The sequence below is a fragment of the Macaca mulatta genome, chromosome X (assembly GCF_049350105.2).
Source record: "Macaca mulatta isolate MMU2019108-1 chromosome X, T2T-MMU8v2.0, whole genome shotgun sequence".
Lineage (NCBI taxonomy): Eukaryota > Metazoa > Chordata > Mammalia > Primates > Cercopithecidae > Macaca > Macaca mulatta.
This window is the reverse complement of record NC_133426.1, coordinates 107529345-107601433: the sequence shown is the minus strand read 5'-3', so window position 1 is coordinate 107601433 and position 72089 is coordinate 107529345. Positions and strand designations below refer to the sequence as shown.

Here is a 72089-nt window from a genome sequence, read left to right as displayed (position 1 = left end):
AAAGGAGTAGACTGCTAGATGGTCTTTATCTCCTACCTTCACCAATTTTTTACTCTTCCTAGTCCCTCTTTATGTCTTAGAAGGTTTACTCCTATGGACTGCATATTCTTGGTTACCTTGACTTGGCTTGCATTGGGTTTGGTAAAGGGGTAAAAATAATAGGAGATCAGAGAGTGAAGGAGCGAGGCGTCAGGAATATTTCTTCCCTACTCTCTCCGCTGTGCACTGCATCCCTGGCAGTAGCTGCATTTCTGCACAACTAGAGTACCCACTGGACAACTCCTCCTCCATAGACCCAGCACTTACTGGGCTCTGATAACTTTGTTTCTTTGCTTATCCTTTGGCTGTAGGGGTAGTAACAGTCTCCCACTCAAACCTCACTATCCCTTGTTTCTTCTGTAACAAGGTCTATAACCCTGACCACTTCCTATAAGTAGTTTTTCACAAATTCTCTTCATTTGAGCCATTTGGAGTGAATTACTTTTCTGCTGAGGCCCCACTGATAACATGTGTTCATATCTTCATCCTTTGCCTTATTTCCATGATTTTAAAGAAAAATAATGCTGGAAGTGAAACTCCCCACTTGGGTGTTTTTCTGTACACTTTCAGGGCTGTTCTACAGTGCTTGGAGATAGAGCACTGGGGAAATAACAAATGATTCATTTGCGAAGCTTACCTTTTTAAAAGAAAAAAATTGAAAAACCTACACAAGTAATACATGATCAAAACAGAAAATTTAGGAAACCACAAAGAGAAAAACAAAAATTTTCAGTAATCCCACTCCACAGAAATAATCACTGTTAATATTTTGATGGATATCTTTTTAAAACTATGCATATTGAACTTGTATGCTTCTTTTAAAAACACACAGTTCCTGAGGTAGTGCCAGCCTGAATTCTTGGGCTTTTGGAATTACCATAACTGCCCAATCTGTGGTAGTGTGGACAAAGCAGGAGCAACTGAAGAAAACAGAAGCACCATGGAGGAGGAAACAGACCTGGGGAGGTTTCACAGATCAGTCCCCTTCTGGACTGTCATAATTGATGCACTGGATGGACCCCACCCACACTAAGTCCTGCTATACTGGGTTGGGCTTGTGTGCTCTCTGGGAGGGGCGCCTTCTCCAGTTCTCACATTCAGAGGAATCTATGCCAGAAGCATGAGTAAATAAGTCACAGTTGCACAGCTGGCTGCCCTGCACAAAGCTCCTTTGGAATACATGGAAACCTCTAGAGCCTGAGGCAGTTCAGAGAGAGAAGTAAAGAACCAATTAATTCTCCACCAGCCCTGAAAAGGTTAATCCCAAATTGACTGTGGAATACAAATGTGTCCCCACAGGGCAGAATCTAATCTTATTTTGGGTAATAACTTCAATCTTCTGAATTCGAGCTTATTTGCTAGATGCCAAGGTCATTTTGTTTTCCTTCAGAATCTGAAGAGCCAAAAATGCCTGTTATTTGATTCCTGTGTCTCCTCAAAAGAAATGACACTATTATGTACGTGTAGAACATCTTGTCCTCTGTATTTGCTTTTCCACTGCCCGGTGTTATGCTGACCCCAAATAACCAACTCTTTTGTCATGATGTTTATAAACTAGGCTGGGAAAATAGCCTCCAGAGAGAAGGAATTTGTACAGAAGAGACAGACAGAGTGGAGGCTACTCTACGCTGGCTGATTTGGTGTCAATGCATAGTCTTTCTTCCTAGGGGCCTCCTATATTATTATTTATTTCACTACTTCACAGCAATTGAAGCATCAACTGTCTACCAGTTCCCCTTTCTGGACAGTTAGCAGTAGCAACAGAAGGATGGAATTTGGACACTCTTCTTCTTGCTCGTTCTTTCTATTCTTTTTCAAGACCATGGTTTTCACTTTTAAAATATCCTGTTTGTGAGTCTGTGTTTTTGAAGATCTAACAAAAGAGATAACAACGTGAAAAATTTGTCAAAAAACAATCATAGGACTTGGAGCACAGAGGAACCCAATCTTCTTATTTTTTTTAAAGAAAATACTAATTTTCACTTTAACTCTGCTTGTCAAATACTTTTCTTTTGGAAATCTTGTTGTACCTTTTCAGTTCACGCTGAGGTGAGATAGTTGTACATTTACTGAGCTTCAAATAGAAAGGTATCTGGGCAGGGTGAACTCTCAGTAAACTTGTTTGTTTGCTTAAAATGAGTGCCAGGGCTTGACAGATTTGCAGAAGCTCCGTAGTAACTGCCTTCACATCCGATTGCAGTTTATTTGTGTCAAGCCTCATTCTTACATACCTTTGGATACACGGTAAGAACAGTTTTAAGATTGTCAAGTAAGAGTGCAAGAAGAATCATAAAGAAAATTTTAGGAAAAGGAAGCAGGGATTAAACCCAGCTGAAGCGATTTGCAGATAGCTCTTCCTTGTAAGTCTGAAGAGAGAAATTTTGAGCTGCATTATGAAAAATGGAATGGCAATAGCAAGGTAGTGGAGATGTGACCTCAAGATCCTTGAAGATGAAGCTTGTGATATAAGAGTAGATACAAGCAGAGTGGGTGGAAAGGCTATCTTTTAATGCAAATTATAGTGTGCAATGTTCTGGTTATATGCTGCATCAGCCTAAGCTGCCCTTTGCATTGAGGCAGCTGTTGACAATTGAGTAATTGAGACATTATAAGATATGTACACTCCTATTACAATGACCACCATTCCTGTGAAGCATTATGAATGGTGCTAGAGCAGTCTTTGATGGTCTTCCTAACAACAACAGAAAAGTTCTGTTTTTCTCTGAATCTGGCCAAAGCAATAGTTACTCCTGATAAGGGAAAGCTAGCTTAGTAGTGCTGTAACTGGTTACAGTAGAAGAATTCCTGTGATTGCATTGAGACCATGTCCCACTTCACACAATGGGAGTAAAAGATTACTGAGCAGCACCCCAAAAGGATAGAGGGGGTGGCAGCACTTTCGGAAAGAGAAAAGAAGACTGAATCCTAGGGGCCTTTGGCTGGGGAGTCTTGGCCTGAAAAGGGACCCCGAAGTTGCATATTAGATAGGCCTATATGTGACTGGGCGCGGTGGCTCACGCCTGTAAACCCAGCACTTTGGGAGGCCGAGGCGGTGGATCACGAGGTCAGGAATTCGAGACCAGTCTGGCCAACATGGTGAAACCCCGTCTTTACGAAAAATACAAAAGTTAGTCGGGCGCGGTAGCGGGTGCCTGTAATCTCAGCTACTCGGGAGGCTGAGGCAGGTGAATTGTTTGAACCCAGAGGGTGGAGTTTGCTGTGGGCCGAGATCGCGCCACTGCACTACAGTCCGGGCGACAGAGTAAGACTCCATCTGAGAAAAAAAAGATAAAAGAAAGAAAGGCCTATATGTTGGATATATCATATTTATCATAGTCTATTATTATCATAATAAAACATAATTTTGCAGATGAGAAACCAAGGAATAGTGAGATAATTGCCACAGTCATTTTTTCAAAAACAAAACAAAACAAACAAAAAACTGAACAAGTTCACATGTTCTGATTCTCAGCCCAGGCAAGATCCTATTGAACTACAGTGCCCCTCGATGGAAATATACCAAAGGGAGATGCGTCCTACTCAAGTGTGGAGACTCAAACAAAGGGTTAACTGGACTTGCAGTGAATGCCAAACTGCTTTTTTTTTTTTTTTTAAGTTTGACAGCACAAACAAAATGTTGCAAGCATTAGAAAATATTTTAATTTTTTTGTGCCTTGAACACTAAATCATCCTTGCATGGTATGATAGAAAGACATTGGATTTAAGTCCCTGTTTCTTCATTTAGCATTAATGTGTTACCTAACTTCTCTGAGCCAGTTTTCTCATCTGTAAAGTGGAGATAATAATACTGCCTAATTTTATAGTGTTAGTGTGATGATTAAAAGAGATGATACATTATAGAAATAGCTCAACAAATAATTATTTTCCTCTTTTTTTCCACTTGTACAGGAGTTTGTCTAGTGTGCTTAGCTTGAGTCATAAAAGTGGCTTTAAAGTGTTCTCTGAATTTAAAGCCCTATCTTACAAATGGCCCATCTCTCTGTAAGTGAATGTTTTCCCAAATATGGGTTTTAGCATATGTACAAATGTGTTTTGCTCCTCAGCAAGACCAAATGAAACCCCAGCCCACAAGAATTTTATCTTTATGACTCCTTTTTCCTCTTGTCATTATCTTGGACTCCGGAATGCAGGACTGAATTTCACAGGAAACGCTGTAATTCAGCACAAGAGAAACAAGGCTGAAAAGTATACCACAGCTAAGGGGCAAAGTTTCTTAGCCTCAGAACTACTGAGCTTGGGGCCGGACACTTCTTTGTTGTGGGAAGCTGTCCTGTGCATTATAGGATGTTTAACAGCATCCTGGGCCTCCACCCACTAGATGCCAGTAGCACTTCTCCTTTTGGTTGTGACAACCAAAAATGTCCCCAGACATTGCCAAATGTTCCCTGGGCAGGGGGAAACAATATTGTTTTTGGTGGAGAATAAACCCTAGGAGAAACAAATCAGCTAGTTGTTTGGCATACAAACGCCCTGTAGGGGTAGATAAATTGAATCTTTAGGAGTGACTGGGAATTCAAAGGGCAAGGGAGGGTGAAGGAAAGAAGAGTCTGGGCAGAAGAACAGTTGGTATTTTAAAAAGAGAACCTATTTCATATGCAGGCCTTATGAATACAGAGGTTAATAACACATAGATCTTGCTCTCGAAGAGCTCATGTTTTAGTGGTAAAGGCAACCACTTGAAAAGACAATGCAAATACTGTGTAGTGAGTACTACGTCAGAAATATATAAAGAGTGTTATGGAACAATGGGAGCACAGGGGAGGGGCACCCACACTAGCGGGGTACAGGAAAGGCTTTCCAGAAGAGATCATATCTGAGTCAAAGAATAAGTAAGGCTTAGCCTGGAGAAGATAAAAGGAGGATGGAAGAGCCATGAGAGAACTTGGTGTTTAGAGGAAAGTGAAAATCATTCAGGTTGCCTAGAAACAGAATGGTCAAGACAAAGAGTGGTAGAATAGAAGCTTATAAGGCAGATAGGGAGCAGATCTTGAAAGTCTTTCAAAGCCATGTATAAGACTCAATTTTGAGAACCACCGAGAGCCATTGATTTTTTCCATGATCCTATTTATTTGGATTTAGGGAAGTCTACTTTGGCAGTGGTGTGGAAAACAGACTGGAAGTAGGGTAACCAGTCAGGAGGCTGTTTGTGTAGTTCAGGTGAGAGATGATTATGGCCTGAGTTAAGGCAGTGACAGTAGGAAGGAATTCAAGATCTACTTAGGTGATGAGAACAATAGGATCTAGGGACTAGTTAGGTGTGGGAACAGTTTCTGGTTTGTGCTGCTAGGTAGATAGTAGTGCTATTCACTGGGATAGAAAACACTGGGGACAGAAAAGATTTGTAAGGAAAATGAAGTTTAAGTTTGGAAAAGTTGAATTTGAGGTGATTGTGATCATTCAGGTGGGGATGGCTGGTAGCCATTAAACATACGAGTCTGAAGATCAGGAGAAAATGTAGGTTGGAGATACAAGATTGAGAGTCAGTACGGGGAAACTGAAGCCATTGGAATAGTTACCCTACTTCCAATCTGTTTTCCACACCACTGCCAAAGTGGCCTTCCCCAAATCCAAATCGGATCATGGAGAAACTCAATGGTTCTCGGTGGTTCTCAGAATTGAGTCTTATACATACATAACTTAGAAAGACTTTCATGACCTGCTCCCTGTCTATCTTACAAGCTTCTATTCTAAGATCATCCAAGGACAATGAGTATACTGAAGAGAGATGAGGGCCAAAGACATTCCCATGGCTTGCTTCTGTACTTTATTAGTGTCACCTCTTTTGAGAGGCTTTGCTTGACTAACGTATATAAAATATTACTGTATTCCTTTACTCTGATTTTTTGGGTAACGTTTCAATATCCCATATTATGTTATGTATTTAACCCACTTGCTTTTTGTTACTTTCAGATATTTACAATAGTTTAATCTGTAGGCACTTAAAAGTTCAGTCAAATCAAAACTTCCATCTCACACCCAGTTTAAAACTTCTCCTCCAGTCCCCAACCTCCAGTGCAGCTTGACTGGCAATCCTACAGATCTCTAGTCAGAAAAGTGTCTTGGTGTGTTCTTTCATTCTTCTTGCTCTACCTCCTCCCCTACTTGTTCTACTGCTTCTGTCTCCTCCAGGGCTTAGGGGTGGGGTGGGTAAGGAGAGGGGAGTCTTAAAGGGACAGTGAGAAGCTGAATTGACTGGTGCTGGTGTAATCTGGCTATGAATATCCTTTGTGATGTAGATGCCCAAATACTGCCTTTTCTTGTAGTGTGCTTTCGTGGTCTATTCAGGGACCTTCTCACTCCTCTTCCTGCTAGCAGGGATCTCTTCCCTACACCATTCCCTGATAAAAACAATGTACCATCTGACCGTCTTCCCCCTTGGCTGTTGCCCCCACAACTTTCTTTTCATGGGATCCTCATTTTTATGTGGGAGTTGCCAGCTATGCTCAAAAGAAACTACCTGGTCCGCAGCAAACATGGTTCCTTGGAAGTCTAGATCTCTTTCTTTGCTCTGCCATTACGAGCAATTTAAACCAGCCTTCCACCTTCAGATTTTAGGTAAAAGTCAAGTATAAGTTTCCATCTTTTCATAGTACTAGAGGACATATGTGAGGTCCTCTCGTGAACCCATCCTGTTTCAGTAGCAACAAAAGCTAAAACTTCTGTAGTGCAGCAAGCCTCCAGCCTGGGGGTAAGATGCCAGTCCCTCTTCGAAAGGCTTAATTAGGATCTTTTTTGCTTGTCTCGAGCAGGGGAACCATAGTGCTTTCTACTCCAATGAGTTCCCTTCAAAAAATCCTCTTTGTTGCTTCAATTAATCTCTAGAAATATCTTATAATAATTCTGGAGTTGAGTGGTGGGGATTAGTAATTGAAATACCAGTTTGGTTACCTCTTAGCAAGTCCTGTGGGAATCTGTCTAACACCCCTCTTTAGAATGTGTGACTATCCCTGGTATATATGTCTTTAACTTTCAAGCCTCAGTCAAAACTTTTGGAAACAACAGAAAAAGTCCCATTTAACATCCTTTTCCAAATATATGTAGCAATATACACATAACCCCATATACATACAAATATACATCTTGTGTGTATGTGTGTATATGTATTATATATATATACACACACACACAGAAATATTATTTATTTATTTATTTATTTATTGCTGAGAAGCAAAATAGAGTACTAGTTAAGATTATGGAATCTGAAGTCACACTATCTGGCTTCAAATACTGAGTTAACCATTTGACATCTCTGTGACTTAGTTTCCTTATCTGTAAGATGGGTGTAATAATAGTATCTGCACCATAGGATTTTTGTGAGGACTAAATGTGTGTGTGTGTGTGTGTGTGTGTGCATGTGTGCATGCATGTGTTTGTGTATCTTAGATTAGTACCTTAGAATAGTAGTAAGTGCTATATGCATTTGCTATTAGTGCTATTATTTTTCTCTGACTTATAAGTTGCATGTGTGCAAGACTTTACTGCTATACTTCTAACTCCTAAAAAACAGTGCATATAACAGGCACTAGTAAATGTAGTAAATGTTAGTTCTCTCAGATTTTTCATGAATAAATTGATATGACATTTAAGCCTTCAGTGTTAAGATATTGGCAGAAAAAGTGGAATCCAAAATATTAGGAAAGAAAGTCAGAGAGACAGGAGAACAAGGAGGTCATGATGTCCAGAAACCACAGGAGAGGAGATTTTAATAAGGCAGGCGTGGGCAATGGTGTCAAACATTGCTAGAGGATAAAAGGAAAATAAAACTAAAAAATTGTCATTGCCTTGTGTAACAAGCAGCCCCAATTTTTGCTTTCATGTTCTGGTAAATATTGGCTTTCTTTCCCTGAAAGATGCTTTTACTAAAATGAATTACCAACGAGAATAAATCTTTGAAAATAGGTCTTAAAAGTTTTCAGCCCTGCATTTCCAACCTCCAAAGAACAAACCAGCACGTACTTGGCATTAACCGTAAAGGACCTATCCTCAATACATCTTAGTACGTTTTCCCCTGACTTGGACTCTCCTCTTGAATCAAACCATAAAACCTGCTATTTATGTCTGCATACAACTCCATGAGAATTCCCCTCCTAAGGATGTCCTTCTCCTTTTCTCCTACTCACCTCTCTTTTCAAGAATATAAATAAACTATATAAAGAACTCTTATAACACAACAACAAAAAGACAACCTAATTAAAAATGGACAAGGGTTCTGAATAGACATTTCTTCAAAGAAGATATACTAATGGCTAACAAGTACATGAAAAGTTGCTCAAAAGTATTAGTTATTAGGAAAATGCTAATCACAACCACAATGGGATACCAATTTCCACCCACAGGGATGTCTGTAATCGAAAAGACTGATAATAACAAGTGCTATTGAGAATGTGGAGACATTGGAACCCTCACATATTGCTGATGGGAAGGTAAAATGGTGCAGTCACTTTGGAAAGCAGTCTGGTGATCGCTCAAAAGGTTAAACATAGAGTTACCACATGATCCACAGTTCCAATCCTAGGTAGATACACAAGCATTTTGAAAGCATATGATCACAAAAACAGCATGCATGAATGTTTATGGTAGCATTACTTGTAGTAGCCAAAACATGGAAAAATCTCAATTGTCCATCAACTTCTGAGTGGATAAACAAAATGTGGTGTTATATCCACATAGTGGAATATTATTTAGTCACAAAAGGATGAAAAATTATTTGAGTGATGTCACAAAGTGATGGAGTAGGGAATTTCAAGGCTCCTCAAATGGCTGTAATTAGCTACTGGATAAAGTTCAAATTCTTTAACATGACTCACAAAGCCTCTGTTATTCTAGTACCTACCTACCTGTTATGGATTGAGTTGTGTGCCCCCAAATTCATCTGTTGAACTTACAATCCCCAGTACTTAATAATGTATGCTAATTTGGAAATAAGGTCATAGCATATGTAATTAGCTAAGATGAGGTCATTAGGGCGGACCCTAATCCAACACGATTGGTATCCTCATAAGAAGGGGAAATTTGGACACAGAGACACATACACAAGAAGAATGCCATGTGAAGATCAGGACAGAGATTGGGATGATGCTTCTACAAGTCAAGAAATACCAGAGATTTCCAGCACAGCACCAGTAGCTAGGAGAGAGGCATGGAACAGATTTTCCTCACATCCCTTAGAAGGAACGAACCCTGCAGATAGCTCGATCTCAGATTTCTAGCCTCCAGAACTGTGAGAAAACAAGTTTGTGTTATTTATTCCCTTCAGTTTTTGGTACTTTCTTATAAATTAATACATCATCCTTTTAGCCTCATCTATCATCACTTTTTCCTTTCACCTTATGCTCCAGCAACTTCCTTGCACCCCCTTTGCACATATCCAGTGTTTCTAGCCCTTCTGTTTTTGCTTATGCTCTTCTTCTGCCTGGAATGCCTTTCTACCTTTTTGGTCTAGCTAATTCCTACTCATCCTTTAAGATTCAGAGAAGCAATTTCCTCTTCCAGGAACCCTTCACTGACCACTCTCCAATCAGGCTGATGTAAATGGCCTTCTGAGGCATTCTCCCATATCCTGAGCATCTCCCCAGCTTTGCACTTTCCACACTGTATTGTAAATTTATGTTTTTGGTTTACCTGCCTTCACCTGCCCCATTCAATAAACTGTGAACTCCCAGAAGAAAGACTCACCAAAACCCCAGTGCCTAACTAGCACAGTATATTTATATTTGAATGAATGGCCTTTTTTTTCCCCCAGTGTTTGTTCATCTATTTTCCCATAGTACCTATTAAAGTGCTTCACATGTAGTGGGTACTGAGTACATCTTGACCAGTGGTTCTCAACTGGGGACATTGGTCAGTATCTGGAGACATTGTTGGTTGTCACAACTTGGAAAGTGATCTAGTGGATAAAGGCATTTAGTGGATGGAGGTCAGATACATTGCTAAACATCTTGCAGTGCACGGGATAGCACCTTCCCCCAACCCCAAGAAATATCCATTCCAATATATCAATAGTGTAGAGACTGAGAAACCTTGATCTTGACTGAATGAGAGATTTGAATTTACTTTTTATACTTTATACTCACTGTAGACCACTGGTATACTAAATATGCTTGTTAGGAAGCCTGTTTTTTTTTTTATTTTGATTTTTACAAAAGTAAACTCAACATGAGATGAAAAGGGAGTGTCCTGGCAACCAGAATTAAAACTTTGGCGATTAAAACGTACCTGATCAATGGCAAAACAGATATATAAATTGCCCTGGAATGCTCTATAGCAGTGAAAATAAATTTACCCCTATCAACAGGGATAAATCTCATAAGAATAATATTGAGTGAGGAAAGCAAATTGCAGAAGGTACATACAGAAAGATAACATTTCTGTAAGGTACTACGTATTGTTTAGAGATAGACACATATTTAGTAAATGTGTATAGACATACAAGGAATTTCATGGTATCCTGTCACCTGGGGCTGAGGAAAATCTCCATTTTTTTAGGTTTGCACTGGTCAGAACTTGCTCAGTGTGGCAAAATCAGATTTCATGGAAATAATCAAGACCAAATCTGAGATTGTGAAAGCCTTAGGATGGAGGAGGACACAGAGAGTTTCGATTGTTTTGGTAATGCCTTACTTCATAAGCTGGGTAGTGGGCATGTCCTTGTTGTTATATTATTCTCTATATGTTTACATGTTTTTGAAAAATTTAAAACTGTTTCAAAAGAGTAATTGCTCAATACCGAGGTATCCTTTCACCTGGGGCTGAGGAAAATCTTCATCTTTTAAAGTTTGCACTGGTCCAAACTCTCTCAATGTGGCAAAATCAACTCATTGAATTCAATCATTCACAATGGGTCAGGAGATCATATACTATACATGGGGTGATAATCCATACATTCCTGTTTACATTTTTGCCAGGATAGTGCCTGGGTTTGCTCTCATTAGACCTCTCTCAATGTTTAGCATAAGAATTTGAACTTTGATGGGTGCAGCACACCAACATGGCACATGTATACATATGTAACAAACCTGCACGTTGTGCACATGTACCCTAGAACTTAAAGTATAATAAAATAAAATAAAATAAAATAAAATAAAAGAATTTGAACTTGTGGCAGACGAGGAGGATAAAACAGAAATGGGCAGCAGTTTGCAAAGCACAGAATGTATGTAAACAGGCCACTGACTAACTTTGCTTTGGTTCATTAGTTATGTTTGTCTCTCTGTGTATTTGAAGCTGGTCAGTGAGACTGTCTTAGAGAAGAGGGGTCAAATCCTCACATCCTCTTTAGTGAGGGGTACCTTGGACAGTGAGAAACTGCACACATATAAAGAAGTAAAGTTTAAAATTTTGCTGAGGAATAAGGGAGTTGGACAAAATGTTTCCGAAGTTACTTCTGGCTGACAGTGTTTCCAGCTCCTGCCAAGCACCAGCTGCAAAGAAGGAGCAGAGAAGTGCCTGGTCTGGGTTCCCACAGGCCAGATTTGGGGGCCGGAACACATTCAAAGTCCAAGGCTGAGTAGAGGGCTCTAGAGGGAGAGCTGAATTAGCAAAGCTAGACAGAACAAAAGGATTTCCTTTTTTTTTTTTTTTTTTTAAATTTGTTTTAAGTTCTGGGATACATGTGCAAAACGTGAAGGTTTACATGTGCCATGGTGGTTTCCTGCATCTATCAATCCATCATCTAGGCTAAGGATTTCCTTTTCAAAGTGGCCTCACACTTCAGGGTGGGGCAGTGTATTGAAGGGCTAAAACATAAAAAAGCCCCAGAAAAACAAAAACAAACAAACAAAAAAAAACTCTGGGTAGAGCCTGGGAGATGGATTTTTACTGTTTTGTCTGCTAGAATTAATTTTTTTTTTTTTTTTTTAGCTTTTGAAGATTTTTCAAGAAGATTTAAAAAATATTATCAAAGCCATACATGCTCATTAAAAGAAAGTTGAAAAAGACAGAAAAGTAGGAGTAAAACTAAAGATTTGTTTAGTTCCATCCCCTAGAGACATCCACTATCAATATTTTAAGAAAAATTCTTGCATACAGATATACCTTGGAGATATTGTGGGTTTGGTTCTAGACCACCACAATAAAGCAAGTCACATACATTTTTTAGTTTCCCAGTACATATAAAAGTTATGTTTACACTATACTGCAGTCTATTAAGTGTGAAATAGCATTCATTATGTCTAAAAAACCAACGACCTTAATTGAAAAATATTTTAGGCCAGGCACGGTGGCTCATGCCTATAATCCCAGCACTTTTGGGAGGCCAAGGCAGGAGGATCACTTGAACTAAGGAGTTTGAGACCAACCTGGGCAACATAGTGAGGCCTGTCTCTAATAAAAATACTAAAAATATATATATACCTGCACATGGTGGTGTGTGCCTATAGTCCCAGCAACTCGGAGGCTGAGGTGGCAGTATTACTCGAGCCCAGGAGATAGAGCGTACAGTGAGCTACAATTGTGCCACTGCCCTCCAGGGTGGTGACAGAGCAAGACCTTGTCTCAAAAAAAGAAAAACTTTATTGTTAAAAAATGCAAATGATCCTGTGAGTCTTCAGTGAGTTGCAATTTTTTTGCTGGTGGGAAGTCTCGCCTTGATGTTGATGGCTGCTGACTGATCAGGGTGATGGTTCCTGAAGGTTGGGATGGCTGTAGCAATTTCTTAAAATAAGACAACAATGAAGATTGCTGTATTGATTGACTCTTCCTTTCACAAAAGATTTCTCTGTAGCATGCAATGCTGTTTGATTCCATTTTACACACAGTAGAACTTCTTCCAAAATTAGAGTCAATCCTCTCAAACCCTGCCACTGCTTTATCAACTAAGTTTATGTCACATTCTAAATCCTTTTTTTTTTTTGGAGACAGAGTCTCACTCTGTCACACAGGCTGGAGTGCAGTGACGCGATCTTGGCTTACTGCAAGCTCAGCCTCCTGGATTCATGCCATTTTCCTGCCTCAGCCTCCCGAGTAGCTGGGACTACAGGCACCCACCACCATGCTCGGCTAATTTTTTGTATTTTTAGTAGAGATGGGGTTTCACCGTGTTAGCCAGGGTGGTCTCTATCTCCTGACCTCGTGATCTGCCCGCCTCGGCCTCCCAAAGTGCTAGGATTACAGGCGTGAGCCACCGCGCCCCGCCTCTAAATCCTTTGTTGTTGTTTCAACAGTGTTCACATCATCTTCACCAGGAGTAGATTCCATCTCAAGAAATCACTTTATTTGTTCACACAGGAAGCAACTCCTTGGTCAGTCAAGTTTTATCATGAGATTGCAGCAATTCAGTCACATCTCTGGGTTCCACTTTTTTTTTTTTTTTTTTTTTTTTTTTTTGAGATGGAGTCTCACTCTCTCGCCCAGGCTGGAGTGCAGTGGCGCAATATCAGCTCACTGCAAGCTCTGCCTCCCGGGTTCATGCCATTCTCCTGCCTCAGCCACCTGAGTAGCTGGGACTACAGGTGCCCACCACCACGCCCGGCTAATTTTTTTGGAGTTTTAGTAGAGACTGGATTTCACCATGTTAGCCAGGATAGTTTCGATCTCCTGACCTCATGATCCGCCCGCCTCAGCCTCCCAAAGTGCTGGGATTACAGGCGTGAGCCACTGCGCCCGGCCTCTGGGTTCCACTTCTAATTCTAGTTCTCTTGCTATTTCTACTACATGTGTAGTGACTTCCTCCACTGAAGTCTTGAATTCTTCAAGTCATCCATGAGGGTTGGAATTAACTTCTTCCAAACTCCCGTTAATGCTGATATTTTGCCCTTCTCCGATGAATCATGAATTTTCTTAATGGCATCTAGACTGGTGAATCCATTGCCTTGAGTGGCATGTTGCCATCTACTGATATAGGAAATACTGGAGGAGGAACAAATTTAAGAGAAAAGATGATAGGTTTAACTTTGGATGTGTTGAATTTGAGGTGTCTGCAAGACATTCAAGTGGAGATGTCAAGAAAACAGAACTCAATAAAGCGGTCTGGGTAGAGTTATAGAATTAGAGTTGTGACCATATATACGATAATTAAAGCCAAGTGAGTGAAAAAGATTATTTGGGGGAGGGAGTATATGTATCCTAGCCCTGAGAATGTCTGACTTTCAGAGGTCAGATAGCAGAAGAGTGGCCTACAAAGGTCACTGAGGAGAGGGCAAAGGAGTAGGAGGAAAAGCAAGAGTATAATGTCATAGATGCCATAGAACATTTCAAGGAGGAGGAAATGGTTAACAGTGTTAAATGTAGGGGAGAAGTCAAGCAAAATAAGGACCAAAAATACCTTACTTATTTGTGGATTTATCGACACTGAGGGTCATTGGTTTTTTATCTCATTGAGAAGTTTCAGTGGGGGAAGGAAGCCAGACTGCTGAGAGCTGAGAAATGAATGAGACGTAAGGGAATAAAAATTGCAATTTCACCTGTAAAGTATGTTTTCAATACATTTGCCCATAAAGAGGACCTGAAGAGGGACCTCCTGTGTAGGGAGGATATTGTTTTAAGATGGTAGATACTTGAGCATGTTTAATTGCTGATGTGAAATGAGGGGGAGAGGGATGGGAAAGAGAGGGAGGGGAATCTGCAATTACTGGGGAGGTATAAACATTTTAAAGTCTATTGATATATACTGCTCACATGCTTTCTAAAAGGGTTTTTAACCAACATATGCTCCTATCAGCAATTATGAGAGCTTGTTTGGTGGCTACTTTGTCATCATTAAGTGTTATTTAAAAAATAAAAAACAAAACTCTTTGCCAAATAATCTCATTATTGTTCTAATTTGCTTTTCTTTGATTACTAGTGAGTTGAATATTTTAACCAGTTGTGTTCTTGAGTGTGTATGTGTGAATTTAGTCTACTCCTTTGCCCAAAACGTTTCTATTTTAGACAGACAATTTGCCATAAAAGGCCATAAGTTAAAGGATCAGAATGGTATCATATTTTACTTACCCAAATTAGATAGTTCATATTCTTTTATCTCCTTAGAAGTGTGAGACAATTTGACAACTTTTGACTCAGCAGAATGAAAGGGGCAGGTGATTTCACCATCTAAGGGAACGACCAACAGATGGAAGTAAGGGGGTGGGGAGGCACGTCTAGTGTTAGACCCCTATCCTCGGTCCCTAGGCTCCCACTCCTAACCTGGAAGGACATTCATTCCTCTTGTGTCTCAAGGCTTTGGGTCCCAGAGCTCCCTTTCGGGCTGAGCGGCCCCCTACTAAGGAGCCCGGGGCGCTGTGCGGCCCCTTTAAGAGTCCAGCTCCTCCCAGCTCCAGGGAAAGTTGCAGCTTTTTCCGCCTCCCGGGAGGGTGAGAAGGGCCGGCCGCCGGAGCTGGGTGGCGATCTTCCCGGAGCCAGAGACCCTCCCTCGAAACCGGCACTGGGACGTCTAGCTCTCTGGAGGCACCTGTTGCAGGTGACAGGTAGGTCAGCAGCCAGCGGCCGCCCCCTCGCCCTCGGTTGGGGGCTCCTTCTGGACCCCCAGCTCCTTTTCGCTGCTGAAGCGCCCCCACCCCCATATCGGGGTCGTGCGTCTTCCCTACCTGCTCTCTGCTCCCCTAGTTTTTCCTTCTCCCTAGCTGACCTCGTCTTCCCTCTCCCCGTCCGCCTCTCCCGACCGCACCCCCCAGGCTTGGACTCCCGTCTGCTTGGGCGGTCCCTCCCGGCCACTTTTCTTTCTCTAGGGCTTCTTCTGGCCCCTTCCCTGACCCACCTAGCACTAATGCGGGCTGTGCCCCTCTGGGAGCCGCCTCCCCTCTCCTCTCCGGCTCCCCTCGCGCGGAGTGCCCGGGCTTTTCCCGCCAGCCCGAGCTGGTGCCCCTCCCGAGAGCTGGCCCTGGGGGCGGGGGCGGGGCCGAGCTCCTAGCGGGAACTGCGCCCTCCAAGGCGTGCAGTCACCTTTTCGTGGGTTTCTCTCGCAGCGCTTGGCCGTCGAGCGGGGTCGCTAACCCGCACTCTCTTCGGACCTCCGACATCTCGGCGTCGGCTTCTCTGGCGTTGGCCAGTCAGCCACAGGTAAAGGCTGGAGGCTGGTCGGCCGGAGTCCTGCCTCAGTGGGCTCCCTCTGCGCTTGGGGCTGGGGACCTGGCTACGTGCTGTGGAGCTGTTTATCTTGCCGCTCTTCAAGCAGGCTGTGAGAGACCTGGTACTGGAGGAGGGTCCCCGAGATCTCAGAAGGGGCACAGAATGCTTCTGTCTCCTGTGATGGTTTGTAATGGGGCAGAAAAAGGTGTTCCTCCAACCCTTAACATTGAGATGGGATTTGGGGTGGTGAAATCATTTGGTTAGAATTCTGGTGGCTTGAAAAGTGGTGAGTTTCTAATTAACCAAGCTTTTCTTCCCCCAGTACCCTTCTTCTTCAGGACTAGAGGACGTAAAATTCCAGAGTACTGCTCTTGGCAGGGTTGACCCTAGACCTTGTATATTTGTGGCAAAAAATGAGTCTTCTGTACATCCTGGACCTCCTATATTTAACTGGCTTCTTTTCTGCTCTTTAAGCTCCCCACCCCCACCTCTCATAAATCTATTAATATTGCGGTATTAATGACTTAAGACTTTTGTCGCTGTGGGAACAATGCTCAATGCAGAGATGTGGCCTTGATGAAGTTTTCCGCATTTTTGGTGGTTTGGTTTTTAGCACCCTAGTAGAAAAGCACACCAACTTGGCTTGTGAGGCTCTGTCTGGGCAGGGGATGAACATTTCTGCTAACACGATTTCAGGTGTCTCACTCTTGGTCAGAGCAGTGAAATGGAGCTCGGAGGCCTGTTCTGGGGTAACTGATCTGTGAGTATATGTAGCATTCCGGCTCTCTGAGCTTGTTAGGCTCTGGTTGTTAGGCTCCATTGAGCCAGACACTGTGATAAGTTCTTTACATAAAAATGCAATCCTCCCAGTAACTCTATACAATAGGTGCTACAGTTATAACCATATTATGATGAAAAAGAGACTTAGAGGGTAAGTGCCTTGCCCTCACAATCTCGGAGGCAGAGCTTGTGTTCCTATCCTGTCACACCACCTCTATTGTCTTGGATGTTGGGAGCACTGAATAGCTCATGAATGAGGACTAAGTGATTAAAAAATTTCCTTCCAAGTATATGTTTTGCTCCTTGATTCCCCCTTAGATTCACTGCCGAGACTATGGACTACTTACCTTACTGATGTCTTACCCACTTCATTTCTGACATGGGCCAGTTGCCACATTACCACTATAAGTACACATCCCTGAGTGTACCTAGATGAGTGAAATCTCCCGGGTTCTCAGCTCTGTGGTAATTGTCTTGAAGTTAGAGGAGGGTAACCCTGGATTCCAGGGATGTGCGCCTGACTCAATTTCTTCCTCTCCTGCTGGCTAGGGGAGAAATAAGTGATAGGGATTTCCTGACAGCCATACCAGAGAGCTTGAGGGTGATCGTGTGCTAGTTTTGTCATGGGATGGATGGAGTACCACAGGCAGGGATAGGAAGAAAATGTCCTCCCTATTCCCAGCTCTGGGACCTTGCTCAAACTGTTCCTTTTTTTCTTCCTAAAAAGCTAACTTTCCTCCCCCATGCCCATTCCCCTGACATTAATTCCTATCCATCCCTCAAGATTGAGTTCTAAAGTCACCTTCTTTGGAACGGCCTTACTGAACACATACTTCTTCCCCCAAGCAGAATTGCCAGTTATCCTGTGTCCTAAAGCACTTTGTTTACACCTCAGTACAGCCCTTAACACTGCTTAGTTGTTTTTCCACCTGGAAGGCTGTAAGTTCTCTAAGGGCAAGGTCTGGATCTTGGAGCTCCCTTTGTCTTAAATATAAGATATTGGCAAATATTTGTGCCAGTAACCGGATGTACCATGCCATTCCTTCAAGGTGCTGAGGTGTAGTGATGGTGGGGTTGAGAGTACAGAAGACACCTTCCTGAGGCGCTTGAAATACCACGGCTACAAGTTTGCCCTGATCACCCTATTTAAACGTGTAATCCCTTCTCTGAACGTTCCATATGCCCTTTCCCTACCTTATTACATTTTTCTCGCTTATTGTCTGCCCTGCCACTCCCTCACCCACCATAACATAAACACCCTGTGGGCAGGGATTGCTGTCTGTTGTATTCACCGGTAGACTTTTGGACCCAGAACAGTCCTTGGTACATCATAGATGCATACTAATATTTGTTAATGAATGAATGGCATTACCACTCTAGGAATTTGGCAGTCTTGGAGTTAGGCACTCCTGGACCTGAAACTAAGCCTACCCAGTTTGTCACCCTACAGGTGTAAGTTTGCCCCAGGCCCAAAATTCAGCTTTACTTCTGCTGATTTTTGCTTTGAGACTGCATTACTGATGCCAACTTTGACCTAGTTGGAAGTACTTCCTCTCTCTTACTTTTGGTTTTTTTTTTTTTTTTTTTTTTTTTTTTTTTTTTTTTTTTTTTTGAGATGGAGTCTTGCTCTGTCGCCCGGGCTGGAGGGAGTACAGTGGCGTGATCTCGGCTCACTGCAAGCTCCGCCTCCCGGGTTCCCGCCATTCTCCTGCCTCAGCCTCCTGAGTAGCTGGGACTACAGGCGCTCGCCACCACGCCCGGCTAATTTTTCTTGTATTTTTAGTGGAGACGGGGTTTCACCGTGTTAGCCAGGATGGTCTTGATCTCCTGACCTCGTGATCCACCCGCCTCGGCCTCCCAAAGTGCTCGGATTACAGGCGTGAGCCACCACGCCTGGCCTCTCTTATTTTTTAAAAGTATGGGTCTCTGGATGGAAATCTCTAAAGTTTAAAAGTGGAAATGTAAAAATGTTGTGCTTCTTGTTGGTAGAAACGGGGCCGCACTGGGAGGAAGGGGTGTGGATTGTCAGATGTCTTGAGGCCTTTCAGTCTTTTTGCAAGATCAGTAAGAGCCTGGAGAAAGTTACTGTGCAATGGGGAAGCGAACAGCTCAAAAGAATAACGGATGGCACAAATTAGGCTTCTGGTTTCAAGTTACCCATAGCCTTTTAGGTATGAGGTGGTTATTGGATTATGGAACTTTATGGAAAAGCCATAGCTGAGTGCTGTTTGTGTATTTAACTAGTTTTCTACCAGGACGATTGTGCAGTATGAAGAAACCACTGTGTAACATAAAAGAAAAAAGTGCTATTCTGTTTAAAAGTGTTTTGAAATGTTCAGAAAGGAAGAGGCCAGAATGTCTTAGAAGACAGACTTGGAAAGAGTTGAGCCCTTCATAAGGTGGTAAATATGTGATTCTCATCATTTAATATATGTTAACTTATTTGAAACTCAAATTTGTACAAAAAACTGACCAGCTTCTTTTTCTACTAAATTTGTCTCCCCTGCCTTTGAACAATGCAGTGACCCAGGTTTCAGTCCCTGGACTTTTCTCCATTTAAAATCTTCAGAGAGGCTCTCTTCCAAGCTGCATGGCTTTGAAGAACATCTGTCTAGCTACTCGTCACTCCCAAATTTATGTTTGTGACCCAGGCCTTTCTTCTAAGCTGCAGCCTCATATATCCAATGACCTATTCGACATCTCTCCTTGTCTATCAGATAGACCTCTCAAATGTAACGTGGCCAGATGGCACTCCTGATTGCCCTTGTATTCCCACCCTCTTCCCTCAGCACTCCCTGTCTCAGTAAAATGTCACCATCATCCATTCAGTTGCTCAAACCAAGAACCTAAGATCACCCTTGATTCTTCTTTTTCTCTCACTGCCCTCCACCCAATTTAATTCATGAGGGAGTCCTGCTGACCTGATCTTCAGACTGTGTCATGTATTCTGCCACACGTCTCCATCTCCTCTGCCTATCACCATAGCCCAAGCCACCACAAGTCTGCCACAAACATCCTTGTATAATGCTCAAGGATATATATATGCAAGTATTTTTGTGGGGTAGCTTTCTAATAGAATTGTTAGGTCAAAGGATATATATATTAAACAATTTAAGTAGGCATCACCAGAGTGACATCCAAGAGGGTTTACCCTTTGACTATTGCGAGTGGTTTTCCTCCTGCCCTTGCTGAGGATGGATGACACTTTTAATATTTTCCAATCTGATAGGTGAAAAATAGTATCTAACTGATTTAACTTGGCATTTCTCTGATCACTAGTGCGGCTGAGCATCTTTTCATTTGTGTTAGCTATTGGTATTTTTCCGAGACTTGCTCCTTTATATCCTTTGCACATTTATCTTTTCGGTTATATATTTGATTTGTTTGTAAGAACACTATATTTATTAGTTATATTTACCCATTGCCTGTTATATAGTGCAAGTTTTTTTCTCTCTAGTCTGTCATATGTCATAACTTTGTTCATGATGCGTACCCCTCTCGTAATCAGATAAAACCCACTATAAAACATTTAAAAAACATGTTCATTAGATTTGGCAATTAGGAGGCCAATGACAACATCAGTACAGCAGGAGAGAAGGCAGATTGTAGAGGGTTGGGCAGTGAGGACTGAGAAGGACTGATAAAAATGTGGTAGATACACATGGACATGGAGAGTGGGGTGATAGACAGTGGAGACTCAGAAGGGTGAGTGGTGGGAGAAGGGTAGATGATGAGAAATGTCTTAATGGGTACAATGTATGTTATTCAGGTTATAGATACCCTGAAATCTCTGACTTACCACTGCATATGTAACAAAATTGCATGTATACCCCATAAATTTATATTATTAAAAAAATGTAGTATATACATTGAAGAAGCGTGGCTATGATGGGAAGGAGAGAGTGTCCCTTATAGATGGTAAGGCACAGGGGATAAAAAGGCTGTTTTATTTAATTTTGTTTTACTTTCAATGTAAGAGAGAGATGAGCCCATTTATGTGCAGATGGCATACAGCTTGATGATGCAAGGTCCCTGAGAAAGTCAGAGGGTGGGAGTGCCAGAGTGAAAGCGGGGGAAAAGGCTAGCCTTAGAGAAAGAGTGGTGGCTCTTCCATTGAGACAAGAGGATTCACTAATCCTCTTGGTAAAAACTATGGAGAAGGAGGGAGCTGTAGAGGGGCAGGATTTTGAGAGAGCTCCTGCGCCCCCAACAAGAGAGTAAAGAGGGGAAGAACGGTGAAGGGTTGGAATAACATTTGAGAGAGATGAAAAGAGGAGTTCTTTAGCGGCATATCATCCAGGTTATGTATATGTATTTCAAAATATGCTGTACACCATAAATATGTACAATTTTTGTCAAGCATACCTCCATAAAAGTGGAAAAAAATTTTAAAATGGCTTGGGTAACTTGAATTTGTCTCCACCCGAAGTCGCAGAACCCTGTATCCATTCTCTCCGGCAGCACTCATCAGACCAGGAACACAGTGTGGACAATCTAGTATGAGGGATTTTTTCTGGGTGGCTGTGACAGAAATAGGGAGAGGGCTGGAGATTGGATGGCCCTGGCAGAAGAATAGTTGAAATGATGGACCACTGTGGCTTTCATATTCATATCTGTGAGTATCTAAACCTAACTTGAACTTGAATAATTTTTAAGAAGTAGAAAATTTCCATGGCATCTACACTGCTTCTTGTTTGTAGCTCTATCAATTCAGGCATCAGAATACCATTAGTACCAGTATCTTTAAACTCATCAGAAAGCATGATTTGATTTACTGAGGGCCTACGATGTGCCATGCTCTGTGTTGATTTACTGAGGATTTACATTGTACCAACTGAGAGCCTACAGCCAGGATCCTACAATGTAGATTTATCCATCTATCCATCCATCAACCCAGCTAGATGCTTGAGGTATGGCTGAGAAGAAGGTAGACAATGGCCATTTTTCTCCTGGAACTTGTTTCGGCAGGGGAAGTGTGTATTAAATATTGTATCACATAGTTTTTAAATTACAATTGTGATAAGTTCTGTGAAGTTCAGTTTTTTTAGAAATCAAATTGTCACATTGCTTTTTAACAGGTCTTCCTAATTTACATTTGCCAGCAAAATATGAGAATATCTCTTAAATCCTTTTTAAAAACTGAAAATTGTCTTTCTAAAATTTTGCTGAATCAATAAGCAAACATACAAAAATCTTTATTGCCAGTAAGAGTGAAACTTTTTCTTTTTGATATCTATTGGACATCTGATTTTTCCCCTTTAAGAATTATCTGTTCACGCTCTCTGTCTATTGGATACTTACCTCTTCTTGTTTTTAATAGATCTCTCATTCCATGTTTGAAACCATTAGATACACTTCTCTCCTTTCTCTCTTAGCCCTGGCGACCTTAAAATATTTTCCCCTAGTCTCTACGGCCGTTCCCTTTTGATCTCCTGTGAAATTTTTTTCTTACCTTGAAGTGTTGCTGTGCTTAGGGATGGGACTACATTTTTATTACTTGACCCAATAAAAGATAACATATAAATCTTCTGTTCCTGCTTATCCCACTCTACAGAGCTAACAATGTTAAGATTGTATTTCTTTCTAGACATTTTTCCATTCATCCATGATCTAATCTGTCTAAAATGTAAACAAATAAAATTGGAATCATAATATATATGATTTGCAATTTTTTAACCTAATATGCTTTCAGTGTCAGTATAAATAGAACTACAGTACCTCCTTCTTTTTAACAAAGGCATGATATTCCCTAATATGTGTGTACCATAACTAGTCAGTTTCCTATTGGTGGATGTTTATGTTCTTTAATTTTTTTTGCTGTTTCAAATACTGAGCATCCTCACAATATATATTTGTGAATTTACTTGAATATCAGTAGAATAAGTTTCTCAAAATGAAATGGCTGTGTTAAAAATATGGTCAGTGGTACTAAAGATCCAGAGAAATCTAGGAAGACCAAGAACTATCTGTTGGATTTAGGAAGTTCTTGGTGACCTTAGAGCAATTTCAGAGAACTGTGAGGCAGAAAGCTAAACTATGGTGGGTTGAGAAATGACTGGGGAAATGAGGAAGTGGAGGCAGTGATTATGTACAATTCCTTAGAGAAATCTGTCTGGCTTTGAAGAGCAGAGAAAGGGTAGTAGCAAGCAAAGAGTTGAGATCAAGGACCTGTTATTTATTTAGGAGGGACTTGAGTTTCTTTAAAGGCTGGTGGGAAGGAGGGAATAATTAATAGAGCAAAATCCCTGGAGGGCAGAGTCCTTATGCCAGATGGGAGGGGATCCAGATTGAGAGAGAGGATTATGCTCAATAGGCATAGATGAAAGTAGGTTCATAGATTTGGCAGCAGGAACTTGTCTGATGGTATTTCTATTTCTCTATGATATAATAGTTAAGGCCAACCTCTTAGAGCAGGGGTTAAGATGGGACAAGGTTTCAGTTAGATATTTGTGGTGTTTGAAGAAGGTTTGAAATAGTTATTGTGGAGAACAGGAGAGCAGCCTAGGGAAGCATAGTTGTAGTGCCAGGCAGGGTTAAGGTGAACTTGGTGACCAATAATTCATATGGATAATAATCTACCAGAGTGTGATTTTCGTTTTTCTCCAGTAGATCTCAGGAGTCCTTGTACATGCATAAAGTATAACAGTTGGGCTTAGAAGAGCTATAGTTTTTTTAAATCAGATATTTGCAGTGAAATTATGCATTATTGAGGATATTGACAAGAGTGCAGTTGAAACAATAGAATTGGCTGGGTGTGGTGGCTCACACCAGTAATCCCAGCACTTTGGGAGGCTGAGGCGGGTGGATCACCTGAGGTCAGGAGTTCGAGACCAGCCTGGCCAACATGGTGAAACCCCATCTCTACTAAAAATACAAAAATTAACTGGGCGTGGTGGCACACACCTGTAATCCCAGCTACTCAGGAGGCTGAGGCAGGAGAATCGCTTGAACCCAGGAGGCAGTGGTTGCAGTGAGCTGAGATCACACCACTGCACTCCAGCCAGGGCGACAGAGAAGTCTCAGGAAAAAAAAAAAAGGAGAAAGAAACAATAAAATTTAAATTGTCTAGGAAAGGAAGTAAAGGTGGGAAGGAGCTGACAAGGTGAAAGCAGAAGGGTCTATGGAAGACTGCCCCCACCCAAGAAATCTGAGAATAGGAATGGGGCTAGTTGGGGGGCTCATCGACTGAATAGGCTAGAAGCACAGCAGGTTGTGGTCAGAGAGGGGGTGTTGAATCAATTATATCAAAGGTGGAAGAGTCCTAGATGATAAGCTCTTGGGTGTGGCTGAATATGATATATGGTATTCTTGATGCCAGCTCATTCATTCAACAAATATTTATTTTGTGCATATTATGATCCAGGCAGTGCTCTAGGCACCAAAGGTACAGAGATGAACAAAACAAAGTCCCTTCTCTCATACAGCTTACAATCTAGTGGGGAAGATTATTTTTATAAACTAAAAGAACATCCTTATTGATGTGCTGATTCCGGTATGTGTAGCTCTATTTGTAACTAATGATAATATTAGGATCAAATATTTACATATATAGGGCTAAGAAGGTCCATCTAGGCATTTTGAATATCTTGCTTTAACTCAAGTTATACTAACTGAATTATGAAAACTCGTACCTCTTGTCCCCTTACAACTTTTTAAGGTGTTTTTACTTACTATGTCAATATTGAAAATAAATATATACAAATCTAATTTGAACATTTTATTGGTTTTAATTTTTTATACTTTATTTCTTTAAAATATTAGGATATTGCTTCTAGCTGTAGACCAGATGTTGATAATGCATGTACTAATCTTGCTCTAGGGATTTGATGTAATGTGTAAAGTAATTATGGTTAAGCAGTTTAGGAGGGAAAGAGGGCTTGTAATAAGTTAATATTTTACATTTATTTTTATATTGTTCTCCAATTTATACCTACCTTTTAATGTACATATGTTCGTGTATATATTTATTAATATTTTATTTGAAAGAAATTAGCATTTATTTGGCATCTTATAGGCCTCAAGTAACACTTTAAAATTACCTGCCACATATGCAGTATAATTTAAATTCAACTACAGGTTATTTTTTATTGTTTTAAGGTTTCTGTGGCCATAGCCAGATCACAGCATCCCTAAAATTAAAAAGAAACCTAATGCATGAAATCACAGTTATGTGTGAGCATGGGTTGGATTAGTCATGAACCATGATGATTTCACATTTAAGGGGACTGTGTGGGTAATTTTTAGGTGACATGGTCTGCAAGAAATAATCAGATGCCAGCTAGAGTTTAGTTTAGAAATCCCCACCATCTGTGATCCTGGCAGGAGAAGAGGGTCTTCCCTGTGGGGGTGCTGCATTATCAAAGCTTGTTGACTAAGGAAAGATAATAGTGTTCTGCGTGGGAGGTGATGAGGCTTATTGAAAAATAACAATGTGTCAGCTCTCACTGGACTTAAAAATGTTTTATACATATAAATGACCTAGATTTTAAAACAGTCCATTCTTTTAGTTGGGGATTTTAGATTTTTAAAAAAATCTAAAAAATGGGGTGTCAAGGAAGGGGCGTTTGTCAGAGAAGAGGGTAAACTGGCCATCCTACACCCGTCAACCTTATGAGGCTCTTGTGTCTGGCTCATGTTAGAGGAAGCTTCAAATGTAGATTTTGAAAGCCGGAAAGCTAAATGGGATTTGCTTTAATATATGTATTTTCCCTGTTGCCAAGTAGGGTGTTTGGACACATGGTCTTGTTTTTATAATATTTTAGATTTACTTCTATGTACCACATTTATGGAAATCTGCCATCTAGGATTGGTGGTGGGTTTAAGGCATCTTCTAAAGTTGCTGAGGAGCAAGGGAAAAAATGTGTGAAATCATGAAAGACCACATTTCCACATATCCAAAACAACCATTCTGCAGGAGAAGTGAATATATAGTATTAAGATATATGACTTCCTTCTGGGACTTGTTTTAGAGTGTTATATATTATTTTAAGTGGGAATTTCTACAAACCATTTATGAACAGAATTTGTTGGCATTGAAAGGTAGCTATGTGAATTCCATCTGGAGGAAATTGTCCCCACATATGATTCTAAGAGCTAACAAAAAAGGTATTTTAGTTACTACCACTGCCTTCTTCCACCCTGCTGCCCACTCCCACCCCCTGCCCCACCATTATGCACCTGCCATCTTTTAGGAGGGATGTCCCGGATGAGGGGAATGAGTTATTTTCTTGTGTATAATGTTGCTTTGAGCTAGAGTTGCTCTGGCCTGTTTCACATATTGCAGGACAAGGTCAGGGGTCTGGGAAAGTAAGCCAGACTCAGGGCCTGTCAAACATTATGTTTGTTATTAGCTGAAGACTTTTAGAAACCCCACCTCAAGTTCCTGAGGCTGATGTCCCCTTTTCCAAAAATCACTATATAGAGCAATATTGCCAGAATATGAAGAGACAGTATAATATAGTATAGCGGTTAAGAGCTTGGACTGTGGAACCAGATGGCCTGCGTCCAAAAACCAGACTGTCACAGGGCATGTGACCTTGAGCAAGTTATTTGCTCAATCTGTGCCTCACTTTCCTCATTTGTAAAGTAGACATAATAATTTAGTACCTACTTCATAGTGTGATTGTGAGGACTAAAGTGCTTAGAAAAGTGCATCGTAAATAATACATTATAGAAGTGTTAACTATTATTGTCATCATCTTCATCAGTTGGTGGATATCGTAAAAGGAGTGAAAACCAGCCAGATGAGATGGCTGATGCCTGTAATCCCAGCATGTTGGGAGGCCGAGGTGAGCAGATCACAAGGTCAGGCTTTTGAGACCAGCCTGGCCAACATGGTGAAACCGCATCTCTACTAAAAATACAAAAATTAGCCAGGTGTGATGGAATACGTCTGTAATCCCAGCTACTGGGGGGGCTGAGGCAGGAGAATCCCTTGAACCCAGGAGGCGGAGGTTGAGGTGAGCTGAGATGTCACCACCTAACTCCAGCCTGGGCAACAGAGTGAGACTCCATCTCCCAAAAAAAAAAAAAAAAAAAAAAAAAAAAAAAGTGAAAAGCACAAAATGCCTCAGCACCTGCAAACTCTACTTTTGTAGAATCTATTTTGAAAAGGATTGTAGGGAGCCACAACCTTAGTGCAAAATCAGAATTTTGTAAAATTAAGAGCTGATTGTAAATTTCTCATTGTTAGGGAAAAATACAGCTTTGCTTCCATACAGCGTTTGAGAATGGACTCAGCAGGCCCTAGGGGATTTTATGTGAGGCATAGATGTGCCCCATGGATGGACAGGTGGGGGTCTGGACCCCAGCTGACTCCTAGGAAGCCTTAGTTGCCCTTTGGTTTTGGAGCCTTGATACTGACTCTACCAGTTTGTCTCCACTCCTATTTTTCTTCTTTTATATCCTATTTTAAAATGTATGCTATTTTTTGATGTTTTATGCATCTTTGTAAGTCACTTTAAATCTTGTCTGGAACAGTATATAAATAAATATCCTTTAAACTGATCATATCTAATTACTAACATTTGCTTCATATTTATGCTTGTCAGCCTCCCTCCATACAGAGAGGTACGGTGACCTTCCATCTAGGCAAGAATACTGATTAGATTTCTCAAATTTCATAGAAAGATGTCAAAACTGCCATATGCTCATATATTTTCCAAAGCATATGGTTAATAATAATTAAAACTAAACAGCTACCAATATTGGGTGCTTACTCTAGGCCAGGCACTATGCTATTCCTTTTACTCATGATGCATGCTTGAATCCTCACAGCCTTAGGCAGGAGCTCTTATTATTAATCCTCATTTTTACAAATGGGGAAACAGACTCACGGAGGTTAAATAACTTGTCCAAAGTTAACTCAGGGAAAAAGCAAAGCTGCGATTTAAACCCAGGCAGCTCAGATCCAGTGCTTTTAAGCACAATTCTATGCTATACTGTCGTTAATTAGAAATCTAGCACATCAGAACTCCAAGTCCTAGTAGAAGAGGCCGTACTTGTGTTACAGAACATTCACACGTCCTGCAGATTTTCTCTCTGTGTTGTCTTTAATATGCTCCTTTCCATCTCTAGTGCCACTGCCATCTACTCTTGGCTCTTGTTATCTTTCCCCTGGATTTATGCCACAGCCTCCTCAAATCCATATTCTGCAAAATTGTCAGTGTGCCCTAACAAGTCCTTGCCTTACCTAAAACTCTTCAATGATTTCTGTTGTCAAAGGCTAATTAGCCATGTTTTTGAGCATAGCATATGGAGCACCCGCCAGCCACATGTGATGTGATTCCCCACCTGGCTCTTCCGCATTCTCCCTTACAATTTTTTTTTTTTTTTTTTTTTTGAGACGGAGTCTTGCTTTGTCACCTAGGCTGGAGTGCAGTGGTGCAATCTCGGCTCACTGCAAACTCCACCTCCCCGGTTCACATCATTCTCCTGTCCCAGCCTCCGAGTAGCTGGGACTACAGGTGCGCACCACCACGCTTGGCTAATTTTTTGTATTTTTAGTAGAGACGGGGTTTCACCGTGTTAGCCAGGATGGTCTCGATCTCCTGACCTCGTGATCCGCCCGCCTTGGCCTCCCAAAGTGCTGGGATTACAGGCGTGAGCCACCGCGCCCGGCCTCCCTTACAATTTAAACCAAGCAGCATCATTGTACTACTTGCTTATACCACGTTGCTTTATGCCTCCATGCTTTTGTAAATGCTACGCACTTTGCCTAGAAAGCCCTCTTTCTCCATGCTTTTGTAAATGCTACGCACTTTGCCTGGAAAGCCCTCTTTCTCCTGCTTATCCAGCTGAAACACATTAATTTACAATCAGTTCATATGCTACTGCTGGATATTCTCTTTCTAGTTCCCTTTCCCCAACCTGAATTACGTGCCCTCCCTTGGTATTCTTATAATATATCATGCATATATTTCTTTGGTTACCGTGGTTTTTTTTTTTTTTTTTTTAGGGATTATTTAGGTGTCTCTGCTACTAAACTGTGAACTCTGTGGGCATGGACTACGCTCTGTTCTTTTCTTCTTAGCCAGCTAGTGTATCACTTAGCACATAGTTGGCCCTCCTAACTAGTTAGCATTCTGTAACAGTGCAGAATACAGAGCTCTAGGACAGGGAAAGAAGTAGGATTTGGAAGGCCTGAAACCATGCACACATTCAAAGATAATTACCAGGACAGCAGAGGGAGCTCTTGCAGAAAAGTCTTTGGGGCCAGGTAATTTACATTATTTAACCCAAGAGCCAGAAAGGATTTGGGGAGATGCGAGCTAGGTTCTGAATCCAAAGGGAACTTTGAAACTTCTAAGAAGCCAGACTTAGCAGATTATAATATGAATCTTCTTTGAATTTGTGTGAGTAGCCTGGAATAGGTATCTAAGACAGATATATTTTAATAAACATATTTATAGTTTTCTAGGAGAGACATCACCCTAAAATTGAAAGGGGCAGTTGATAAAATAACCAACACAATATCCCAAAGCAAATATTTTATTGACTGTAAGCAATGTTGTATGCTCATGCAAATGTTACCAGTAAGATGTTATCCATTGGCATTTTTGTGCATGGGTGGCTGGATGCAGACAAGGGAATTTTAGGAAGCCCTGCATCCCTGGAACCTTTCTTTTCTACTTGAGTGTTTTTCTTTTTTCTTTTTCTTTTTTTTTTTAAGTTTTGCAGACCACCATATACTCTGGATTTGGTCTCATTTTTCCGTGCTCTAAAATCAACTTTTTTTTTTTTGGAGAGGGAGTTTTGTTCTTGTTGCCCAGGCTGGAGTGCAGTGGCATGATCTCGGCTCACCACAACCTCTGCTTCTCGGGTTCAAGCTATTCTCTCCTGCGTCAACCTCCCGAGTAACTGGGATTACAGGCATGCGCCACCATGCCCAGGTAATTTTGTATTTTTTGTAGGGACAGGGTTTCTCTATGTTGGTCAGGCTGGTCTCGAACTCCCAACCTCAGGTGATCCACCTGCCTTGGCCTCCCAAAGTGCTGGGATTACAGGCATGAGCCACCATTCCCAGCCAAATCAACTCTTTTACCTTTAGATTATCAAATAACTAGTCCCCCGCCCATGGGTACTGGATTTTGCTAGGGCTATGCTTCACCCATGTTCTGGAAACCCACACAAATAATGGGTATTAGTTTTGACAGTACTTTAGCTTAATCTGCTTTATATACTGTCATTGCCTTTGTCACAATTAGTTAATAGAGTCCACTTTTTTTTTTTTTTTTTTGAGAGAGAGATTGAGAAAGGGTCTTACTCTGTCACCCAGGCTGGAGTGCAGTGGCCCGATCTCGGCTCACTGCAGCCTTGACCTCCCAGGCTCAGGTGATCCTCCCACCTCAGCCTTCCAAGTAGCTGGGATTACAGGCACACACCACCACACCTGGCTAATGTGTGTGTGTGTGTGTGTGTGTGTGTGTGTGTGTGTGTGTGTGTGTGTAGAGATGGGGTTTCACCATGTTGCCCAGGCTGGTCTCAAACTCCTGGGCTCAAGAGATCCTCTCACCTTGGCTTCACAAATTGCTAGGATTACAGGCATAAGCCACCTCACCTAGCCTAGAGTCCACTTTTGAATGTGTCTTATGACAGCAAAAATTCTTATTCATTATGCTGTACTACTTGCATAAGAACAACTGCATTACAATCATCAGAATGATTTATTCTTTCCTAATTAACATGCATCATATCTCTATACAAGCAGAATCATGAAAATATATGGCAATTTGTGGAATAGTTTCCCTTAACCAGCCTTTAAGTAAGGGACTTCCCAGCTTTTTTGATTACTCACCTTTATCACCCCAAATTTTTATCACTCCTAAAATAAGTATTTGTAAACTACATTATTTACCACTGTATTGGTCACATATTATAAAGCATGCACAGGCCAGGTGTGGTGTCTCACGCTAGTAATCCCAGCACTTTGGGAGGCCGAGGCAGCCTGGGCAACATGGTGAAACCCCATCTCTACAAAAAATAAAAACAAATTAGCCAGGTGTGGTGACTTGTGCCTGCGATCCCAGCTACTGGGGAGGCTGAGGTGGGAGAATTGCTTGAGTACAGGAGGTCAAGGCTATGCTGAACTACGACTGTGCCACTGCACTCCAGCCTGGGTGACAGAGTGAGACTCTGTCTCAAAGAAAAAGTACAAAAATAGAAATAAAGGATGAGAGATTAAATGAACTTTTTAAAATTAATTCTAATATTTATTAATGGTGCAATAACCTTTGCTCTCATTTTGATGAGACCAATGACATGAAGTGTGCTTCATTTAAACAAAATTTTGGTTTATGATACAGCTACTTGAACATCTGATTCTAACTTCTCTTTATTTTTATACTTGATTTTAAAGACTGATGCCTCACAAAGTATATACATTTTAAAATAAAGTATATTGTTTGGATGCACTTACTAAATAATCATACTCATATTACAGTTCCAGGCACCAGTTATGCAAACATTTTATTGCTGTTCCTGAACCTGGTGTCTTTTACATTTTTAACAAATTGAAAAGTTAAAAGGTGAAACATCTTTTAGATAACAAAACTGTATAGTAAGGGAAATATTTCAAACCTACTCTGTATTGTTTATTCTCTATTAAAAAAAACCTTGACATAAAATATTTTAGTGTTTCAATTAATTTAAAGGCTCCTAGTGTCTTGTAGGCATTCTGGGATTGGAAAACATGATTACAAGAAGAAACTTTAGTTACATTTAATACTAAAATGTTTAAAAACATTTTATTGAACTACAATAGACAAATTATATATAAAGTATACAATTTGACAAATTTTGATATCTGTGTACATCCATGAAACTATCACCAGAATCAAGATATTGAACATCTGTCACCTCCAGAAATTTCCTTGTGCCATGTTGTAATCCTTCTTTCTTGTCCCTCTGCACTGTTACCCTCCTCACCCCCTGTCAACTCCTGAAACCACTGATTTTGTTTTCTGTCACTATGCATTTTCTAGAGTTTTATATAAATGAAATCATACAGTGTTATTTTTTTGCCTGGCTTGTTTCAGTCAGCATAATCATTTTGAGATTCATTCATGTTGCTGTGTATATCAGTAGTTCATTCTTCTCTGTTGCTGAATAGTATTCTATTGCATGGGTATACTACAATTTGTTTATTCACTTACCTCTTAGTGGGCATTTGGGTTGTTTCCAGATTTGGGCTATTACCAATAATGCTGTTAACATTTCCATGCAAATCTGTGTGGGCATGTGCTTGCTTCCCCCCCCCCCCCTTTTGAGGCGGAGTCTCGCTCCGTTGCCCAGGCTGGAGTGCAGTGGCGTGATTTCAGCTCACTGCAACCTCCACCTCCCAGGTTCAAGTGATTCTCCCGCCTCAGCCTCCCAAGTAGCTGGGATTACAGGCGCCCACCACCACACCCAGCTAATTTTTGTTTTTTTTTCTTTTGAGACAGAGTTTCACTCTTGTTGCCAAGGCTGGAGTGCAGTGGCACAATCTTGGCTCACTGCAACTACTACCTCCTGGGTTCAAGCTATTCTCCTGCCTCAGCCTCCCAAGTAGCTGGGATTACAGGCGCCTGCCGCCACATCTGGCTAATTTTTTGTAGTTTTAGTACAGATGGGGTTTCACCATGTTGATCTGTTGATCGACTGGTTTGAAATTCCTGACCTCAAGCGATCTGCCCACCTTGGCCTCCCAAAGTGCTTGGATTACAGGTGTGAGCCACCGTGTCCGGCCTACATATGCTTTTGCTTTTCTTGGATAAATACCAAAAGTGGAAAGCATGGATCATATGGGAGATATATGTTTAACTTTTTAAGAAACTACTAAGCTGTTTTCTGATACGGCTATACCATTTCACATTCCCATTGTAGTGTATGAGAGTTCCAGTTGCTTCAAATGCCTGCCAACATTTGGTGTATTTGAAATTTTGGTCATTCTAATAGTGTGTAGTGATATCTCACTGTGGTTTTAGTTTGTATTTCCCTAATGATTAATGATGTTGAGCATGTTTTCATGTGTTTATTTGCTATTTGTATATCTTCTTTGGTGATATGTTTATTCATATCTTTTGTCTATTTTTAAAATGTGTGTTATTAAAAAAATTTTAGAGTTCTGAGAGTTCTTTATATATTCTGGATATAAGTCCTTATCAGATATACTAGTTGCAAATATTTTCTTCCAGTATATGGCTTATCTTTTTATTTTCTAATAAAGTTCTTACAAAGCAGAGGTTTTAAATTTTGACAAAGCCTAATTTATCAAGTTCTGGATCACGCTTTTATGTGTCATGTCAGAAATGCTTGCTTTTTTTTTCATATGGATATCTAGTTTTTCCGGCACTACTTGTTGAAAAGACTGTCATTTCTCCACTAAACTTCCCTTAACCTTTATTAAAAAAATCAAGTGACTGTAAACATAAGGGCTTATTTCCATACTCTCTATTCTGTTCCTTTTATTTATTTGTCTATCTTCATGCCCAATACCACAGTGACTTGATTACTGTGGATTTATAGTGTCTCTTGAAATCAGGTTAAGTTTCAGCTTTGTTCTACCATATGTTTTGAACTTCACAATATATCGTTATTTTTCCTTTAAACTGTCGATTATATTTTAAAAGAGATTTAAATAATAAGAAAAAAGCATTTTTACCTACATTGTTACCATTGCATGTGCTCTGTATTTCTTTTTGTAGACCTATATTTCTGTGCAGTACCATTTTCTTTCTGCCTCAAGGACTTCCTTTAACACTTTTTATAGTGCAGGTCTGTTGGTGATTAATTCTTTCAACTTTTGCATGTCTGAAAAAGTCTTTATTTCACCTCTGTTTTTGAATAATATCTTGCTGCGTGTAGAATTCTATCTAGGTCGATCTTTTTTTTTTTTTTTTTTCTTTCGGTATTTTAGAGAGGTCGTTCTGTCTTTACACTGCATTGTTTCCAATGATAAATTTGCTGTTATCATGATCTTTGTTCATCTGTATATATATAATGTGTCCTTCCCCAAGACCCCAACCCCACCCCACCCCACCACTCTAGCTTCTTTTAAGATTTTCCCATTATTTCTGGTTTTAAGCAATTTATGGTGTGCCACATGGTGTATTTTTCTTTATGTTTCTGGTGCTTAATGTTCATAGAGCTTCTTGGATCCGTGAGTTTATAGTGTTCACCAAATTTGGGCCATTATTTTTGGTGACATCAATGACATGTATAGAAGGTAGCTTGATGTCCTACAGCTCATTAATTCCTTTTTCTTTTTTTTCAATTTTTTTCTTTCTGCGTTCCATTTTGAATAATTTCTATTGCTATGTCTTCAAGTTCTTAACTCTTTTCTACTGTAATGTCCAATTTGCTGTTAATCCCAAGTAGTGTATTTTTCATCTCAGACACTGTACCTTTTATCCGTAGGTTTGATTTGAGTCTTTTTACATCTCCCATGTCCCCTACCTAACTTTTTGGACATATAGAATGTAGTTATAATAACTGCTTTAATGACTTTGTTTACTAATTCTAACATTTGTGTCAGTTCTTGGTCTTTTTGATTGATTTTTCTCATTATTATGGATCATATTTTCTTGCTTTTGTGCATGCCTGTGAGTTTTTTTACTGGGTACCAAATATGACTTTGACCTTGTTGAGTACTGCATATTTTTGTATTACTATAAATATACTTGAGTTCTGGCATGCACTTAAATTACTTAGATACAGAGTGACCCTTTAAGGTTTTGCTGTTTATATTTGTTAGGCAGGACCAGAGCAGTGCATAATCTGGGCTGTTTCCCACCACTGAGGCAAGACCCTTCTGAGTCCTTCAGCTCGTGTCCTGTGAATCATGAGGTTTTCCAATTTGGCTGGCGGAAACAGGCACTGTTCTTAGCCCTGTGTGAATGACAGGCATTGTTCTTTCGAATCCTTTCATGTAGTTCTTTCCCTGGCCCAGAGTAATTTCCTCACAGGCATATCATGGGCTAATCACTCCTTTGCTAAATACTTGAGTGAAATCTTCTGCAGGCCTCTGAAGATCTCTTTCTCTTTCTGTGGAGCTCTCTCAGGTCCTCTGTCCTATGAACTCCAGCTACCTGTTTTTTTCCCAGACTCTCAGCTCTGTCTCCAGAACTCAGGGAATTTACTAGGCTCTACCTGGGTTCTTCCTTTCTGTACCATTATCTAGAAAGTCCCTTAAGACAGTAAGCTGGGAAAATCAAAGGGCTCACCTTATTTGTTTCCCGTCTCAGAAATCATAGTCCTTGATTGCCTGATGTTCAGTGATTTGAAAACCATTGTTTCATGTGTTTGGTGCATTTGTTGTTGTTGTTACTGTTTCAGGCAGGGTAGAAGTTCATTCCACCTTGACATTTTATAATCCCCAATTATGACCAATTATAATTTATAGCCCAATTTAAATTCTCATCTTTTGAAAAAAGTGTAGACACCATCACATTTCTTGACATAGCTAAATCAGTTCTAAATACCCATGTTCAAAAGTATACAGAATCTGGCATGCAGCAGTGTAAATCTCACATCAGTATAAAACTCATTAATCAGTTTCTGTGTAAAACAGTATCATTTTAACAAGAGCAGTTTAATTCAGGCTTCTTGGTTAAACAAATATATTTTGAAAGACTCTGGGTCACTTTTTCGTGTTCAGTGAGGTATAAAATTGTCCATTGTCTTTAGCCTAAACAGCAAAATACTGTTATTATATCACTTTGGCAGGATATGATAATCCATTAGAAGGTATTTGCAAAACCATCATGTAATTATTACTTATAACTTTAGAGAAATAATTTAATACCAGTTCAGCCTTTTGGTCCTTGAGCATGGGTCAATATTTAAGAAAATTTTCTGTCATCTATAAGACTGTGAGCATGGTTCCTCACTTCAAAAACAGTGACCTCTGATGAGTGCATTGAAATTAATCACTATAAATTCATCCATGTAACCCAGACTACTTGTACCCCAAAAGCTATTGAAATAAAAAAATTTAAATAACAAAAACAATAGCCTGAAACTTTAACTGATGTCTAGACAGTTTAACTCACAATTCATCTGCATGCTTTAAAAGAAAATAAATGTCATTTTCTAAGACCTAGTTTAAGTCTGAAAGCACAAATGAACATATACAAACTGACAAAAATAGGTAACACTTAGCATTCTTTGTGTTCTCCTTACTTTAAGCACTTTACATATTTTAAAAACGCATTTAATCTTTATAACAACAAGCCCCAAAGGGTAGGTACAATTTTTATCTTCATTATACAAGTGAGGAAATTGAGGTACTGAGAGGTTTAGTAACTTACCCAAAGTCACACAGCTAGTAAATAGGGAAGTTGGGATTCTAGTTCAGGCAGTCTGGCTCGAGTCCAAACTTTTTTGTTGTTTGTTTTATTGACACGGAGTCTCACTCTGTCGCCCAGGCTGGAGTGCACTTGCACCATCTTGGCTCACTGCAACTTCCGCCTCCCAGGTTCAAGCCATTCTCTGCCTCAGTGTCCTGAGTATTTGGGACTACAGGCGCCAGCCACCACGCCCGGCTAATTTTTGTTGTTGTTGTTGTTGTTTTTGGTTTTTTGTAGAGACAGGGTTTCACCATGTTGGCCAGGCTGTTCTCGAACTCCTGGCCTCAAGTGATCCACCTGCCTTAGCCTCCCAAAATGCTGGGATTGCAGGTGTGAGCCACCCACCCGGCCCAGAGTCCAAGCTTTTAACCACAGCTCACACACTGCCTCAGGAAAACAAAAACATTTTTCTCTCAGCTCTATTACAGCTCTTCAGTTTCCATGGGTTTAAGTTTAAACATGCAAACACAAATAGATTTCTGGATAAAGACATTCACTAAACTTTTGTTGAACTCATACTGTGTGTCACATACTGTGCCAAGCTCCTGGGGCTATGATATCCAGATATAGTACCTACCTTCAAAGAGGTTACATCTGGTAGATGTTTCTAGTTTGAGCATAAGCACAATATATTACCATCTTCACATTTATGTGTGGCCTGCATGCAACACAGCAAAATCTGTTGTATTTGCCGTTCAGGGCAGGGACATTACTTGGTGTTTTCCTAATTCACATCAGTTTTCATTTTGGGAACACCAATTATTATTTTTAATCTGAGTACTATTCTTACGAGGAATTCTGTATTTTTAGTCATCTTTTTAATATTCTAGTATCGTGCCCAAGGTCATATAGCTAAGCTATATGAGAGCTAGGATTTGAACCCAAGTCTGTCTTTCACCACTATTTTCATGATTCTATGCTTCCTGTCAGGTTTTGCCTAGTTTTTCATTTTTAAAATTGGTTTTCAGAATTTGAAATAATTTGAGATAGCTCGCCCATCCCCTTCTTGAAAACCAGTTGTGTTAGTGTTTATTTTCATTCATTGTTATTATTTCTCAATCATTAGGATTAGGATATAGACTGGATATATCCAATTGGATATGGAATTCTACATATGTCCTTTAGATCAAGCTTATTGTGTTGTTCAACTTGTCTACATATTTACTCATTTTTCATCTGTTGTACTATCAGTAATTGAGAGAGGTATGGTAACTTCTAACTTCCCATTTTATGGTAGATTTAGTTTTTCCTTTGGTTTTGTAAGTATTTGCATTAACATATTATCCTCATTTTTTTTTTTTTTTTTTTTTTTTTAGCAATAAATAGGTATAATTGCTAAGTAAGCCATCTTTACATTTTTAACATTTTTTATTATACTTTAAGTTCTGGGATACCAGAATGTGCAGGTTTGTTACATAAGTATATATGTGCCATGGTGGTTTGCTGCACCCATCAACCCATCATCTACATTAGGTATTTCTCCTAATGCTATCCCTCCCCTAGCCCTCCACCCCTCGACAGGCCCCGGTGTGTGACGTTCCCCTCCCTGTGTCCATGTGTTCTCATTATTCAACTCCCACTTATGAGAGAACATGCGGTGTTTGGTTTTCTGTTCTTGTGTTAGTTTGCTGAGAATGATACAAACCACCTTTTCTAAAATATCTTTTTATGGGCACGGGTCCCACAAGGATGCTATATTAAGATACTTCATCTGAATCTTGACACCTCAGGACTAACACAGAACAAGTTGTCCATCTGAGCTCAGATTCTGACACTCATGTTACCTGAGCCGTGATCTTCTCAACAGATCATCTTGCCTTTTTGATTATACACCTGGGACTGAACGTAATGAAGGGTCTTAAGTTTTCTTGGGCTTTGGTTTCTCTATTAAACCCTAGTAGCCACAAACTGGGAGTATCCGAATAGTCATAGCTTTTCTAACTTCACATCTGTCTGATTTTCTTATTATGACTGTATTTATGCCTCCATTATTTTCCTGAGTTCTAGTTTTCAAAATATGATGTACTATTTACCATAAAAATACATTGCTTGGTTTATTGCATATGAAAGCTGTATTTTTCTTTCATATTTTCCTTTTTGAATTTCTAGAGAACATTAGATGCCATACTATGGGGATGGTAGTGAGGTAGGAGGCAGGTTTTTTCTCTAAGATGTTAAGGATAGATTTAGTACCATTATGATCTCTTCTTTGACATGTGGGTTATTTAGAAGTGTCTTTTTAAATTTTCAAAAAGTATCATGATAAGAAATTATCATATTTTAAATTGGTTTCTTATTTAATTTCCTCGAAGTCAGAGACTGGTCTGTATGGGAAGGAATTTTTTTAAATTATGGAGACTTGCATTACAGCCTAGTACATGGTCAGTTTTGGGGGTAAATATTCTATATGTGCTTGAAAATAATGTAATTCCTCAGTTGGATATATAAATTTTTCGTATTTCCATTAAATCAAGCTCATTTTGTTGTTCAACTTGTCTATATATTTACTAGTTTTTATCTGTTCGTACCATTCATAATTGCAACAACAAAGAGGTATATGTTAACCTCTCATTTTGATGGTCGATTTTTCGATTTCTCTCTCTTGTTCCTTTGTATATTTAGTGATGTTTTATTAGTGGATGCATGTTTATTCTCTCTATGTAGTGATCTTATCTATCCTTTATAATGCTTTTATTATCTTTTTTACTTTTAGATATTAATGTAGCTACCTCAGCTTTCTTTTGGCTAGCACCTGGTTTATCTTTTCCCATCTTTTTACTTTCAATTTTCCCTTCAATTTATGTTTTAGATGTGTCTCTCATAAATGGCACATAACTGGGTTTTTTCCTTTTATCCAGTCTGTTAATCCCTGTATTTCAAAGGGTGAATTTTGCTCATATATGAGTTTCATATTCATTGATATACTTGAACTTGTTTTTACCATTTTACCTTTTGTTTTCTCTTTGTCTCAATTTTTTCTGCACTTACCTTTGTCTTCTTGCCTTTTAATTTTTGTTCTTAATTTGTTTTCTTCTCCTTGTTACTGATTCTGCAAGATCCCATTGCAAACAAGCTGGCTGTTAACAGGGTTAGTGTTGGAAACAACAGCAACCTATGGTGGAAGGTGGGGCTTGGGGTGGGATATGGCTTTTCTGAAAGGAGTCAGATTGGCAAGTGATGGGGAAGAGGAGGCAGGGAGCTGATAGAGTCCATGGCTGATGGTCTTATAAAAATCTTTTTACAAGTATAAGACTGGCATGTCTGATGGGACTTGAGGGAAGGGAAGTGGGAGTGTGAGATGAATGAAGGCTTAAATAGAACCCAAAGGGACTAGGTAAAGGAATTGAACAGGCATAAGTAACAGGATTTATGGGTGACAGTGAGGGTTCAGCTGAGGTTGTAGACCAGGAATTATGTAGAACCTGGGTATGGGAGCAGACAAGGCAGGCTAGAGCATTAGCACAGGTTTGGGATTTTCATGGGCAGTTGTGGCAGAGGGATGAAGGTATACGGATATGGAAGGTACTGGTGAGAGTGGTTCAAATGTTGAGCCATCTGGAATCCAGGATGGGTATGGAGGGAAGATAGATCAGCAGAAGGCAAGTGGACCAAGAGACAACGTGGAGCTCAAGAGACTGTGGTCTTGATAAGGTTGAAGAACAGATACAGTGAGAGTGAGCTGTGGTTGGAAAGTGGGAATTCTTGAATTTAAGATTTCAGAGGGGGCAGTTCTGGTTGGTCAGGTCCATAATGAAAAAGAAAGGGAAGATGTACAATGTTGGTAGTTCCATTTTCTTAAGATACTATCTTCAAGGATCTTCTTACTTCCCTGGATTTTGATATTACTTGGTCTCATTATTATGCCAACATGCCTTTCTCATCACAGTATTCTGCTGCCTCTCCACAGGCACCAGTTTTTTAATCTGCTATGGTTCTCATTTCTAGTGTGCCTGTGCTATCCTTGCTTTTTAGCTGACAGGTAACTGATAATACCTCTTTTATCCAGGAGCCACTGATTTTTTCACACAGTGTTTCAGCCGTAATCACACATATGGGAATTCATTTCCACAATGCTTTTGATTTGTCTGTTTAGTATTTTATAGTTGCTTTGGTTATAATTCTGCCTAGACTGAGCCTGTAGAGCACCAACTCTAGTGTCAGATTTTCTGGGCTTGAATCTCTGCAATTTCACTTACTTGCTCTTTATTCTTGGGCAAGTTGGCCTAACCTCTTCTGAATCCTCATCTATACAATGGGGTAATAATAGTCACTCACTCTTGGTGTTGTGACAAGGATTAAATTAGTTAATATATGTAAGGTACTTGTTTGGCATATAGTCGATTCTCAATAAAGGATACTGTTGGGGTGACAATGACAGTGATCGCAATATTGGCAGCATATGCAAAATTACATACCAGATATTGCATTAAGTGCTAGGGCAGATACAGAGGAGAAGATTGAAAAAGTCCTTGTTTTCACGGAGGGTATATATTCTCCTTGGTGATAAGAACTAAGAAGACTTCCTCAAGACTAAGAAAGGGTGTGTGAAAGAGGCTTAACATCTTATAGTTCGATAAAGACCAGGAAATATACAAGTTGAGGAAATATTGCAGGAACCTGTATAGCTTTGCCGTGTTGTTTATTTTCTCCACTGTCTTGTAGGGAATTAGTAAAAAAAGAAAAATAAAAAATAAAAAAGTGAAAGGGGCCTGTTGTGTAGTTTCAAAGGAGAGGAGAGAAGGTAAGTGTGATTCTCATTTCCTTTTTCACTCTCTGTCTACCCTGGGCTCTTTGACTCCCATGACTACCAAATGTATATTTTCAGATACAGTTTTTCTTCCTGAGGTCCAGCCCTGTGTCTCCAACTATTTCCTGGGCCCAGTTACTTGGATATCAAGTATGCAACACTAACTTAATAGGGTTAAAACAAAATTTTTTGCCTTACTTCCAAACCTGTTTCTTTCATTCTATCTCCTGTCGCTATGAGGGCTGTCACTAGCCAGTCAGTTGTTTAATCCAGATATGTGAACTAGGCATCTTTGACTTCACCTTCTTCATCCTCTCTGCTCAGTCAGTCTCCCTATTCTGTCAATTCTACTTCTCAAACCTATTCTGTTTTTTCTTGCTGCCCGGCTAAGGCCTTTATCATTGTACTCCAAACATTGTGATTGGCCCTTTAATACACATTATTTAATTTTTTAAACAACGTTTGAGGTGGGTCGTTTTGTAGATGAGAAACGAAAGGGTCAGAAATAAAATGACTTCTGCTGGGCACGGTGGCTCTGCCTCTAGTTCCAGCTCCTTGGGAGGCTGAGGCAGGAGGATCGCTTGAGCCCAGGAATTTGAGTCCAGGCTGGGCAACATAGTGAAACTCTGTCTCTAAAAATGAAAAATAAAATGAAATGAAAAATAAAATGACTGGTCTAATTATTTAGATTCACAGTTAGTAAATCTAGGTTGTTTTTTGCTGGAGTGTTGTAATAATATCTCTGCCTCATTTGCATTGTTTTCTTTTTTGAGATATAAATGGAAGATATGTATAAAAACAAATTAGAACTATATAAAGTAAAAAGTGAAAGTTACCCCTTCCCAATTCTACTCACCAAGGGAAACCAATGATAGCAGATTTTTTTCTAGACCTTTCTCTTTGCATATACAAATATTTAGATAAATTCTTTATACAAGATCTTTTTTTATTGTCCTACAACTACTTTTTCACTCATGGCCATATTTTTATGTCAATATGTGTGTATCTACTACATTTTTAATAGCAACATAATGTTCCATTATGTGGACGTATTGTTTTGTTTAATGATTCCTCTGTTAAATAACTGTTTCTGTTCTTAAAAATAATGTTGCAGTAATAGTCTTGTGCATATAATCTTGCTTGTGCATTTGTATGAATATTTCTATTAGGTAGATTCTTAGAAGTCATATTGCTTGGTTAAGTAGTATACTTATTTTAAATGTATGTACTACCAAATTGTCCTCTGATTTGTCCTCTAAATCGGTCTTTCATATTATAGCTAGAGCAATATAGCTATAATATGTCTTTGTGAAATGAATTTCATCATGTGATTTCCCAGAATCAAAAAGCAACATCAGAGATGTTTGATGGATTTCTATTGTCTATGCAGTAAGTTTTAAGATTAAAAAAAATTTCTTCCAGACAGGATCTTGCTCTGTTGCCCAGGCTAGAGTGGGCCACACGTGATGGTGTGATCTTGGCTCACTGTAATCTCAACCTCACCGGTTCAAACAATCCTCCCACTTCAGCCTCTCGAGTAGCTGGGAATGCAGGTGTGAACTTTCACACCCAGCTGAGTTTTGATTTTTCTTTTTGTAGAGACTGAGTCTCCCTGTGTTGCCCAGGCTGATCTCCCTGTGTTGCCCAAGCGATCCTCCTGCCTCAGCCTTCCGAAGTGCTGGGATTACAGATGAGAGCCTCCATGCTGAGCCAAAATTCTTAAAAATTTTTTAAAAGTTTTTAAGAGTTATACAGGAAGGGGAGCATCACACACTGGGTCCTATTGTGGGGAGGGGGTAGCGGGGAGGGATAGCATTAGGAGATATACCTAATGTAAATGACGAGTTAATGGATGCAGCACACCAACATGGCACATGTATACATATGTAACAAACCTGCACGTTGTGCACATGTACCCTAGAACTTAAAGTATAATAATAATTAAAAAAAAGAGTTATATAATCTGGGCCCAAACTATCTTTCCTACCATTCTTTCCTACCAGGAAATTTGTCCTCTAATAAGGCAAAATCCACCTCTTCTGTAAAATTTCCCATGTACGCTGCTGTCTTTCCTCTCTCTATGCAAGATAGAATGAGTTACTTTCTTTCCTAAGTTCTCATAGCACTTAATTTATAATCCCTCTGATAGCACTTAATGCGTTGTACTGTATTTATGTGTGTCTGTCTCCCCTGCTACTCTGTGATTTTCGTAAGGGTAGGAACTGTGCCTTACTCATCTTTGTATCCCCAGCACTTTACAGAATGCCTGTCAGAGTAGTGCTCAACAAGTATTCATGAATTTGGGAAAGATATCCTGGAGGTAGTGCTAGAGTACTAGTATGATAAGAACTTTGAGAGATAGAGTAGGTGATGGAAGTTTTGAAGCATAGCAGAAAGCTGACTGACTCCTGGGAGAATGGAAGCTGGTCAGGAATAGAGAACTGGGCCAAAACTGTCAGGAGCCTTCATGTGCTTTTCTTCTTCACTGCAGAGACCAGTTGCCTGGTTATTTGGGTTAATAGGCTTGAGATTTGAGAACATTTAAAGTATTAAAAATTGGATGATTGAGGACTCACTTGGTGGAGGGGGAGATTGACTCAGCTGTTCTATGTTCTTTCCAGACTAAGATGCATATACTGAATAACCAGTCCTTTTCCCAGAGTCATGAATAACTTTTTCTTTCTGAAAAATCAAGGACTCTTCATTTTCAGGGCATGATTCGGATGGGAGTAGGAAGAGTAAATAGGTCAGATACTTCTACTTTGTCTCTTTAGCTTGGCTCAAGGGGAAAGTAACCTATTGAAAGGGTTTAGGGCTGTGGACCTATTCTTGAGTAAATCATCTGTGTGAAATTAGTTCTTTTGTCATTTCAGGCAACTCTGGTAGCTCTCCTTGTCTGGTTGTTTTGAAGAAAGAAGAGTAGAAGAAAAAGTTGAATAAATCATGTCGGAGTTACTGGACCTTTCTTTTCTGTCTGAGGAAGAAAAGGATTTGATTCTCAGTGTTCTACAGCGAGATGAGGAGGTCCGGAAGGCAGATGAGAAAAGGATTAAGTAAGAGTTCCCCAAAACGAATAGGGTCCCAGGCCTTTGACCAATGATGTCTGGGCTTTTCCTTATGTCTCCCACCTGACTTTCATAGGAATTTGTATATGTGATGTTTACCACTACATATTGGGTCATGTTGGGCTCTGAGTTTGTTGCTTCCACAGAACCAAATAGTCTCACTCTGTTTACCTTTCAACCCCTCTCCATCCAATCTATGCATATCCTGAATCCACTTATGCTTCTTTTTTGGGTCTTGGCAGGCGACTAAAGAATGAGTTACTGGAGATAAAAAGGAAAGGAGCCAAGAGGGGCAGCCAACACTACAGTGATCGGACCTGTGCCCGGTGCCAGGAGAGCCTGGGCCGTTTGAGTCCCAAAACCAATACTTGTCGGGGTTGTAATCACCTGGTGTGTCGGGACTGCCGCATACAGGAAAGCAATGGTACCTGGAGGTGCAAGGTGTGCGCCAAGGAAATGTGAGTGTCACCTATGGCTGAATAGAGAGCAGATGAGGCCCTGGTTGTGGTGAGAATTTCTTTCCTTAGCCTTTATTAGACAAGAACCATTCTTTATCCATCTATTCGTTTTCTTTTATTTCTTCCCAGAGAGTTGAAGAAAGCAACTGGGGACTGGTTTTATGACCAGAAAGTGAATCGTTTTGCTTACCGCACAGGTAGTGAGCTAATCAGGATGTCCCTGCGCCACAAACCTGCAGGTACTGGACCTGTCTAGAGATGGTTCTTGGTATGGAATCCTAGTGTATTCTGACTGGTGGCATCTTAAATCCATGGGCTCAGCCAGTTTGTGGAGAATCAAAGATTGTATTGTCATCCCTTCTGCAAGCATGGTGTACTTCAGGGGATTTGCTATGAGGGTTGTTTCCTTTTTTTCCTACTCATAACCACCACCCTGGCATACTTTTGTTTGTCTTGAAGTGAGTAAAAGAGAGACAGTGGGACAGTCCCTCCTTCATCAGACACAGATGGGTGACATCTGGCCAGGAAGAAAGATCATTCAGGAGCGGCAGAGGGAGCCCAGGTAAGAATCAAGTAATTGTTTAAAGAAATGCTTACAATATCCCTTTAATTCTTTTACTATTCTTTTTACTTCTTCTGTTTATAAAATAATAGATGTTTATTATAGGAAAACTTGAGAAGTACAGAAAATAGTAAAGGAGGGAAAAAATCATTCCTAATCCCACTGCTTATATGTAGACATTAACATTTTGGTATATTCACTTAGTTCTTTATTTTTTATAGTTTGCAGTCAGCTTTCTCAAGTTGAATAGTTTGTTCTTTATAAGAACAATTTGAAGACAAATAAAAATAACGCATACTCATTATTAAGCAACAAATCACTCACATTCCTACTACCCCAGTTTTCACATTATGTGGAAATTATTTCATGTATCTTCTATGTATATACATAACGGGTTGACTGGATGGAAAAACTGAAAAATCCTTTTAATATTGGATCATAGTATAATAAATTAAAATCATCCTGTGTAATTTAACAGAATAAAACACCAAAATAAAATGAAAGAATAGCTCATCTTCAGACAAATGTTTTTTTAAAGTAAAAGATATTAGTTGTTAACATTCCTCTAAGCTTAAGAAAAAATATTATGAAAGCCATTGAGCAGTTGGCCACTTTTTTCGTGGATTTTTTTTAGGTAACAGCCTTATTGAGATATAATTCACATACTATACAATTTGCCCGTTTTTTGTATACAATGCAATAGTTTTTAGTCTATTCACTGAGTTGTGCAACCATCCCCTGAATCAATTTCAGAAAATTTTCATCACCTCAAAAAAAAAAAAAAAACCCTTTACCCTTTTAGCTATCACCCTCTCCGATCCTTAAGCAATCACTGGTCTACTTTCTGTCTCTATATATTTGCCTATCCTGGGTATTTCATGTCAATGGAATCATACAGTATATGGTCCTTTTTGACTGGCCTCTTTCACTTAACATTAACGTTTTCAAGGTTCATCCATGTCATAGCATGTATGAGAACTTCATTCCTTTTTATAGTCAAATAATACCCATGATATGTATTTATCACATTTTATCTGTTCATCTGTTGAAGAACATTTGGATTGTTTCTACTTTTTGGTTATTAAGAGTAACGCTGGGCCGGGCGCGGTGGCTCACGCCTGTAATCCCATCACTTTGGGAGGCCAAGGTGGGTGGATCACGAGATCAGGAGATCAAGACCATCCCGGCCAACATGTTGAAACCCCATCTCTACTAAAATACAAAAAAAAAAAAAAAAAAAGCCAGATGTGGTGGTATGCGCCTGTAGTCCCAGCTACTTGGGAGGCTGAGGCAGGGGAGTTGCTTGAACCCGGGAGGCAGAGGTTGTAGTGAGCCGAGATCGCACCATTGCACTCTAGCCTGGCAATAGAGTGAGACTCCATCTCAAAAAAAAAAAAAAAAAAGTAATACTGCTATGAACTTTCATTAAAGGTTTTGTGTGGATGTATGTTTTCTTTTCTTTTCTTTTCTTTTCTTTTCTTTCCTTTTCTTTTTTGAGACGGAGTTTTGCTCTTGTCACCCAGACTGGAGTGCAGTGGCACCATCTTGGCTCACTGCAACTTTCACCTCCTGGGTTCAAGCAGTTCTCCTGCCTCAGCCTCTCAAGTAGCTGGGATTACAGGCACGTACCACCAAGCCCAGCTAATTTTCGTATTTTTAGTAGAGACGAGGTTTCACCATGTTGGCCAGGCTGGTCTCGAATTCCTGACTTCAAGTGATCCACCCGCCTTGGTATCCCAAAATGTTGGGATTACAGGTGTGAGCCACCATGCCTGGCCTGTTTTCATTTTTCTAAGATAGATACTTTGGAGTTAGTGGTCATTTAAAATATCTACCTGTTTCAATATTTAACATTATCAGTGGATGCTTTACTGTGAAAGAGGAAGCAGTTAGCTTTCTTACATTTCCCTCCAGTTATTTTCTTCCATCCCCACTATTTGTTACTCAAATTATTTTTCGTTTGTCAGGGTTTATAATATTTACATTCTCTTATATAACCATAAATCATCTGTTTGTTTTATCTGTTTGTTTCCTTTTAGTTTTATACTTAAAAGGATTGTATGCTTACAACCAGGCCTTATACCACAGCTTCTCTATTTCTGATTTATTTCTTGGTTTTCTGGATTTCATCATTGAGGAGTTCCTTCAAGAAGAGCTTGCAGGTGCTATATTTATTGTATTCTTACATGTTAAGAATGTCTGCCAGGTGCCTTTATACTTGAGTGGTATCTTGGCTGGATATTATATTCTTGAGCCACGTTTTCTTTCCCTCAGAATGTTGTAGACATTGTTCCATTGTCTTCTTCCATTGAATGTAACTGTGAATAAGTCTGAGGACACCTTGACTCTTGTTTTTCTTTCTTATGGATGAAAGAGAGAGAGAGAGAGAGAGAGAGAGAGATTAGACTTGCCTGAAAATTTTCTTTTCTTTTTCTTGAAGTTTAGTAATTTAACAAGATTATAACTCAATGGTGATCATTCTGTATCATTTTCCCCTATATGTGATATACCCTTGATGAGTTCTTTCTTCATTGCTGGAAAATTTTTCTGTATCATATCTCTGAACTCTTTTTCTTTCTGTTTTATTAGTTAAGTTCTCCACCTCAGAGATACTGGATTTTCTTATCCTCTATTTTTGTCATTTTCTTTTATTAGTGAATGGAATCGGAAAAATGGTGAAAGCAGCTAACTGTGATTAGCCCAACCCATTCCTCCATGCTATTAATTTGGTTTTCAGTTTATTTCCCTTCCCATGCCCCTTTTCCCTTCCCTTCCTTACTTTTTGCTGCTTCTAATTTAATTATTTGAGTAAATTATTTAGGTTTCGATTTGTTCTTTGCTCTAATCTTCTTTCTCTTATTTTGTTTTATCATCTTGTATTTGAATTCTTGCACTTTATTGAATTTATATTATTAGTTCCCCTGTAGTGTAAAGCACTCACATGAAACCTACTTGTTTTACTAGGGTTAATTCTTCTCCAGACATGGTTCTTCGGTTCTTCATCCATCTTGCAAATTATTTTCATTTCTCTCCACCCCATGGCTATTTATATATCTGCCAGACTATTTTACTTCATTTCACTCAACTTTAATATGGGAAGTTTTCTCTGTATCTTTTGTTTCCTCTGATACAGTGTATGTGAATTCTTCTGCTCACCTCAACTTGAAACAATTTATCTTTTCCCCATTCCCAGCTGTACTTTAGTTTAAGGACTGAATATTGCTTTTTATATTTCCTTCCTTGTAACCTGAAGGGGTGGGTGCAAAAGGCAACTTGGGGTCCTGAGTTTTGGTCTCTTGAAATTCTCTTAAATGTCCTGGTTCAGTGCTTACTTGTCCCAGATCTGGGTTAATCCCTTAGCTCATACCAGTGCCCTGGGAGATGACATTTTGCAGCAGTCTTGTCTGTCTCTGTTGGGGTTCTACAGTGGTACCTGGGGCTATAAATCTTGAAGACTTCTGTTTTTCTTGACTACTCACTCACTTAATCTGCAAATTGCTACATTGGAAGGGATTACTTAAGGAGCTTTGCTGAATTAAATCTTCTGTTTTCATAGGCATGACTTTTTGAAATCTGTGACTTGAGGCTTTATTTTTGACTCATTTGATTGTGGCGGTGAATTTTTAGCTTTTGTATGGTGTGTGTGTTTTTTCCACAAACTTTCACTCACCCAAAGGGAAATGACTTTATCATGTTTCATATGATTGTTGAAAAACAGTATAGAAATGTATAAAGTAAGTCCTCCAGTAACCTCACTGCTTCTTCCTCAGATAATTATCGTTAATAGTTGTGAATAGTTTTGGCATATGGACTACCAAACTGTCTAAATATACATATATGGGTTGGGTTCCTAAGTTTTTAATTTCTTATTTTTTAAAAAAGGATGATCCTATATACATGTTAAGTGAAAAAAAGTGAAAGAAAAAGAACTTTAAAAACTCAATAATATAGACAATCCCATAGAAAATGCACAAAATATTTGAATAGACATTTCACCAAAGACAATATAGAGATGTCAGATAAGCACATGAAAAGATGCTCAACACCTTTAGTCATTAAATAAATTTGAACTAAAAATCACAATAAGATACTACTACATACCCACTAGAATGACTAAAATTAAAAAGACTAACCATGCCAATTGTTGGTGAGGATGTAAAACAACTGGATTTAAAAAATTTTTTCTTTTCTACATTTCCTCCTTGCTATTATAAACAACTAGAATTCTTGTACACTGCTGGTGGGAATGTACAATGGCATAGCTAATTTGAAAAGCAGTTAGCAGTATTTTAAAAAGTTTGTTGTGCACCTACCTTGTGATGAAGTCATTTCATTCCTGGGTATTTACTTAAGAGAAGGGAAAATGTATGTTTGTACAGAGACTTCTACGTGAATGTTTATGGCAGCTTTGTTTGTAATAGCCCAACCCTGGAAATAACCCAAATGTCCATCAGGAGGTGAATGGATAACCGATTTGTTTATATGATGGAATACTACTCAGCAGTGGAAAAAATGAACTATTGATACATGCAACAACATGAATGAATCTCAAAACAATCATGCTGAGTGAAAGAAGCCAAGCAGTAAAGAGTACATACTGTATATGGTTCTGTTTGTATAAAAATCTAGAAAATACAAACTAGAAAGCAGTGACAGAAAGCAGATCAACACTTACAGGAAGGGTGGGAGGGATTAGAAAGGGGCAGGAGGAAACCTTTGGGAGTGATAGATATGCTCATTAACTTAATTCTGGTGATAGTTTCGCAGATATCTACATTTGTCAAAATGTCACGTTGCACACTTGAACGTGTGCAGCTTATTTTTGTCAGTTATTACTCAAAGTGTAAAAGAAAAGAATTGTAGAAAGATATAACATGAACATCTTTCTGTGTCAGCACCAAGGATCTGTTTCATTCTTTTGACATCTGTATGATGTTTCATTGTATATATGGACTGTGATTTTTATCTGCACAGCCTTGGATGAGTGACTCATCTGTTCCAGGTGATGAGGCCCCCTTTTTTCTTTGTGAGTTAGGGATAACAATGGCTTTTATTTGCTGAACCTGATTAACACATCTGACATCATCAGTCAGAATGTAATTTCTGAAACCTACTGCTTCTGGTTGTCTGTGATCTCTTGTCTCATTGGACCCAGAAGACTCTTATTTATCCTAAACATGAAAACAGATTAAGTGACCATAAATGATCTTTCCCATGAAATTATGGAGCCTCAGAGATAATTTAATTCAACCACTTTATTTTTGCAGAAAAGAAAGCAGGATAAGTGATTTACCTGAGATCATACAGATAGTTAGAGCCCAGGGCTCCCATCTCTTAGTCTATTTTTTACTGCACAGATGTCAAATAATTGCTTTTTTGCCCTTGGGTTGTTTGTATTAGCTCGGATTGGTATGTATTAATCTTTTGGAAAAAAATACAAGCAAAAAACACTCTCCATGGGCCATCGTTAAAAGTACCTCGCTGGAGGAATGGTTCTGCTTGGGTTTTTTTGGTGGGGGTGGGGTTGGGGGCAAAAGGGGAAAAAGGACAATTCTAAAGTAAAAAGTGAAATCAAGCCCCCCTGCTATGTCTCGTACTATACAGCTAATACATCTTTCAAGGAATGACCGACATTTCACCTCTTGCAAGTCCTAGGATTTCAACCCTGCTGTCTGTTTTCACAGAACTATTTCAAACATCATGTGCCAACTTGGAGAGTTTATTCGTTACTGGCTAAGACATTATATATTTTGGTTACTTCATCTTTGTGCATCTATTTGTTTGTTTGTTTGACAAATATCTATGGATGCCTACTATGTGTCAGGCATTGTTTTAGACCCTGAGATACACTGGTGAATACAAGGCCCCTTGTTTGTGGGGCTTAGATTTCTGGGGTGGGAGATAAACAGATAGTCAAGTAAATGTATGGTATTTCAGATGTTGACAAGTGCTGTGGAGAAAATGAAGTAGACCAAAGGTATAGGGAGTGCCAGGAATGAATGTGTGTACATATACTGTTTTCTTTAGGATAGCCAGGGCAAGTCTTAACAAGGTAACATTTGAGCAAAGATATGAAACAAATGAGGGAGCAAACCCTTAGGGTATCTGGGGGAAGAGCATGTAGATAGGCAAAGAAGGAGGTATAAAGATCCTAGGATGAGTTTTTGTTTGGCACTTTTGAGTAATCTGAAACTGAGTGAGCAAGAGAGGCTGAGGAAGGAGATGAGGACAGAGATGGGGTGAGAAGCAGATCATGTTAAGACTTTGGTGGCACTTGTAAGCATTCTGTCTTTTACTCCAAGTAAGAAGGATGGCTCTGAGGGACACAGCCTTATTTTGTCTTCTTTTAAAAAATGGAGGTAAAATTCACATAACATGAAATCATTTTACCAATTTTAAAGTATAAAGTTCTGTGATTGTTAGTACTTTCAGAATGTTGTGCAACCATCACCATGATCTAATTTCAGAACATTTTCACCATCCCAAATAGAAACCCAATAGCCATTAAGTAGTCACCTCCATTTACCCCAGCCCCTAATCTGCTTTCTGTCTTGATGGATTTGCCTAATCTAGACATTTCATATAAATGCAGTAATGCAATATGTGGCCTTTTGTGTTTGGCTTCTTTCAATTAGCATAATGATTTCAAAGTTCATCCATGTTGCAGCATGTATCAGAACTTCATTGTCTTTTATTGATGAATAATCCATTATATGAATGTACCACATTTTGTTTGTCTAGTCATGCATTGATGGACATTTAGGGCATTTTCACCTTTTGGCTATTAGGAATAATGCTGCTATGAACATTCATGTAACATTTTTGTGTGGACATATATTGTTCAGTTCTGTTGGGTAGGTATCCAGGAGTGGAATTGCTGGGTCATATGATAGTTTTATGTCTGAAAAGCTCATTTTGGCTGTTGAGGGAAAGCCAAAGCCAAGGGAAGAAGCAAGATTAGTTAGGAGGCTACTGCAACCATCCAAGAGCTAGATGACAGTGGTTTGGACCAGAGTAATGGCAGTGGAGCAGTGAGAACAGATCAGAGTCTAGGTATACATTGAAGAGGATTTGCTGAAAGATTTGATTTGTATTGTGAGAAAAAAAAGGAGTAACAGATGATTTTTAGCATTTTTGACTTGAGAGATGAAAGAAGGGAATTGCCATTTGATGAGACAGAGCAAAGAGCAGTTTTGGGGGGAAGATTAGGGCTTTGGTTTTGGGCTCGCTGTGTTTGAGACATCCACATGGAGACATTGAGTAGGCCATTGGGAAAACAAGTCTGGAGTTTGAGTAAGAGATAAATTTGAGACCGGGCATGATGGCTTACGCCTGTAATCCCAGCACTTTGGGAGGCTGAGGCAGATGGATCACCTGAGGTCAGGAGTTCAAGATCAGCCTGGCCAACATGGTGAAACCCTGTCTCTACTAAAAATACAAAAATTAGCCAGGCATGGTGGCACAAGCCTGTAATCCCAGTTACTCAAGAGGCTGAGGCAGGAGATCGCTTGAACCCAGGAGGTAGAGGTTGTAGTGAGCCGAGATTGTGCCACTGCGCTCCAGCCTGGGTGACAGAGACTCCATCTCAAAAAACATAAAAAATAAGTAAAAATACATATATTTGAGTTATTAGTTTATTGAGGATATTTAAAGCCATGAGACTAGATGAGATCATTTAGGAATAATTCTAGATAGAGAGGAGGAGCAGCCCGAGGAAGAAGTTTGGACATAATCTAAATATTAGAGGTCTATGGGAGAAGCAGCAGCCAGTGAGGTTGGAGGAGGAAACCAGGAGAATGTGGTGTCCTGGGAGCCAAGGGAAGTTATTTGAGATATTTGAGGAAGAATGGATTTTTTTTTTCCTTTTTCCTGCTGCTCTCACTAATTCTTTGACGTAAGGGGCCCAGGAACGATGTCCTTCCTTTGAAAGATGAGAACTGGTGTTTTGAATGCCCAGAGTCATCCATCATTAAGGCGATTAAGCTAAAAAAAAAGAATTCTGGTCACCTGAATACTGTCTTCTAGACATACTGCTTATTTATGGATATATCTCAGTCCCACTGAGGGCATTTATTCAGTAATTCAGTCAATAAAAATTCTTGAGTGCGTACTCTATGCTAGTGTCTTTTCAAGGCACTGGGAACACATCAGTAAATGAGATAGGTGGTCACTGATCCTATGGAACTTTGTCGAATGGAGGAGAAAGATACTAATTTGTTTAAATTATTGAACCAATTAAATCGTTTGTTTAAAATACATAAATAGTTACATATGTGGTGACTGTTACTAAGAAATTAGGATGCTATGGGAGCGCAGAGAAAGGTTACTAATCCAGACTTAGGATGGGGGCGTGGCCAGAGAGATCTGGAGGAATTGACATATAAGGAGAGACCTGAAGAAGGAGTAGATTGAGCCAGGTGAAAAAAAGTGGCCATTGTGAAAAGAATATCTTAGACAGATAAAAGAGGGAAGATGGAGAGCTTCAGGATATTCAGAGAAACAAAATAACTTTGTTTTTCTAAAATATAAAGCTTGAGGAGGAGTAGGGGGTGAAAGATGAGGCTGGAGAGGGTGAGCAGGGGCCAAATCATGAGGATTTTTTTTTTGCCATGCTAAGGAGTTTCAGCTAAATCCCAACAGCAATGGGGAACCACTGAAGAGTTTTAAAAGTATACTCAGGGCTGGGTGCGGTGGCTCATGCCTGTAATCCCAGTACTTTGGGAGGCCAAGGCGGGCGGATCACGAGGTCAGGAGATCGAGACCAACCTGGCTAACACGGTGAAACCGTGTCTCTACTAAAAATACAAAAAAATTAGCCGGGCATTGGGGGTGGGCACCTGTAGTCCCAGCTACTCTAGAAGCTGAAGCAGGAGAATGGCGTGAACCCAGGAGGCAGAGCTTGCAGTGAACCGAGATCGTGCCACTGCACTCCAGCCTGGGAGACACAGTGAGACTCTGTCTCAAAAAAAACCAAAAAACAAAAAAGTACCCAGCTGGGCACCATGGTACATGCCTGTACTCCCAGCTACTCAGAAGGCTGAGGCAGCAGGATTGCTTGAGCCTAGGAGTTAGAGACTGTTGTGCACTATGATGGTACCTGTGAATAGCCACAGTACTCCAGCCTGGGCAACATTGTGAGACCCTATTTCTTAATTTATTTATTTATTATATGTTTAAAGTATACTCATATTTATTTTAGAAAGATCACTCAGGCTACGATTGTGAATGGATTGGAAAGAGGCCTGACTAGAGGCAGGAGAACCTGCTTCCTTTCAATATTGGCTCTTGGTTTTTATTCTAGTGTGCTATTTGAAGTGCCAAAGCTGAAAAGTGGAAAGAGTGCATTGGAAGCTGAGAGTGAGAGTCTGGATAGCTTCACAGCTGACTCGGATAGCACCTCCAGGTGGGGTTCCCCCCATTTCCCTCATCTCCTCTAAACCCAAGTTGTGATTTTGTTCTGCATCATCAGTGTTCCTGACTTCTGTCCTCAGGAAGTTGAACGAAGTATTTTCTGTGTCCTCACCAGAAGTCTTTTAAGTAGCACGTCTACCTATTTGGCTCTGAGCACAGCTTCTTGGAACATATTGGCATCCCTAGTCAGTTCCCCCAGTACCTTGGAGTATTCTTCTTAGCCCAGTAGCAACTGATGCTGCTGTCCCTTAAGAATGAGGGTATGAGTGTTTGTGTTTGTGCAAAGTTGCCTCTCTGATCTTCTGCATTCCTCCCAGGTAAATCACATGCGAAGTGTATCTTCTGAATTTGGTTATTACGATGACCCAAGCCACTGGCTCTCCTTCCATAGAGCTTTGATTCCTGGGTAGAAGGGGAAGGGTAGGAGGTGACTTAGTTATAACTTCTGAATCTACCTCCAGGAGAGACTCTCTGGATAAATCTGGCCTCTTTCCAGAATGGAAGAAGATGTCTGCTCCCAAATCTCGAGTAGAAAAGGTAAGTTTCAGGTTATTGAGCCACCTTCCTTCCTCCCTTCCTTCCCTTCCTCCTTCACCTCCCTGTCTCCCTCCATCTTTCCCTCCCTCCCTCCCCCTCACTCTTCTCTTCCTCTTTCTTCCTTCCCTCCCTCCCTCCATTCTCTTAGGCAGAATTTAAATCAGGAATTTCAACTAAACAAATTTCAGTTCAGATTCATTTGGGAGCATTTTCTAAAGTTTTGGTTGAAATGTGTGAGAAAATAGGTTTTGTACTATTTCTAGGCATTTAATCTTTCCTTTAAGTTTGTCGTAGTTTAGCGAAAATCTGAGCCTTATTCTTCTTAAGACTGTCATTCCTTACTCACTCCTTCTTCCTATCCATCTGTCCTTTTCCATTTTCTTGCCCTTGTTCCTTCCTAGGAAACTCAGCCTGGAGGTCAAAATGTGGTATTTGTGGATGAGGGTGAGATGATATTTAAGAAGAACACCAGAAAAATCCTCAGGCCTTCAGGTAACTGGTTTTCCTTACTGGTCTTTTGAGACTGAAGTTCTGAGTACCCTTGATGGGCTCTTGGTATGAATAAGTCTCTTTGATTTGGCTTTTTTGGTCTTCCCCTCAGAGTACACTAAATCTGTGATAGATCTTCGCCCAGAAGATGTGGGACATGAAAGTGGCTCCTTGGGAGACAGAAGCAAATCCGTCCCAGGCCTCAATGTGGATATGGTAGGTGCCCTTATATTTTACTTGGTCACTACATGAAATTTTACTTATCTGGAGTTGGCTTTAGTACCTGATATTCTCAATCAACCTATTTAATTATTTAGGAAAAGGCAACATGAAACTTGATACCCCCAAGTTTCTAAAGGAAAGGACTGTCTTTGCTATCTCTTTTTTTTTCTGTTTTCTTTTTCTTTCTTTCTTTTTTTTTTTTTTTTTTTTGAGACGGAGTTTCGCTCTTGTTTCTCAGGCTGGAGTGCAATGGCATGATTTTGGCTCACTGCAACTTCCACCTCCTGGGTTCAAGCAATTCTCCTGTCTCACCTGAGTAGCTGGGATTACAGGTGTGCGCCACCATGCCCGGGTAATTTTTTGTATTTTTAGTAGAGATGGGGTTTCACCATGTTGGCCAGGTGACCCAGGCTGGTCGCAAACTCCTGACCTCAGGTGATCCACCTGCCTCGGCCTCCCAATTTTTTTTTTTTTTTTTTAAGAGAGAGCATCTCACTCTGTTGCCCAGACTGGAGTGTAGTAGCACAATTATAGCTCAGTGCCACCTTGAACTCCTGAGCTCAAGCTATCCTCCCACCTCAGCCTCCTGAGTAGCTGGGACTATAGGCGTGAACCATCATACCCGGCTACTTTTTTTTTTCTTTTTTTTTGAGAGATGGGGGTCTCACTGTGTTCCCAGCCTGGTCTGGAACTCCTGGGCTCAAGTGATCTACCCGCCTCTGCCTCTCAAAGTGCTGGAATTACAGACGTGAGCCACCACACCTGGCCATCTCTTTTATTTTCTAATAAATTGCTGGATATATGGCTGGGGCTCAAATAAATACTTCTTTTGATTAAAATGTAAAGAGGGTTGGGGAAAGTCAAATGGAAAAGAGTTATAGCTTCTATGAAAAACATTAAATATTCTTATCTTATTCTTTTGAGATATGAGAAGGATGGTTGGAATAGAGCTGGGAACCCTGAAATGGGAAGACATGTAAAAAGAAGGATATGAGGCCGGGCACGGTGGCTCACGCCTGTGATGTCAGCACTTTGGGAGGCCAAGGCAGGTGGATCACCTGAGGTCAGGAGTTCGAGACCAGCCTGGCCAACATGGAGAAACCCCGTTTATACTAAAAATACAAAAATTAGCCGGTTGTGGTGGCGGGTGCCTGTAATCTCAGCTACTCTGGAGGCTGCGGCAGGGAGAATTGCTTGAACCCAGGAGGCAGAGGTTGCGGTGAACTGAGATTGCGCCATTGTACTCCAGCCTGGGCAACAAAAGTGGGACTCCGTCTCAAAAAAAAAAAAAAAGAAAAGAAAAGAAAAAAAGAAAAAAAAGAAGTATATGTGCATATGCATACACACGACAACTCAGAGCTTTAAAGGAAAGATATTATTCTTTGAAGCTAAAGAAAAGTCTTTCTTTTATTAACTCTGAATCTACATTTATTGTTCCAGGAAGAGGAGGAAGAAGAAGACATTGACCACCTAGTGAAGTTACATCGCCAGAAGCTGGCCAGAAGCAGCATGCAAAGTGGTTCCTCCATGGTAAGTTCTATTAGGTCTGTGGTTACAGGCATGTTGGGGTACTAGGAAGAAAAGAAGCACCTCCCTAGAGCAGACTCGGAACCTGGGGAAACCATCCTAGTCACTCTTTTCAGGTAAGTAAGATCATTTGTTTGTTCCTATCCTCAGTTTAGACTATAGGTGCTTAGCGTACATCTAGGTGACTTCCTGAGTCCCCACCTGGAGATTATGACATTGGATAATTAAGGCTTGGGACATTTTTCATCACAGCTTTGTGAACAATAACCTTAACTTATCCTCTGAAGGGGTACCCAGGCTATGAAGTGAGCAAGATCAGATTTCGTCATCATAGCCCATTCCAAATTCTCAACATTAGAGGAAAGTGACTGTCATGAAAGGGGCTCTGGCAGGGTTAATCGACATCAGGGTATGGTTAACAAGTAGTAATACCAGTCAGGATAATGAAGTTAAAGGAACATTTAAGAATCAGGGCCTGGTTCTGTCATAAGCATGAAGATTGATATTTAGGGAAATAGGAACAAGGGTGAACAGAATTTGTTCACACTCACACATGGGAAGAGAATGTCAGCTCACATGACCGATTACTACCAGAGAGGAAGGTGCCTTTTCACTTCTGGTGGGGTTTCCTCCCTCCCACTCACTTCCAATTCTGGCCAAATCTCTTTTCTCTATAGGCCCTGATAGACATAAAGTGGATAAGAGAAACCCACAGATAATTAAGGCACCTTGTTTTAGTTAGTGACTAGCCCCCTTCTAGCTGGTGTTTTAGTGTATATAACGCATTCCCCAAATGGACTTACCTGCGCCTTGCCTCTGCTCCCTGCCCACCTCCTGGGGCAGGTGAAAATGAACACTAACATTTGTAAAAAGAGGAGAGGAAGAGAAGCTAAGAGGTAGGTGAGCCATGAGCTGATTTATTCACCTGAACAGTTGTAAGTGCTGGTAGTTCTCTCTTACCCTCTGGGTCAAGGAATGTCAGCAGCACTGGCTTATTGCAGGGGCTTCTGAAACTTCTGTTGAGTGACTGTGGCTTTATCATGAGGGAAGATGTGAGTGATGTGGGCGGGGGAGTGTGCCTTCCCCAGATGTTCGTGGGTGCTTTATCTTCAGAGTACAATCGGCAGCATGATGAGCATCTACAGTGAAGCTGGTGATTTCGGGAACATCTTTGTGACTGGCAGGATTGCCTTTTCCCTGAAGTATGAGCAGCAAACCCAGAGTCTGGTTGTCCATGTGAAGGAGTGCCATCAGCTGGCCTATGCTGATGAAGCCAAGAAGCGCTCTAACCCGTGAGTGCTTCTGGAACCTGACTGATGCTCTGAGACCAGAGACCAGACCCCGGCATCTGTCTGGGCACTCTCGAACAGAGCTTATCTGTTTCTGGGGGAGCAGGGAGGTGTGATGTAGGAAAAGAACCAGGATTGGGAAAAAGCAAGAATGGCATGTCTAAGAGGGCTTGAGGTGACTTTTTTGTCATCACATGTCACCATGGCATATTTATATGGAGAGCAGGAAAGTGAAAAGCAGGCTTGAGAAAAGCCAGCAAATTACTCAGTACTCTCTTTGGTTTCTAGATATGTGAAGACTTACCTTCTGCCTGACAAGTCCCGCCAAGGAAAAAGAAAAACCAGCATCAAGCGGGACACCATTAATCCACTATATGATGAGACCCTCAGGGTAAGTATCTAGACCCCAAGGGTAAGAGAACTTGTTCTGTCTTGTGCCCTAAGCTGTAGCTATTCCTCTGCAACATGGCCAGGTGACACGGATTTCAGTGGGCCATATCTGTGTCTGAGGATACATCGGGTATCTGTTCACATCCTGAACTCCCAGTGAAGAGAACAAAGGCGATCTGCCTTTCCTGGATTGTTGTGAAGTTGGAGATTCACATGACCACAAATCTCATTTTAAAAAGACATTTGAGATAAGGCGTCTCCTTGGCAGTTCTTTTTGGACGATCCAGTGTTATCTCATCCACTCAAGAAAAAATTAATTTTCCAGGTCCTTCTATGGAATATGGTAGGTTTTTATAAAATGGGTTAAGTTGAGGCTTTGAGTCAGGAAACTCAAAGTGCTTAGGGAATATAAAGTAATTTGGTATTCAGGACTAGTGACTTCAGGAATGGTTGCTCAGGTTTTGGAATAATCTTGTCTGAAGAATTACCCTAAACTAATCATCTTGGGCTTCTACTTTCCCTTCACAGTATGAGATCCCAGAATCTCTCCTGACTCAGAGGACCCTGCAGTTCTCAGTTTGGCATCATGGCCGTTTTGGCAGAAACACTTTCCTTGGAGAGGCAGAGATCCAGATGGATTCCTGGAAGCTTGATAAGAAACTGGATCATTGCCTCCCTTTACATGGAAAGGTAGTCTGCTTTAACAACTCCTGCAGTTTGGATCTGAGGTAGAATTGTCTGCAGTAGCCTCTGCTGGTCTATGTTGGTAGCGTCTTTGAATGTAGTCTTCTCTGGAGTTCTAGTGCCCCCTGCTGCTGTTTCTGAGTTTGACAGCAATTTCAGAGGCATTTCTATATCAAGTGTGAGTTCTGTGTAAACCAGGCAAAGTATGAAGCCATGGTGTTGCTTTGAAAAAATTTTCATATGTGTATCAAGCTTTGTCTCCTAACCTTCCAGAATCTGGGTGTATCCTAACATCCTAACTCGCACCTCTTCTCCAAGCTAACCTTCTGTGTATATCCTAATCTGTATCCTTTTGCCAAGCCACCGCTTTACTTCCAAATGGGAAGTAAAGCAATTCATGGAGCTCCAATTGCTATGCTCTTGGTTACAGAGGCCAGGGAAATATTACTTTGGAGATGGCACCTCGGGCCAGAGTGTAGCAGTATGGCATAATCATGCCTGGGATCTGAGTGTAGACCTGTATTGGAATCCTGGTTCTGTCACTGGCCAACTAGATGAGTCCCTTAACTTATAAAATAATGTAGGGAAATCATCTGGCTAAGAAGAAACTGCTAAAACAGAGGACTTATTCAGCAACTTCTTGATTATCAGAACTATACAATGGCATAACAAAGTTCATCTTTAATTTTTTTTACACTAGCGTTTTAAATGTGGGATGGTTTTACATGGTCCATAGACTATCTTTGGGAAGTTAGATGAGAAACTAGTCATAGTGGCTGCCTCTAGGAATGGAGACTGAGGTAGAAGGAATATTTAGTTTTCTCTATATCCCCTTTTTAAGCATTTGAACTTTTTACCATATTAAAAAAAATAAGCAAAAAAGGACTTATGTACACATGGTTCGAAATTAAAACAACATAAAGTATATTAAAAGGAAAGTAGGTTCCATTCCTTAGAAATAACCAGTGTTAATGCTACTTGTGTATCCTTCTATAAATTTTTTATGGCTGGGTGTGGTGGCTCACGCCTGTAATCCCAGCACATTGGGAGGTGGAGGCAGGCGGAACACCTGAGGTCAGGAGTTCGAGACCAGCCTGACCAACATGGTGAAACCCCGTCTCTACTATATGCAAAAAAATTAGCTGGGCGTGGTGGCTCAAGCCTGTAATCCCAGCTACTTGGGAGGCTGAGGCAGGAGAATCGCTTGAACCCAGGAGGCGGAGGTTGCAGTAATCCAAGATTGCGCCTTTGCACTCCAGTCTGGGCAACAGAGTGAAACTCCATCTCAAAAAAAAAAAGAAAGAAAAAAGAAAAAGAAATTTTGTATTAAGCAGCACAGATATGCATCCGTGTATTTACATGTATATTTTTTCTTTTTTTACACAAGTGGGCTCACATGTACCTCATTGTACACATCTTTGTTTTTTCATTTAACAATATATCATGGGCATCCTTTTGTGCCATCACATACAGATCTATCTCATTTTAATTGCTGCTGCATAGTGTTTTTTCATGTGCCTGTATTATAATTTATTTACCATTCCCCGACTAATAGGCATTTAAGTTGTTTGAATTCTTTTTCGCTCTTAAGACTATGCTGTAATATATCTTGGTCTTCTTTTGTGAATGTAACTGTCAGAGAAATTCCTGTTGGTGGAATTGCTGAGTGAAAGGAAATATACATCCAATATTTTGATAGCTGTTGCCCTTGCAAAAAAAAAAATAGTGACAACATTAAATTTGTCCCTTTAAATACTAATAAAAACAGGAATTCGTTCAGTAGCACAGTAGGATGACTATAGTCAACAAAAATATGTGTATTTCAAAATAACTAGAAGATTTGAAATGTTTCCAATGCAAAGAAATGATAAATGTTCAAAATGATGGATGTAACAAAATATCACATGTACCCCATAAATACATACAAATATTATACATCAGTAAAAAGACAGGAAAGAAATTATTACCAAACTATAACATATTATTACAAATTTAGAATTTCTTAACCATTTGGCACCCAAGTCATTCTCTACAGTCAATATAATTATATTGGAAATGTCACTGTAAATCATCATGAACTACTGCCATGAAACTGTTTTATATAAAGAGAAGAAATCACATTAACATGGAGGTATTTGCTCTTTGCAAATATTTGGAGCCAGAATAAAAATGTGCTACTAAAATAAATATGCCAGTTTCTAGCTAATGCTAAACTCCAATTTTTAAGCATCCACTGAAACTCACAGAACTTTTCTAAAAAATTAATTTTCTAGAAATGAATAAATTGTGTAGACATTTTATAAACAACGGAAAGACCACTCCCATATTATATATCGATTTTAACTTCTACATTTGTTGATTCTGGTTTTGTTTTTGTTTTTTCCCTAGCAATCCATTTGCTCGTATTCAGTTTTCCCTTGCCTGCATCTACCTCCTGATTCTTTTGTCTCTCTCACATATATTAAACTGTGTGTTCTGGGTATGTGGTATGTTGATCCAAACCTGTGGGGATTATGCCTTCCTAGCATTGGTGAGGACCTAGGTTAGAGGAACCCCAATTAACACAGGCAAGGCCAAGTGCGGTGGCTCTTGCTTGTAATCCCAGCACTTTGGGAGGCTGAGGTAGGCAAATCACTTGAGCTCAGGAGTTTTGGACCAGCCTGGGCAACCTGGCAAAACCCCACCTCTACAAAAATTAGCTGGGTGTGGTGGTGTGCGCCTGTAGTCCCAGCTACTTGGGAGGCTGACGCTGGAGAATCACTTGAGCTTGGGAGGCAGAGATTGCAGTTAGCTGAGATTGCACCATTGCATTCCAACCTGCCTGGGCTGTGGGAGTGAAACCCTGTCTCAAACAAAAACAAAAACAAGAACAAAAACAAAAACAAAAACAAAACAAGCAGGTGAAAGGGCACCTTTAGTCTGCATCAGCTCATGCTCTGGATACTAAAGCATAAGGAACAAAGTCATGCAGAGAGATCCAGTAGAGTAAACCAGTTCTGCCAATCAAAGCCAAAGACAATAGGCCACTTGCTGCTCATCCCAGAAATTCATTCGTTCACTCTTACATTCATTCAGTAAATATTTGTGGAGCACCTACTATGTGCCAGATACTTTGCTAAGTGTTGGGCATACTAGGATGAACAAAAATAGGCTTGATTTCTGTCTCTTGGCACTTCGACTCTAGTGGTAGAGACAGACATTGATCAAAGGTAATTTACATAAATGCAAAATTTATAATTGTGGCATATTCAAATTCGTGTAACAGAGTTTCACCTATCCTTCAACTCCTTGCAAGCCCTCCTTTTTTCTTTTTTTGGGGGGAGGGACAGGGTCTGGCTCTGTCACCCAGGCTGGAGTGCGGTGGCACGATCTTGGCTCACTGCAACCTCTGCCTCCCGGGTTCAAGTGATTCTCATGCCTCAGCCTCCCAAGTAGCTGGGATTATAGGCCCACACCACCCAGTCGGCTGATTTTTGTGTTTTTTGTAGAGACGGGGTTTTGGTATGTTGCCCAGGCTGGTCTTGAACTCCTGGACTCAAGCATTTGCCCACCTCAGCCTCCCAAAGTGCTGGGATTACAAATGTGAGCCACTGCCCCTGGCTGAAAGCCCTCTTTCTCTCTTTTTTTCCCCCCAACAAGCCCTCTTTTTAAAAATACAAAGTATTTGAAATACCATACAAATGATATGAACTATTCACATTAAAAAGACACTAAATGTTTATTTGAGTAAAAAGGGGAACATCGTCTTTCATTTCCCTATTCTGTTCCCTCCCTAGAGGAAACATTGATAAGTTTGTTCGTATCCTGGGTTTTTCTATGCAGTGTGGTATAGTGTTTAAAAGCATGGACTCTGGAACCAGTCTGTCTGAATTTGAATCTTGGCTCTGCTGATTACTAACTGTGTGACCTTGGGCGAGTTACTTAGCTTCTCTGTTCCTCTCTTCCATCACTTGTAAAATGGGGATAATAGTACCTATCTCATAGAGACAGTCATCAAACAAAATGATACACCCAAAGTACTTATAACAGTGCCTAGCACATAGTAAGGGCTAACATAAGTGATAATGGTAATCGTTATTTACATACATTTATAGTCACATATACAAATATGAATATATTTTAATATAAGTGGAACATTTTTCTGCATCTTGCTTTGTTGACTTGACCCTATGTCTTGAATATCTTTCCATGTCAGCATGTACAGATTCACTGCATTCTTTTTTGATGATTGCGTGCCATATGCCATACAAGGACACTACAATTATTCATTTAACTCTTTCTATATTGATTGACATTTAGGTCGTTTCCACTTTTTGGCTATTACTAACAATGCTGGTAGCAAGATTCTCCGTCATGCTGTCAGTCCTTCATGAGTTTGTATGGCAACCTTGCCTGAAGATCTTTGAGAGTATTTGGAATAGAGTAACTATACCCCCAAAGTGGCATAATAGTGGGTATTGCAGAAGACTCTTTGTTGGTTCTGCCCTGTTTCCTTATAAAGAAACTGCCACAGAAACCTGTGGCTGCCATGGCCTAGGGACCCTGGATTATATTCATATGAAGAAGGATCCTCTTTTGCCCTGATGCTGTTCTTGGGGGGTAATTTTAGAATTTTCTCAGGGAGAAGTCCCAGCAATTCCTGAGAGACCCAGCTTGACCTGTTGGGTTTCCCTGTGTTTCAGATCAGTGCTGAGTCCCCGACTGGCTTGCCATCACACAAAGGCGAGTTGGTGGTTTCATTGAAATACATCCCAGCCTCCAAACCCCCTGTTGGAGGTGACCGGAAAAAGAGTGAGTTTTCTTTGGGGTCCTGGATTTAGCTGTCAGTCTTCTGCACAGGATCTGTGCGAGGCCGGTGCTTGCTACTGGCTAGCACTGTTGAAGAGACCAGATTGGGGTGCTCCCTGGATCTGCTAGGGAGGTTCCTTTACTAAGGAAGCCTCTCTGCGTTTTTCCAACCAGAAGAGAATGCCTTAGGGTTGGCATTCTTTTCTTTTTTTAGGCTATTAAATGGACTTGGTCTTGGTCCAGCTGTGGCAAGCTACTAAGAGGGCAGAAGAGAACAGAAACTTTGGGGCTGAGAAGGGTGGCTGGGAGAGGTGGTAAAGTATGAAGGACAGGAAGTTGAAAGCTGGGGAAGAATAATTCAACATGCCAGCCACTGGGTTAGTGACTACGGTTGTGTAGATGAGTAAAACATATTTGCTTTCCCTTGAAGAGCTTAAGTTTTGGCAAGAAATACTGTCATGTGCTAAAAGGACACAGATATAGGAGCCGTCAATTATGTCTGGTTACATTTGGGAGAGTTTTGAAGAAGTAACATTAAAACTGGATCTTAAAACTTTACCAGACAGAAAAGGAGCAGGATGAGGAGAGAAGAGCATTTTTAGAAGAGGGGATAACATAAGCAAAGGTTTTAAAAAGGCATGGTAAATGTGGGGTTGTGAGTGTGTCCCTTATTTTAGTGGGACTGGAGTTTTGGTACACTAGATGTGGGTGTGGGGCTGGAATTGGACATGAGGTGGGAGCCTGACTGAAGAGGGCCTTGAACATAAAGAGTTTCACTTGATCCACTGGCAATGTGTCGCCTAAGTTCTTTGAAAAAATACACCTTTGGCAGAGTCACATCTAGAAGGTTTGGGGGGAATCGATGATATCCCCAATGAGGGTATGTAGAATGACTAGAGAAGAGAGGCAAGTATAGAACCAGAGAGATCAGCAACATTTTGAAGCATGAAGAGAGAAAGAAGCACCAGTGAAGTAAAAGGTTATCAGGAGAGAGCTTCAAGAAGAAGGGGCGGGGGTTATCAACAGTATTGAAATACTACAGGGAGGTCAGACCAGATGAGGTCTGAGAAGACATGGCCAATTGGCATTAGATTGCATTTTCAGTGGATCAGTGAAAGCAGAAACCAGATTTCACTAGAAACTAGGGTGAGTGAATGGGCAAAGAAGTAGAGGTGGTAAGTGTGGACTTTTTTTCCCTCAGGATAATTGATGGTGAAAGAAAGTAGAGACATGGATAATAGCTTGAAGAAGAGATAAGGTTAAAGGGAGCTTTTCTTTTAGAAGTACTTTTTCAAAGAGATGAGATTAGTATATATTTAGACTGAGGGTTAGGGACTAGTGGAGAAAGAGATATTTCAATTGGGAGGTGGGGATTGAAATTGATGATGCCTGGTGTGTCCTGTGAAGTAGGGGTGGAATCAAGAACTCAAACGGAGTTCCCTCTTTTTTAAATAATTGAACAAATATCAGGCAACTTTATGTCTCTAAACCTCAATTTTCTCATGTACAAAATGAGGACCAAAATAGTGTGACTCTCCTAGAGTTGTTTTGAGAATTAAATGCTTAACATGGTATCTGGCACATAGCCAGTTTTCAATAGGCATTTATTGATATTGTGGTTGTTATTAATACAGCGCCTATTGCTTACTGGCAGGCACTGTGCTAGGCACTGAGGAAACAGGACAGGCATGGTTCTGTTATGGAGCTCGCTGCCTTTAGGAGCAAGGAAAGAAAGTGCTGCATAAACAAAGCTAAACCTAGAAGATAAACCTAGAAGTGTAAGGGGCTCACTTGCTATGGCTGACATCCCTTGCAGGTAAAGGTGGGGAAGGGGGAGAGCTCCAGGTGTGGATCAAAGAAGCCAAGAACTTGACGGCTGCCAAAGCAGGAGGGACTTCAGACAGCTTTGTCAAGGGGTGAGTCCCTAGACCAGCCCCAAACTAACCAGTTTCAGAACAAGAGAGCTAAGAGAAGAACCCAATTTAACTTTCTCTGTGGATATTATCCAGTGTGTCTTACCACTCCCGGCAACAAAATTTGTTCCTGAAATTAGGTAATGACAAAACCTCCACCACCTTTGCACTGCTCTGAGCCCAGTTTGGACTGGGCTGTAGACTTGATATTCCAAATAAGAGAGTTGTAGACAGGTTCTGACTTTTGTCTGACTCATGCTCTTAATTAATTCTGGGTAAAAACCTGTGCCTTCTGACTGTCTAGATTTGGGAGCTCAGGGCTTTGTTTCCCACAATTTTTAAGCTTTCCCCAAATGACAGATTTGACTTAATTTATCTAGAAATCATGTTTGGTTAAGCTTATAGATATTACTGTTGGTTTTATTTAAAGAGATAAATTGTCTAGTAGAAACAGAGCCAAATATTTAAAACCCATTTTCAGTGGAGCACAGAATAGCCTCACTAATACTATTACATTCATTTTCTGTCTAGGTTAAAGGAATTGAATCAGGTGAATGATCTAGTAGAGATAGTGGGAACTCTGCTTCAGCAGATTCAAGGAGGGGCGTGTGTACTAGGATCTGGATGTGGGTTCATCTTCCTGGGCTAGACCTGTGGTAGGGGAAAGGGGAATTTAGAGAGATAACTGCCAGCTTTGAGTAGGCTATTGATTACTCCCCACCCTCTGCCAGATACCTCCTTCCCATGAGGAACAAGGCCAGTAAACGTAAAACTCCTGTGATGAAGAAGACTCTGAATCCTCACTACAACCATACGTTTGTCTACAATGGTGTGAGGCTGGAAGATCTACAACATATGTGCCTGGAACTGACTGTGTGGGACCGGGAGCCCCTGGCCAGCAATGACTTCCTGGGAGGGGTCAGGCTGGGTGTTGGCACTGGTGAGATCCCCTCCCTCATCCTCACTTGTTTGAAGGCTTCTTGTCTGTTTGACTCCTATTACCACCCCCAGCCCCCCAACACAAAGCTCCTCTGTGATGACAGTTGTCTTCTTTCCTTTCAGTTAACATTCAGCCAATACTTATTGAGTGCCTACTATGTGCCAGGACTAGGGGAAGGCTGAGCTCATACACTGATATATGCACAGACAAATGTAACCCTGATTGCCAGGAACTCCATAATCTTCCCACCAAAAAAATCTACAAACCTGCCTATATGTATGTACCTATACATTCCATCTTCCCTCCTGTTAATAATGAAACAAGGGTCCTTGCTAGCAAAAGCCAAGCTCTCTCCAAGTGCTCTGGGCCACCTCCCCCCACCCTTCTCAATGACCTCACTTCTATAATCTTCATCTCTCAGTTTCATCCTCCCTACCTACCAGTGGTGAATACAGATATGCTCTGGTATTTCCAATCTTATGAAACAAAAATAAACCTTCCCTTGACCACATGTTGCCCTTCTAGTTTCTTAGAAAGAATTGTCTCCACTTCTCACCTCTCCTTCAGCTCTCCTTCACTGTGATCTGCTTTTGTCCCATCACTCTGCTGAGCAGTTGCTCTTGCCAAAGTGGTGTTCTCATCTCACTAGAATTTTCAGCACTATTTAACATAGTAGATCACTCCTCTTCACTTGAAACACTGAACTTCTATTGACACTGCATTCTGATTCCCTTTTAAGTTACTGCTCACCCCTTCTCAGTTTTCTTTGTAGTTGCTGCATTCTATACCCAAACTCTAAATGTTGGTGCTTGGTAGAGCTTAGTCTCGGATCCTCTTCTTTGCCCTCTGTCCAGTCTCTGCACTTGTATATTAATACACTTACATATTAATAATCACACAGAACATTTAACATAAAGCATATAGACTGATGTTTTTACACATGTAAGTCAATTCATGTCAGTCCCCTGTTAAAACCCCTCAGTGGCTTTCTGTTGTGCTTAGAAAACAATCCAAAGTTCTTACCATGCCTGCAGGTCCCTGTGTAACCTGTGCCCTCTATTCCTTTCTGATCCGTCTCATATCACTCTTCCCCTTGCTCACTATGCTTCAACCACATAACTTTCTGGTCTCCAAATATACCAAGCTCATTCCCACTTCAGAACCTTTGCAATTATTGTTTTCTCTCAATGGAAAGTCTGGTTCCTTCTCATCCTTCAGGTCTTGGTTCAAATGTCACTTTCTCAGAGAGTCCTCAGACCACTCTATCTGCACAGTAGGTCCTGAATCAGGCACTACACATCACCCTGTTTATTTACATCATAATGTTAATCTCACTATCTGAAATACTCTTATTTACTTGTATGTTTTCTATCTTCTCTATTCCAATGAAAGTTGCCTGAGGACAGGGACGTTTTCTGCTTTGTTTACTAGTATCTCTAGAGCCTAGAAGAGTACCTGGCACACAGTAGGCACTCAATAAATGTTTGCTGAATTAATGGGTGAATATACAAGAGAATAGGAATGGGGCCACATATGATCCTCACTTCTGACCTGGAGTCTGCAGCTAGAGGAAAGGTGTTTAGCTTTAAAAGAAAAAAGTTGGCCGGGCACGGTGGCTCGCGCCTGAAATCCCAGCACTTTGGGAGGCTGAGGTGGGCGGATCATGAGGTCAAGAGACTGAGACCATCCTGGCCAACATGGTGAACCCTGTCTCTACTAAAAATACAAAAAAATTAGCTGGGCGTGGTGGTGCAGGCCTGTAGTCCCAGCTACTCTGGAGGCTGAGGCAGTAGAATCGCTTGAACCCAGGAGGCGGAGGTTGCAGTGAGCCAAGATCACACCACTGCACTCCAGCCTGGTGACAGAGCGAGACTCTGTCTCAGAATAATAATAACAATAATAATAAAAGAAAAAGTTTAAGTACATTTGGCAGTAGCTCTGGCATGAGGTGTCAGGCGCTAGAACTCTGTAACAGCCTCAGAATACAAAGTCTCTAGTAACTGCATGCCATTTGGAGTCTGATTTCATCAACCCAGAGTCTCTTGACAAGAGTCTCAGGAGTACAGGTGAGGGAGCACTTCCCAGACTGCTGTGCCCATCAGCCCATCTTCACAGGAAACTGTCTATTATGGGGTGGCTACTCTTGCTGTACAACCCATCTTCCCTGGTGGGCTGAGAGTGGGGCCCCTCTTTAGCCTCCTCTGGTGTTTCTCCTCAGGGAACAGTAATGGGGAAGTGGTGGACTGGATGGACTCGACTGGGGAAGAAGTGAGCCTGTGGCAGAAGATGCGACAGTACCCAGGGTCTTGGGCAGAAGGGACTCTGCAACTCCGTTCCTCAATGGCCAAGCAGAAGCTGGGTTTATGAGTCCCTGTCCTCTTCTGCAGGTCCAGCCCTGGCAAGGGCCAGGCAGAGGAAGTGAAGAAACCAAGAGCAAAGATTTATAATTTAATGTGTGTGTATAGATATGTGTGTGTGTGTGTGTGTGTGTGTGTGTGTGTACATGTACAAACATGTATTTTCTGCAAATCTCATTATGCTGGCTAGAGTGATGCAGACTTGTTCTCCTTTTTAAAGCAGTCTCAAGAATAAGCATCTCTTCAAAATGTTTCTGTGTATAATCTAGTATATTTTCAGAGTCCATTTTTTCTTATGTCTTTATAAGGTTTACTTAAAAACATCTTTTAAAACAAGCTTTTATCTTCTGTCTTGCTATCATTGTTCCTACTTCCCTAGGAAACCCTGGCTACCTTTGGCATTAGGACCAGTCTGGGTTTTAAGGCTCTGGGAAGCAGGGTTGGGTTACTAAAGACAGAGGAATGTGGGGGAGAGGTGAGTAGTTCCTTCCTCTTTCTCCTCTCTGGTTTATGCTTTTAACTTATTTTCTACCTTGATAAACTTCTGGAACTTGGCTTTTAAATTTAACTGTTCTAGTTTTTAAGCAGTTTCCACCTTGCTTTGGTCTAATGCTTTTCTTTGAAATGCTAACAGAATTCCCAAGCTTTTTCCAGTTCTAGACATCTTTACTAGACCTTTGGGGGACTCTTATAATGGAGCTGCTTTAGAAAAGCACTTTAATTAGATAATGTATTTTGACTAAAAGTCATGAGCATGCCCAGTGAGAGCTTCTAGCTGATCTCAGAGGACTGGAGTGACTGAGGGTAAAATGTCTCACAGCCCATGCTGAATTTTCTGTATTTTAAACTGATACTGCAGTCATTGGAGAGAGAGCTCCTCATTTCTCGAATGAAAGATGAGATATATTCATCCTCATGTACCACATCTGTCTTAGTGTTTGTGTCTGGGGTGTGTTATCAGACAGCATGGTCTACATACCACTGTGTCAGTCAGAAGAACCAAGTGTTATCTCAACTGGCCCAGTGTTTCTCCAGGCTGGGGACTGTTAAGGGCTCTAAGGGAATGTAGACAGAGTCTCCCTGTGGTTCTGACTTCCTGCTTGATGAGCTTTCAGTTCCTGTTTTTGCTATTGTTTCCTAAATTTGACCTACATATTACATGGGTGTAGTGTGTTGAGGCTTTTCAAAGAAGGGTCTAGTGAGCTAAGTTTCATCTTCTGGTACTCACTGATCCAAACTGACCTTTCTGTTCTTATAAGCGTTTCTAGCCAAAGTTGTGTGTGGAAGGAGTGTATAGCAGAGAGGAAATCCCTTTCAACAGAGTCAGCTGCTAACTGATTTCCTATAAGGACACTGGATTAAGGGCAGCTACAATGGTTTCTATTGTATGTATGAACCGAATGGAGGAATGTTTTCAAAGATTGATTTGGTGTGGATTGCAATTGTAATGGAAGGCATAACTTGGGATCCCAGGCTGTAACTTGCTCTTTTGTTTCCCACCCCCCGACATGTACGTGTGCTTTAATAAAGCTTTCTCACTTGTCAAATGTTTGTGTTTGTTAGTTCTATAAATGCTTTTGTCTCTGATGTCCCAACTCACTGTTGCTTTTCCCATGGCTTGAAGGATAAGAACCAAAGTGATAAATGCTCTTCCCTAACCATCCTGTGCTGATTGAAGAAAATTTGCCTTTTCCCGCATTGCTGCCTGATACCTTAAATGCCTGATACCTTTGCTGAGCTTGATCCCTTGTCCTTTGTGTTTAGTATCTAAGGAGAGAACTGAGAAATCATCCTAAAAGTGGCACCACTTTTCTATCTCGTAACAAAGGAACCCTTCCTTTAGCTTTGTAGACACTCCTATACTGGAGGAAGGAGAGAGATGTTCATACAGGAGGTGAGGGAAGACATTCCCTACTATAAGCACTTCTTTCTGGATCCTTCAATTTCTCTGGGAGGCGGGGACTTTTTCTTTTACTCCTCCTACCATTATGTAGTTTTGAGAGAGAAATAACACAGGTGCCAAGTAACCTAGCTCAGAAATAAGGCTCTTGATTTCTAGGTAGAACCCAAGCAATTCTTGACCTCTTGTGCAAAAGGGCATTAATAGATGTCAAATGCTGCTTATGTACAAGGCTTCATATACTATTTCTTTAATTTCTCCAACCACTTTATGAAGTAGGAAATCTTCCCTTTTTACAGATGAGGAAACTCAAGCCCACTGTCACGTGACAGAGTTGGGCTTTGAACCGAAGTCTGACTACTGCACCATGCGGCCTCCTGTGAGAATGATATGTGTGTGATGGGTGAAGAGTCAAAGGAAGAGATGACTCATCTCTTCTAAAATATATTAAATAAGTTCAATTTACAAAAAGTAGGACAATCAGAATGCTTTGGATATTACCTAGCCAACTTAGTGACTGTACTGCTTGTGAGTGAGTGTGTGTGTATGTGAGAAAGAGACAGAGAAGTAGGGGAGAGGGACAGGCAGGATAAGAGAGAGTGGGGCATGGGGGAGAAGTGGAGGAGAGGTGGGTAGAGAGAGA

At 40.5% G+C, this 72089-nt stretch overlaps 1 protein-coding gene across 10 annotated transcripts; it reads left to right on the top strand.

The window, feature by feature from the left end:
• Window positions 1-15344: 15344 nt before the first annotated feature.
• On the top strand, window positions 15345-71093 carry SYTL4 (synaptotagmin like 4). 10 transcript variants are annotated; one of them, XM_077989166.1, is made up of 19 exons: window positions 15345-15461; window positions 15960-16053; window positions 43788-43967; window positions 44222-44437; window positions 44567-44676; window positions 44897-44999; window positions 54301-54402; window positions 54872-54947; window positions 55349-55439; window positions 55549-55652; window positions 57099-57188; window positions 58299-58477; window positions 58763-58865; window positions 59393-59554; window positions 64231-64339; window positions 66153-66252; window positions 66981-67189; window positions 67312-67465; window positions 69408-71093. In XM_077989166.1, exons 3-19 carry the CDS (start codon window positions 43858-43860, stop codon window positions 69415-69417), a joined length of 2028 nt encoding a protein of 675 aa, XP_077845292.1. In that variant the 5' UTR covers window positions 15345-15461; window positions 15960-16053; window positions 43788-43857; the 3' UTR covers window positions 69418-71093. The 10 variants fall into 10 exon arrangements, with proteins under 10 accessions (XP_077845292.1, XP_077845294.1, XP_077845298.1 ...); XM_077989168.1 differs by lacking the exons at window positions 15960-16053; window positions 67312-67465 and adding an exon at window positions 40830-40908; XM_077989172.1 differs by lacking the exon at window positions 67312-67465 and having other exon boundaries at window positions 64231-64270.
• The last annotated feature ends 996 nt before the right edge of the window (window positions 71094-72089 follow it).

Excerpts from the sequence above, each read along its gene's own strand:
- SYTL4 (XM_077989165.1), top strand. The coding sequence starts at position 43,858 with ATGTCGGAGTTACTGGACCTTTCTTTTCTGTCTGAGGAAGAAAAGGAT. Across the intron at positions 54,948-55,348 it reads CCAAATCTCGAGTAGAAAAG|GAAACTCAGCCTGGAGGTCA; the intron begins GTAAGTTTCAGG and ends GTTCCTTCCTAG. Across the intron at positions 58,478-58,762 it reads GCCAAGAAGCGCTCTAACCC|ATATGTGAAGACTTACCTTC; the intron begins GTGAGTGCTTCT and ends TTTGGTTTCTAG.